Source organism: Aegilops tauschii, chromosome 5 (genome assembly GCF_002575655.3).
Source record: "Aegilops tauschii subsp. strangulata cultivar AL8/78 chromosome 5, Aet v6.0, whole genome shotgun sequence".
Lineage (NCBI taxonomy): Eukaryota > Viridiplantae > Streptophyta > Magnoliopsida > Poales > Poaceae > Aegilops > Aegilops tauschii.
Genome location: NC_053039.3, coordinates 70,266,171 through 70,337,248, shown reverse-complemented (window position 1 = coordinate 70,337,248; position 71,078 = coordinate 70,266,171). Strand labels below are relative to the sequence as shown.

At 47.6% G+C, this 71,078-nt stretch overlaps 3 protein-coding genes across 7 annotated transcripts; 2 read left to right on the top strand and 1 right to left on the bottom strand.

Moving 5' to 3' along the window:
* The first annotated feature begins 36,808 nt into the window (after positions 1–36,808).
* LOC109787096 (F-box/LRR-repeat protein 17) lies at positions 36,809–41,399 on the top strand. 2 transcript variants are annotated; one of them, XM_020345655.4, is made up of 11 exons: positions 36,809–37,618; positions 38,659–38,760; positions 39,091–39,235; positions 39,317–39,501; positions 39,631–39,735; positions 39,833–39,930; positions 40,043–40,281; positions 40,380–40,446; positions 40,569–40,654; positions 40,813–40,911; positions 41,027–41,399. In XM_020345655.4, exons 1-11 carry the CDS (start codon positions 37,017–37,019, stop codon positions 41,087–41,089), a joined length of 1,791 nt encoding a protein of 596 aa, XP_020201244.1. In that variant the 5' UTR covers positions 36,809–37,016; the 3' UTR covers positions 41,090–41,399. The 2 variants fall into 2 exon arrangements, with proteins under 2 accessions (XP_020201244.1, XP_020201245.1); XM_020345656.4 differs by having other exon boundaries at positions 36,896–37,618; positions 41,030–41,399.
* A 412-nt stretch (positions 41,400–41,811) lies between these two features.
* LOC109787094 (putative uridine kinase C227.14) lies at positions 41,812–48,045 on the top strand. Of its 4 annotated transcripts, none has more exons than XR_002238481.4 (14): positions 41,821–42,062; positions 42,468–42,595; positions 42,672–42,715; positions 43,997–44,074; positions 44,692–44,884; positions 44,957–44,987; positions 45,074–45,132; positions 45,212–45,285; positions 45,666–45,752; positions 45,918–45,979; positions 46,069–46,097; positions 47,000–47,125; positions 47,666–47,878; positions 47,998–48,045. XR_002238481.4 is itself a non-coding variant. In XM_020345653.4 (13 exons), the coding sequence occupies exons 1-12, from the start codon at positions 41,972–41,974 to the stop codon at positions 47,084–47,086; spliced, it is 963 nt and encodes a 320-aa protein (XP_020201242.1). In that variant the 5' UTR covers positions 41,812–41,971; the 3' UTR covers positions 47,087–47,125; positions 47,666–48,045. The 4 variants fall into 4 exon arrangements, 1 of the variants encoding a protein (XP_020201242.1); XR_012184124.1 differs by having other exon boundaries at positions 41,830–42,062; positions 47,000–47,213; XM_020345653.4 differs by having other exon boundaries at positions 41,812–42,062; positions 47,666–48,045.
* A 1,244-nt stretch (positions 48,046–49,289) lies between these two features.
* Positions 49,290–53,071, bottom strand: LOC109787095 (auxin-responsive protein IAA30). Its single transcript, XM_020345654.4, has 5 exons — positions 52,470–53,071; positions 51,101–51,303; positions 50,093–50,225; positions 49,898–49,959; positions 49,290–49,762 (listed from the first exon to the last, which is right to left on the bottom strand). The coding sequence occupies exons 1-5, from the start codon at positions 52,790–52,792 to the stop codon at positions 49,725–49,727; spliced, it is 759 nt and encodes a 252-aa protein (XP_020201243.1). The 5' UTR covers positions 52,793–53,071; the 3' UTR covers positions 49,290–49,724.
* Positions 53,072–71,078: the final 18,007 nt, after the last annotated feature.

The window sequence follows — 71,078 nt, the reverse complement described above, 5'->3', positions numbered from 1 at the left end:
AGTTACAAATATGAGCAACCGCACCGGTATCAACTACCCAGGAGCTACTACGAGTACTGGTAAGATACACATCAATTACATGTATATCACATATACCTTTGGTGTTGCCGGCCTTCTTGTCCGCTAAGTATTTGGGGCAGTTCCGCTTCCAGTGACCACTTCCCTTGCAATAAAAGCACTCAGTCTCACGCTTGGGTCCATTCTTTGGCTTCTTCCCGGTAACTGGTTTACCGGGCACGGCAACTCCCTTGCCGTCCTTCTTGAAGTTCTTCTTACCCTTGCCCTTCTTGAACTTAGTGGTTTTATTCACCATCAACACTTGATGTTCTTTTCTGATCTCCCCTTTCGCTGATTTCAGCATTGAATATACCTCGGGAATGGTCTTTTCCATTCCCTGCATATTGTAGTTCATCACAAAGCTCTTGTAGCTTGGTGGAAACGACTGGAGGATTCTGTCAATGACCGCGTCATCCGGGAGATTAACTCCCAGCTGAGACAAGCGGTTGTGCAACCCAGACATTCTGAGTATGTGCTCACTAACAGAACTGTTCTCCTCCATTTTACAGCTGAAGAACTTGCGGAGACTTCATATCTCTCGACCCGGGCATGAGCTTGAAAAACCAGTTTCAGCTCCTCGAACATCTCATATGCTCCATGTTTCTCAAAACGCTTTTGGAGACCCGGTTCTAAGCTGTAAAGCATGCCGCACTGAACGAGGGAGTAATCATCAGCACGCTGCTGCCAAGCGTTCATAACGTCTTGGTTCTCTGGGATTGGTGCTTCACCTAGCGGTGCTTCTAAGACATAATCTTTCTTGGCTACTATGAGGATGAGCCTCAGGTTCCGGACCCAGTCCGTATAGTTGCTGCCATCATCTTTCAGCTTGGTTTTCTCTAGGAACGCGTTGAAATTGAGGACAACGTTGGCCATTTGATCTACAAGACATAGTGTAAAGATTTTTAGACTAAGTTCATGATAATTGAGTTCATCTAATCAAATTATTTAATGAACTCCCACTCAGATAGACATCCCTCTAGTCATCTAAGTGAAACATGATCCGAGTCAACTAGGCCGTGTCCGATCATCACGTGAGACGGACTAGTCAAGATCGGTGAACATCTCCATGTTGATCGTATCTTCTATACGACTCATGCTCGACCTTTCGGTCCTCCGTGTTCCGAGGCCATGTCTGTACATGCTAGGCTCGTCAAGTCAACCTAAGTGTATTGCGTGTGTTCCGAGGCCATGTCTGTACATGCTAGGCTCGTCAACACCCGTTGTATTCGAACGTTAGAATCTATCACACCCGATCATCACGTGGTGCTTCGAAACAACGAACCTTCGCAACGGTGCACAGTTAGGGTGAACACTTTCTTGAAATTATTATAAGGGATCATCTTACTTACTACCGTCGTTCTAAGCAAATAAGATGCAAAATATGATAAACATCACATGCAATCAAATAGTGACATGATATGGCCAATATCATCATGCTCCTTTGATCTCCATCTTCGGGGAACCATGATTATCTTCGTCACCGGCATGACACCATGATCTCCATCATCATGATCTCCATCATTGTGTCTTCATGAAGTTGTCACGCCAACAATTACTTGTACTTGTATGGCTAACGCGTTTAGCAACAAAGTAAAGCAAATTACATGGCGTTATTCAATGACACGCAGGTCATGCAAAATAATAAAGACAACTCCTATGGCTCCTGCCGGTTGTCATACTCATCGACATGCAAGTCGTGATTCCTATTACAAGAATATGATCAATCTCATACATCACATATATCATTCATCACATCTTCTGGCCATATCACATCACATAGCACTTGCTGCAAAAATAAGTTAGACGTCCTCTAATTGTTGTTGCAAGTTTTTACGTGGTTTGTAGGTTTCTAGCAAGAACGTTTTCTTACCTACGTATGACCACAACGTGATTTGCCAATTTCTATTTACCCTTCATAAGGACCCTTTTCATCGAATCCGTTCCGACTAAAGTAGGAGAGACAGACACCCGCTAGCCACCTTATGCAACTAGTGCATGTCAGTCGGTGGAACCAGTCTCACGTAAGCGTACGTGTAAGGTCGGTCCGGGCCGCTTCATCCTACAATGCCGCCGAAACAAGAAACGACTAGTAGCGGCAAGAAGAATTGGCAAACTCAACGCCCACAACTGCTTTGTGTTCTACTCGTGCATAGTAACTACGCATAGACCTGGCTCATGATGCCACTGTTGGGAATCGTAGCATAATTTTAAAATTTTCCTACGTTCACCAAGATGCATCTATGGAGTATACTAGCAACGAGGGGAAGGGAGTGCATCTACATACCCTTGTAGATCGCGAGCGGAAGCGTTCCAATGAACGTGGATGACGGAGTCGTACTCGCCGTGATCCAAATCACCGATGACCGAGTGCCGAACGGACGGCACCTCCGCGTTCAACACACGTACGGTGCAGCGATGTCTCCTCCTTTTTGATCCAGCAAGGGGGAAGGAGAGGTTGATGGAGATCCAACAGCACGACGGCGTGGTGGTGGATGTAGCGGGTCTCGGCAGGGCTTTGCTAAGCTTCTGCGAGAGAGAGAGAGAGGTGTTGCAGGGGAGGAGGGAGGCGCCCAAGGCTGTTGTGTGCTGCCCTCCCTCCCCCCCTTTATATAGGCCCCCTGGGGGGGCGCCGGCCCCAAGAGATGGGATCTCAAGGGGGGCGGCGGCCACAAGGGGGGAAGGGGTTGCCTTGCCCCCCAAGGCAAGGGGGAACTCCCCCCCTAGGGTTCCCAACCCTAGGCGCATGGGGGGAGGCCCAAGGGGGGCGCCCCAGCCCACTAAGGGCTGGTTCCCTTCCACTTTCAGCCCACGGGGCCCTCCGGGATAGGTGGCCCCACCCGGTGGACCCCCGGGACCCTTCCGGTGGTCCCGGTACAATACCGGTAACCCCCGAAACTTTCCCGGTGGCCGAAACTGGACTTCCTATATATAATTCTTCACCTCCGGACCATTCCGGAACCTCTCGTGACGTCCGGGATCTCATCCGGGACTCCGAACAACTTTTGGGTTTCCGCATACATATATCTCTACAACCCTAGCGTCACCGGACCTTAAGTGTGTAGACCCTACGGGTTCGGGAGACATGCAGACATGACCGAGACGCCTCTCCGGTAAATAACCAACAGCGGGATCTGGATACCCATGTTGGCTCCCACATGTTCCACGATGATCTCATCGGATGAACCACGGTGTCGAGGATTCAATCAATCCCGTATACAATTCCCTTTGTCAATCGGTATGTTACTTGCCCGAGATTCGATCGTCGGTATCCCAATACCTTGTTCAATCTCGTTACCGGCAAGTCTCTTTACTCGTACCGCAATGCATGATCCCGTGACTAACGCCTTAGTCACATTGAGCTCATTATGATGATGCATTACCGAGTGGGCCCAGAGATACCTCTCCGTCACACGGAGTGACAAATCCCAGTCTCGATCCGTGCCAACCCAACAGACACTTTCGGAGATACCCGTAGTGCACCTTTATAGTCACCCAGTTACGTTGTGACGTTTGGCACACCCAAAGCACTCCTACGGTATCCGGGAGTTGCACGATCTCATGGTCTAAGGAAAAGATACTTGACATTGGAAAAGCTCTAGCAAACGAAACTACACGATCTTTTATGCTATGCTTAGGATTGGGTCTCGTCCATCACATCATTCTCCTAATGATGTGATCCCGTTATCAATGACATCCAATGTCCATAGTCAGGAAACCATGACTATCTGTTGATCAACGAGCTAGTCAACTAGAGGCTTACTAGGGACACGTTGTGGTCTATGTATTCACACATGTATTACGATTTCCGGACAATACAATTATAGCATGAATAATAGACAATTATCATGAACAAAGAAATATAATAATAACCATTTATTATTGCCTCTAGGGTATATTTCCAACACTCCAACCGCTGGCGTGCGGTGGTTCGACGTAGCGCCTGCCTGAGGGCCCCGCTGGCCGTGGCTCGTCTTTGTTGGCGACGCCGACGAGGCTCCGAATAGTGGCTCTCCACTCGTCGAGCTTTTCCGCACCAGGAGGGAAGTCGAGGAGCAGCTACGCGCGCGCCAAAGCTTCTGCTGGCGTGGGTGGCGGCGAAAGCTGCGTGGACTGTGGTGCGCTCCGACTTCTAACCACATTAGAAGGGGCTCTATCACGGCCCGGCGGCTGTGTGCCATTTTCGCCAGCACTTCGGCGGGCATGCTGGCCTCCTACGTCCCGCAAATGATGCACATGACTCTTCCCACGGCGGCGCCCGGGGTCACCAGCGTGGTGACGCTGCTCGTCGCGCACACCCTGGGAAGAGCGCGTTGTGGGCGCCGGCGTAGGCGTCTTGGAGGTCGCCGCACCGCCCGTGGGCGGCACGGTGCCGCCCCGGAGGGCCCCGCGCCGCCTGCGGGGGTGGGCCAGCTCCGTCTCTGGACTTGGCGGCGTGCGGCCCATCGTCTTGCGCACGAACGACGCTGCTCGCCAGGCTCTGACTGCTAGAGCGATGTTGGTGCTCGCGGGCCGCGCCTCGGGTTCTGTCCGCGACCGGCCCGCTGCTCACCCGCACCGGTACGGGCCGTCCGGCTCCCGACGAACCGATCGCCGTGATCGCCTTCTTCTTGGGAGCCATGACGATGAAGAACTGCTAGGCTAACTACTAGACCGGATTTTCACAACTGCGCACCCCTACCTGGCGCGCCAAAGTTGTCGGGGGAAATCGACACCTATGGAATCACTGGGATCCCTTCTACGGTTGACGGGCGCGAGGTTGTGCAAAGAGCGGGTCTGACAGGAAGCACACGGGTCGTTTACCCAGGTCCGGGCCGCGAAGATGCGTAATACCCTAGTCCTGCTTTGGTGGATGTATTTGAGTGTTCTTGTGTTCTTGAGCTAGCTACGGGGTGCAACTTGCCCAAAAGATCCGAATCCTTCTCCTGGTCACCTCGAGCCTCCTTTTATAGGGAAAAGGGGTTGCCACAGTGGCACACAGGAGGTGGAAAGGTGTACAGTGGATGAGTCTATCCTCTGGCTCCGTCGGACAAACGCATTTAATGTGCTGCCGACGTGCCTCTCTCGCTTTATCGGGGACGGCAAGGAAACACGTCCCAGCTGTCGCCGCCTCCTATGGCTTTGACACGCGTCTGAGCTGACGAGGCGTCGTAGCGCCATGTTGGCTGGCTGCTGGGCTGGCGCGGTGGTGGAGCCTTCACTAAGACCTGCATGCCACCATGCAGGTGCTTGCTGAGTCGGTCGTGGAGGCCGCTCGTCGCCACGCAGGTGCCTGCTCAGCTGGTTGAGCTGGCAGCTGCATGGGGACGGCGGTGGAGCCTTGGCAGAAGCGGGCCTGGCCGCGGCCCCGTATGTGTCTTTGGCAAGGGCCTTGCCGGGGCCCCGGCAAGGGTCTTGCCGCGGCACCGTGGTCGTCCTCGGCAAGGGCCTTGCCGGGGGTCTTGTGGATTTCCTCGGCTAGGATCCCGCCGAGGATCGTCGTCTTCTCATCCTCATCTGATCTTGTGTGTTTATGATCTTGACGAAGATCTGCATGCCACCACACAGGCGCCTCCCGAGCCTTGGTCCCAATGTAGTTGGTTGGTGGTGTTGGAACCCGCGGGCTCAAGGGTGGCCTGCTCTACTGGCATCGGGCAAGTTGCCCCGGCAAGGCTCTTGCCGGGGCCGCGGAGGCTGCCCCGGCAAGACCCTTGCCGGGGGAGTCCACCTCGCCCTCTTGCTCTTTTGTGTTCTCTGGTCTTGGCGTTGCCTATGGTTGCCTTGTGCCTTCAGCTTCCCTCCTCTGCCCTGCTGAGTGTGGCCGTGGGCGCGGCTCCGACTGTCCGTGCACAAGTAAAGGGGTAAAAACAGGAGTGCCCATACTTTTGTACACCGACACCATGCTTTTTTCATATGTTTACCACATGACCAGCCCAGTTTTTTTCTTTCTGAAAATGGCTGACCCAGCTATTTTGTTTTTTGCAGAATAACCAATGGAGGCCTACTTGCTTTTCTACACCTTGCTCGGCCGAAAATCTTTCAAGACGAGGAGGGATGCATTCGGCTTGCGAGAAAATGGGCTATAAGTAATAAGAAATGGGTTGTAAAATGAAAAAATAAAACAAACAGGCAATTAGTTCCAAATCACCTTTTTCTTTCGGATTTTGATAGTTTAAATTTCATTGTTTTTGTGCGGGTAAAAATTCATTAGATTTTAAATTAATGTATGCTTAATTTTTAAATTAATCTGAATCTGGCTAGAAATTTCAGGCTGTATGCTGTTTGGGACAGATTTGGAGGCTGACTTGTGGGTCTACTAGGTTGACGTGTACGAAAGGCTTTGTCAACTTAGTCCGCAAACGATCCTAGCAATAGTGACCGTTAGATGTTAATCCAACGGCTATGCCGCTTCTTCAATATCTGATCTTCTTGCTTTACCCGCCCAAACCAGCACCGGTGGGACCGCCTGCTCCTGCCACCTGTGGCCAGCTACGCTGCCCCACAGGCCGCACTGCCCCACCCTACTCCATCGCTGACCAGGCCATTCCTCTACTCACCTGCACCTTTTGTTATTTTCCGGCGACGACAACCAAACTAGTAAACCCTCGTACTCCCCACCGCGTGGGCAACCACTGCCGAGTCTTCCCCGGCTCCGGGTCGTTCCCTTCCTAGGCCTCGCCATCGTCCACCACCTTGGTGCTATCGACGTGGCATGGTCAACATGGTCAACGAATGACATCCATCGGAAGAGGACTGTATGTGGAGAGGCTGACAGCTGGGTCCACGGCTGTCGGCGTCCTGGGAATGGGGGTCCCCAGACTTGCCTGCCTGCGGCCCACGGCGTGGCTCTACCAGCGGCCCTGTACGGCCCATCTTCACCAGCAAACACTCAAGACCCTTGCGAGGGGCCAAGCCTCGTGAGGCAGACGACGCAAGACCTCCTCAGGGGCGGCCTCACCAGGCTGGCTCGCGAGGGGCGGAGAGATCAAGGCAAGGGACACCTCGCAAGGTTCCCGTGACGCAAGCCATGATGACTGGAGCCAGGCGGACGCCAGCGCGCGCAGTGTCCTCGTTTCCCCTTTGATGCTAAAGGGGAAAGCGCAGGCGAGGAATACTTGTAGATCACTGAATATGATATGTTTGATTCCTTGCAATAGTTTTGCGATATAAAGATGGTGATATTAGAGTCGTGCTAGTTGGGTAGTTGTGAAATTGAGAAATACTTGTGTTGAGGTTTGCAAGTCCCGTAGCATGCACGTATGGTAAACGTTGTGTGACAAATTTGAAGCATGGGGTGTTCTTGATTGCTTTCCTTATGAGTGGCGGTCGGGGACGAGCGATGGTCTTTTCCTACCAATCTATCCCCCTAGGGGCATGCGTAGTAGTACTTTGCTTCGAGGGCTAATAAACTTTTGCAATAAGTATATGAGTTCTTTATGACTAATGTGAGTCCATGGATTATACGCACTCTCACCCTTCCATCATTGCTAGCCTCTTCGGTACCGTGCATTGCCCTTTCTCACCTTGAGAGTTGGTGCAAACTTCGCCGGTGCATCCAAACCCCGTGATACGATACGCTCTATCACACATAAGCCTCATTATATCTTCCTCAAAACAGCCACCGTACCTACCTATCATGGCATTTCCATAGCCATTCCGAGATATATTGCCATGCAACTTCCATCATCATCATATACATGACTTGAGCATTTATTGTCATATTGCTTTGCATGATCGTAAGATAGCTAGCATGATGTTTTCATGGCTTGTCCGTTTTTTAATGTCATTGCTACGCTAGATCATTGCACATCCCGGTACACCGCCGGAGGCATTCATATAGAGTCATATCTTTGTTCTAGCATCGAGTTGTAATATTGAGTTGTAAGTAAATAAAAGTGTGATGATCATCATTATTAGAGCATTGTCCCAGTGAGGAAAGGATGATGGAGACTATGATTCCCTCACAAGTCGAGATGAGACTCCGGACGAAAAAAAAGAGAAAGGCCAAAAAAAAGAGAAGGACCAAAAAAACAAAAAAAAGAGAGAAAAAGAGAGAAGGGACAATGTTACTATCCTTTTACCACACTTGTGCTTCAGAGAAGCACCATGTTCTTCATATAGAGAGTCTCTTGAGTTATCACTTTCATATACTAGTGGGAATTTTCATTATAGAACTTGGCTTGTATATTCCGATGATGGGCTTCCTCAAATGCCCGAGGTCTTCTTGAGCAAGCAAGTTGGATGCACACCCACTTAGTTTTCAGTTTGAGCTTTCATATACTTATAGCTCTAGTGCATCCGTTGCATGGCAATCCCTACTCCTCGCATTGACATCAATTGATGGGCATCTCCATAGCCCGTTGATTAGCCGCGTCTATGTGAGACTTTCTCCTTTTTTTGTCTTCTCCACACAACCTCCATCATCATATTCTATTCCACCCATAGTGCTATGTCCATGGCTTGCGCTCATGTATTGCATGAGGGTTGAAAAGGCTGAAGCGCGTTAAAAAGTATGAACCAATTGCTCGGCTTGTCATCGGGGTTGTGCATGATGGGAGCATTTTGTGTGACGAAAATGAAGCATGGCCAAACTATATGATTTTGTAGGGATAAGCTTTCTTTGGCTATGTTATTTTGATAAGACATAATTGCTTGGTTGGTATGCTTGAAGTATTATTGTCTTAATGTCAAATGATAGACTATTGCTTTAAATCACTCGTATCTTAATATTCATGCCATGATTAGACATATGATCAAGATTATGCTAGGTAGCATTCCACATCAAAAATTATCTTTTTTATCATTTACCTACTCGAGGACGAGCAGGAATTAAGCTTGGGGATGCTGATACGTCTCCGTCGTATCTATAATTTTTTATTGTTCCATGCCAATATTATACAACTTTCATATACTTTTGGCAACTTTTTATACTATTTTTGGGACTAACATATTGATCCAGTGCCCAGTGCCAGTTCCTGTCTGTTGCATGTTTTTTGTTTTGCAGAAAACCCATATCAAACGGAGTCCAAACGGGATAAAAACTGACGGATATTTTTTTTGGAATATTTATGATTTTTGGGAAGAAGAATCAACGCGATACGATGCCCGAGGGGCCACGAGGCAGGGGGCGCGTCCCAGGGGGTCAGGCGCGCCCTGGACCCTCGTGGCCACCCCGTAAGGCGGTTGGAGCCCTTCATTCACCGCAAGAAAGCTAATATCCGGATAGAGATCGTGTCCAAAATTCAGCCCAATCGGAGTTACGGATCTCCGATTATAAAAGAAACGGTGAAAGGGCAGAATCTGGAGCGCAGAAATAGAGAGAGACAGAGAGACGGATCCAAGCTCGGAGGGAGTCTCGCCCCTCCCATGCCATGGAGACCATGGACCAGAGGGGAAACCCTTCTCCCATCTAGGGAGAAGGTTAAGGAAGAAGAATAAGAAGGGGGCCCTCTCCCCCTCTCTCCCGGTGGCGCCAGAACGCCGCCGGGGCCATCATCATCACCGCGATCTACACCAACACCTCCATCATCTTCACCAACATCTCCATCACCTTCCCCCATCTATCTACAGCAGCCCACTCTCCCGCAACCCACTGTACCCTCTACTTGAACATGGTGCTTTATGCTTCATATTATTATCCAATGATGTGTTGCCATCCTATGATGTCTGAGTAGATTTTCGTTGTCCTATCGGTAATTGGTGAATTGCTGTGATTGGTTTAATTTGCTTGTGGTTATGTTGCTATCCTTTGGTGCCCATCATATGAGCGCGCGTGTGGATCACACCATAGGGTTAGTTGTATGTTGATAGGACTATGTATTGGAGGGCAAGAGTGACAGAAGCTTCAACCTAGCATAGAAATTGATGCATACGTGATTGAAGGGGGACCAATATATCTTAATGCTATGGTTGGGTTTTACCTTAATGAACGTTAGTAGTTGCGGATGCTTGCTAATAGTTCCAATCATAAGTGCATAGAATTCCAAGTCAGGGATGACATGCTAGCAGTTGCCTCTCCCACATAAAACTTGCTATCGGTCTAGTAACGTAGTCAATTGCTTAGGGACAATTTCGCAACTCCTACCACCACTTTTCCACACTCGCTATACTAACTTTATTGTGTCTTTATCTAAACAGCCCCAGGTTTTTATTTACGCGCTCTTTATCTTCTTGCAAACCTATCCAAAAACACCTACAAAGTACTTCTAGTTTCATACTTGTTTTAGGTAAAGCGAACGTTAAGCGTGCGTAGAGTTGTATCGGTGGTCGATAGAACTTGAGGGAATATTTGTTCTACCTTTAGCTCCTCGTTGGGTTCGACACTCTTACTTATCGAAAGAGGCTACAATTGATCCCCTATACTTGTGGGTTATCAGTCGTCTTCTCCGAACACCCTCACGTAGAGGGGCGTGTTGCCATTTGAAGTGGAGGGTGCACCGCCTACCCAGGCCGCGCGCGCGGGCAAACGTCTGCCAGCCGCGTGCCAGGGCTGCGTTGCCTGTGACGGAGACCTCGACCGCGACCCATGAAGCTTTTCTGCAGCAGTCGTCCGCCTGCAGCCAGAGCCCACCTGGACCTGTGGCCGGCAGCTCACCGGCGAAGAAGCGCGAGAGCTGAATCCAGGTGCCGGCCGGGTTCTCCGACCACACGACGAACTCCGGCATCACCTCCGCCGAGTGGAAGCACGACCGGGGAGAGGCCGTGCGACCATGGCGCACCTCCCTTCATCGACGGGGCTGCCACGATCTGGGCAAGTCCCACCACGAGAAGAGGCGCCGCCGCGGCCGCGAGGGGCCACGGCGGGGGCTGCGGCGTGCTTACGGGGACGGCCACGCCCATGCTTGGGCGGCGGAGAGCCGGACCCTCTTGGCGGGCCTTCCCCTTCTCCGCGGCTGAGAACCTCTTCGTAGGCGCCATGGGAGTCGCTACTAGCAATGGAGCAAGGAAGGAGAAGCGAGCGGAGCAGGAAGAGATGAGCAACGGGGGCTCTGCCCCCTCCTCATTTATAGCGGGAGAAGGCCAACCGGCGATCCCCACGATCACAGGTAATGATGATCTTTCTCTGCATGCAGCGGGGACTCGTCAAATCAGGAAGTTGCCGAGGCAGCATGGGGAAGCGGAGACGCCCACGTCCAATCAATCGCCACGCGTCAAGCGGGGTCGCAGGCTGTTGGGGCCCGCGGCGCTCCGCACTTGCCCTTTGGCTTCGCCTTGAAGCCAAGTCCGAGCGCGCCTTGGGCCCGGGGGCTACTGTCGGCGTCCTGGGAACAGGGGTCCCCAGACTTGCCTGCCTGCGGCCCACGGCGTGGCTCTACCGGCGGCCCTGTACGGCCCATCTTCACTAGCAAACACTGAAGACCCACGCGAGGGGCCAAGCCTCGCGAGGCGGACGACGCAAGACCTCCTCAGGGGCGGCCTCACCAGGCTGGCTCGCGAGGGGCAGAGAGATCAAGGCAAGGGACACCTCGCGAGGTTCCCGTGACGCAAGCCATGACGACTGGAGCCAGGCGGGCGCCAGGCAGGCGCCAGCGCGCGTAGTGTCCTCGTTTCCCCTTTGGTGCTAAAGGGGCAAGCGCAGGCGAGGAGTCCCGAGGCATCAGGCAAAGGTTTCCATATCGGTGCAATGAGACGAAGACCAGCAGGACGACAGGACGGAGGTCACCGTGGAGCCTAAGACGGCATCACCACCAGAGCCTTTGGCAGGCGAAGACCACCTTTAGTCAGGATAACTAGTACTAGTTGTCTCCCTTCGAATTTGGCCGTTGTTGGATCCCTTCCCTCTCAATATTTGGGGAGAGGACCAGGGCCTCTATAAATAGGACTAGCCACCACAGTAGGAGGGGACAGATCTGGAACTCATTCAGATCATCCTCAACCACACACAAGTTCGCCAAGCACAATAGCACCTCTCCTCGGGAGGCTGTTCTTCCCTTGTAACTGTTCATCCTCAGCCCGAGAGGCAATCCACCACACCACACTGGAGTAGGGTATTACACCACATCGGTGGCCCGAACCAGTATAAACTCTCGTGTCTCTCTTTCTGTGGGTTCGTCAAGCTAGGCTTTGAGATCGCGGTGAGGCCGAGGGCGTGATTAGGTAGGGAGAGATCTTCATGCGCACCCCAGCGTTCGAACCTCGAGGGTTTTGCCGGAACCCGAAATCCGACAACGGCCACACGCAAGGAAGTGCCTCCTTATTACGCGCAAAATAATGATTCCTCCACCTGACAGCGGGGACCCATCGGAAGGGCCTCTGTATTTCGCAAAAAAAATGTTCCTCCCACTGACAGCTCGGACCCACCATCTATATCTTCACACGCAAGCAACTGCCTCCTTATTACGCACAAAAAATGAATACCCCTACTAGCTGGGACCCACCATATTTGGAGGCTGACTTGTAAGCCTACTAAGTTGACGGGGACGCATGATTTGTCAACTTAGTCAATATAAACGATCCTAGCTGCAGTGACCGTACGATGTCCATCCAATGGCCGTCGTGCTTCTCCAACCTCTGGTCTTCTTGCTCCAGCCGCCAAAACCATCGCCGGCCATGTCGCCTGCTCCTGCGTCCCATGTCCGACTGTGCTACTGCGCAGGCCTCACCGCCCCACCCTACTCCCATCGCTGGTCTGACCATCCCTGTACTCACCCAGACCTCCTGTTATTCTCCGGCAACGGCAACCTCTGAACCAATAAACCCTCGTACTCCCCTCCGTGTGGGACACAACTACCGAGTCTTCCCCGGCTCCGGGTCATTCCCTTCCTAGGCCTCACTGTCGTCCACCGCCTTGGTTCTCTCGACGCGGCATGGTCAACGTGGTCAACGAATGACTTCCATCGGAAGAGGACTATACATGGAGAGGCTGACAACTAGGTCCACGGCCGCAACAAGGAAGTGCCTCCTTATTACGCGCAAAATAATGATTCCTCCACCTGACAGCGGGGATCCACCGGAAGGGCCACCGTATTTTGCAAAAAAACATATCCCCCTAATAGCTGGGACCCACCAGCTACATCTTCGCACGTAAGGAAGTGTGTCCATATTACGGGCAAAAAAATGATTCTCCCCCCTGACAGCTGGGACCCACTAGCTATATCTTCGCACGCAAGGAAGTGCCTCCTTATCCTCCCTGACAGCTGGGACTCACCCGGTCAAACCGTACGTAGGGTTGTCTGTCTAGTCGCGAACGTGTACGCACATACTGATCGATCGGTCTCCCTGCAGCGATGAACAGTGGCCGAGTAAGGAGCGGCACGTGTCGTAGTAGAGGCATGGACGTAGCATGTCACGTAGTCCCGTCTATATCGTGTACATGTACGTACAACCATGTTGCAAGAAAGTAAATACGGCTACGTATGTACATACGGGCGGGGTCTCTAACGCGTACAGCGACAGCGTCATGTTCATCGGTAGCCAACCGGTTGGGTCAGAACGGAGGAAAGAACGGTGTGTTCATCGGGAGGCAACCGACTGGGTTGGAATATGTCTTGTTCATCGGGAGGCAACCGACTGGGTTGGAATATGTCTTGTTCATCGGGAGCCAACCGGCTTAGACGAAACAGCCGAAACGAGGTCTGGCGTACCGCAGAACGGAGGAAACGGCCTTCTGTTCGACTGTGTACGGTCAAAACAAGGTCCTATTCATTGGGAAGGGTCTGGCGTACCGCAAAATGGAGGAACAGACTTCTGTTCGAGTGCCTACAGTCCAAACGGGGTCCTGTTGATCGAGAGGGATGTGGTGTACCACAAAACGGATGAAACAGACTTCTGTTCGCGTGCCTATGGTCGAAACGGGGTCCTGTTCATCCACCGTCTACTGCCTCAATTGATAGAGGCAAAGGTGTCCCGTCTTTCGATGAGATGGTGGCTATCGTTTTGGAGGAAGTCGACTTTCACGATCCGACTACGAACATGCGAGGACGTCGCGCCTTAGCAATCGCTAAACCAACTCCGAGAGGTTATTGATCACGCCGGAGCACAATCAACCTGACCATGAAGGTCTGTTTCCTGCAGGAAAACGAAGAACAAGCAAGAAACTAAGATTGCAATCTGGATATTGCGAATATAAGAGGAAAGCTTTATTGATCAAGGTGGGGTTCTGTAACGCCTTTGTCTAGTCGTTGAACACAAACGAAGTACGCGAAGTTGCAGCGATGGCGAACTTTAATCTAAACAAAACCCCAAAGTCTAAACGACGCCCTAAGGGCTGTATATATGGAGGAAGAGGGGGAAATTTCATCAACCTTGAGGGAGGGGTCCGAAACCAACCCTAACTCTTGTTTCCCCGCACATACGAACTCTAAAAATAGCCTATACTTAAGTATTTCGAAATTACATGGGCCTGGCCCCATAATAAGGTGACGCAGCACCTAGAATAGCCTCTGGACAAAATTTATGAAGTGGCATCTTGTATATTTCGTCCAAGGCTTCATGCACTCCTTATGGTGGCTTCGAAGTCCTGAAATCATCACTTGTAACTCGTTCTTGTTCCCCTTGCACATGCCATCATCTCCAAGCTTGGTCTTGCTCCAGTGTTCATCCCTCTTATCCATGCCAGGCCCTTCATTTGTAAACAAAACAAATGTATCCAATTTAGGCAGCATCATATTCTCATGAACATTAGAATCATTACCAAGAAACGTAAGTACCTGATAATTTAATTGGCATGCACAAGCTCTAGTAATTGGTCCAGTATATGTAGCAGTAGGGGCTGTGGGTGTAACAATGGTATTGATGCCCTCATCATCCTCCCCTTCTTGAAATGAAGTCATCCTCGACGGAAGCTCATCTTCCTCACCCAAATAAGGCTTCAAATCTGCAATGTTAAAAGTGGGACTAACCCCAAAATCTGCAGCCAACTCAAGTTTATATGCATTATCATTTATTTTCTCTAACACCTTAAAAGGACCATCAGCACGTGTCATTAGCTTTGATTTGCGCAAATCAGGAAATCTATCCTTATGCAAATGTAACCAAGCAAGATCTCCAAGTGTGAACACAACATGTTTTCTACCCTTATTACTAGCAAATTTATATTTAGCATTCATACGGTCAATGTTTTCCTTAGTTAACTCATGCATTTTTAAAATCAATTCAGCATGTTATTTAGCATCAAAATTAACCTTCTCCGAAGATGGAAGAGGCAACAAATCAATAGGTGCATGAGGTAGGAAACCATACACAATTTCAAAAGGGCACATCTTAGTAGTAGAATGCAATGAACGATTATAAGCAAATTCAGTATGAGGCAAGCATTCTTCCCACATTTTCTTATTATTCTTCAAAATAGCCCTAAGCATAGTAGAGACAATGTTCTATTGACTACTTCAGTTTGTCCATCAGTTTGGGGATGACATGTAGTAAAAAAGCAGTTTAGTCCCCAACTTAGCCCATAAACATCTCCAAAAGTGGCTAAGAAATTTAGTATCATGATCTGAAACAATAGTATTTGGCACACCATGCAAGCGAATAATTTCACGAAAGAACAAATCAGCAACATTAACAGCATCATCGCTTTTATGACATGGTATAAAGTGTGCCATTTTCGAGAACCTATCCACGACAACAAATATGCTATCCCTCCCCTTCTTTGTTCGAGGTAAACCTAAAACAAAGTCCATAGATATATCCTCCCAAGGAACACGAGGTACAGGCAAAGGCATATATAAACCATGAGGATTGAGTCGTGACTTAGCTTTTTGACATGTAGTGCAGCGAGCAACAAAACGCTCAACATCCCATCTCATATTTAGCCAAAAGAAATGTGTAGCAAGTATATCCTCCGTCTTCTTCACGCCAAAGTGTCCCATTAATCCTCCTCCATCCGCCTCCTGCAACAACAAAAGACGAACGGAGCTAGCTGGAATGCATAGCTTGTTAGCACAAAACACAAATCCATCGTTAGCGACGAACTTGTTCCATGTTCTCCCTTCTTTACAATTCTGCAATACATCTTTAAATTCAACATCATGCAAATATTGATCTTTGATGGTCTCCAAACCAAATATTTTAAAGTCAAGTTGTGAAAGCATAGTATAACGACGAGACAATGCATCCGTAATAACATTTTCTTTACCCTTCTTGTGTTTAATGACATAAGGGAAAGTCTCAATGAATTCAACCCACTTAGCATGTATATGATTCAGTTTGGCTTGACTTTTAATATGTTTCAAAGATTCATGATCAGAGTTTATAACAAATTCTTTGGGCCATAAATAATGTTGCCATGTTTCTAAAGTCCGAACAAGAGCATATAATTCTTTATCATAAGTAGAATAGTTCAGACTAGGCCCACTCAATTTTTCAGAAAAGTATGCAACAGGTTTGCCATCTTGTAATAACACACCTCCTAATCCAATTCCACTAGCATCACATTCAAGCTCAAAAGTCTTACTAAAATCAGGAAGTTGGGGTAAAAGAGCATGTGTCAACTTATCTTGCAATACCGTGAAGGCTTCTTCCTATGCGTTACCCCAAACAAAAGGCACATCCTTCTTTGTAAGCTCGTTGAGAGGTGCAGCAATGGTGCTGAAATCTCTCACAAAACGCCTATAGAAACCAGCAAGGCCAAGGAAACTCCTCACTTGTGTGACCATTTGGGCTGCGGCCAACTCTCAATAGCTTAAATCTTAGCTTTATCAACTTCAATTCCCTGTGGAGTAACAACATAGCCAAGAAAAGATACTCGGTCGGTGCAAAAGGCGCACTTTCCAAGGTTACCAAACAAACATGCATCACATAGAGCAATAAAAATAGCACGTAAATGTTCCAAATGTTCCTCCAAAGGTTTACTATAAATCAGTATATCATCAAAATAGACTACCACAAATCGTCCAATGAAAGCACGTAAAACTTCGTTCATTAATCTCATGAAAGTACTAGGTGCATTAGTTAACCCAAAAGGCATGACTAACCACTCATATGAACCAAACTTAGTTTTAAATGCAGTTTTCCATTCATCTCCCAATTTCATACGAATTTGATGGTATCCACTACGCAAATCAACTTTGGAGAAAATTGTAGAGCCACTCAATTCATCAAGCATATCATCTAGCCTAGGAATAGGATGACGATAATGAATAGTAATATTATTAATGCCTCTACAATCAACACACATACGCGATGTACCATCCTTTTTAGGCACTAGTATAATAGGAACAACACAAGGACTAAGAGATTCACGTATATAACCTTTGTCGAGCAGCTCCTGTACTTGACGCATAATCTCCTTCGTCCCCTCTGGATTGGTACGGTATGTTGCACGGTTGGGTAGCGATGCACCGGGAATTAAGTCACTTTGATGCTCAATCCCTCGAATAGGTGGTAATCCCTATGGCACGTCTTGTGGAAAGATGTCAGCAAACTCCTGCAAAATGTTAGTGACAGCAGGGGCAAAGAGGAAGGCACATCCTCGAATGAAAATAATGCCTCTTTGCACACAAAAGCATAGCAAACAGATTTGCTGAAATCTAGCTCATCAATATCAGATTTTGAGGCAAGTAAACATGCACTTTTCAATTTAATTTCAGAAGCAACACTAGATGGTTTATTATTAGGTTTCATTTGTTGCTCAAATTCTTTTGCCACAATCTGATTTTCACTCTTATTTTTCTCCTATTTTGCTTTATTAGCTCTATTAATATCATCTTTCAAAATGAAATCAGGGGTCATAGGAAGCAAAGTAATATTTTTATCCTTATGAACAAGAGTATACTGATTGTTTCTACCATGGTGTATAGATTTTTTATCAAATTGCCATGGTATACCAAGTAAGAAGGAACATGATTGCATAGGTACCACATCACAATCAACATAATCAACATATGTCGAGATACTAAAATGCACACGAACAGTACATGTTACCTTAACCTTGCCGCTGTTGTTGAACCATTGGATGTAGTAAGGATGTGGGTGTGGTCTTGTGGTGAGAGATAGCTTCTCCACCATATCCATGCTAGCCAAGTTGTTGCAGCTCCCTCCATCTATGATGACACGAACAGAACGTTCCTTCACAACTCCCTTTGTATGGAACAAATTATGCCTCTGATTTTGCTCAGCTTGTGTGACCTGCACACTCAAAACACGTTGAGCAACTAAACATTCATACATGTCAGCATCTTCAGGAGCCATGTATTGCGTCTCATGATCAGAATCATCTCCACCGTGTTCTTCACGTGTAATAAGAGCCAAAGTCTCCTCATCATAGTCACTAGCGGACTCATACCCACCATCCTCAGTAGCAATCATCACACGCTGAGATTTGCATTCTCTTGCATAATGACCTATTCCCTTACAATGACGACAAATAATATCACTTGTGTGCCCTGTTGATGCCATGGAAGAAGAAGAGCTCTGTGCAGGGCCGGCAGGTGTGCTCTTGGCAGATAGTGGTGGTTGTGCCTGCTTTCTTGTATCACGGCTGGAGGTGGCACCTGATGAAGGTGATGGTGCAGTGGAAGTAGAGGATGCACGTGGTGTCCATGATGAAGGTCGACCTGCAGAGAAGTTAGTTCGCGCCAATGCATGTCGATCATGTACTTCATGTTCAGCTGTACAAGCAAGATGGAATAAACGAGCGATATTATTATACTCCTTATACTCTAGAATGGTCTGAATCTCTCTATTTAATCCACCCATAAAATGTGCAAGCATAGCTTCATTATCCTCAACAATACCACATCTAATCATGCCAGTTTGTAATTCCTGATAATATTCCTCTACGGAATTTTTTCCTTGTCTTAAACGCTGCAATTTTTGAAGTAATTCATGTTGATAATATGGTGAAACCCAACGAGTATGCATAACAGTTTTCAAAGCAGCCCAAGTAGTTGGAATATTATTCGGATATAATCTACGATGTTCAGACCACCAAACACAAGCAAAAGTAGTGAAAGCACAAAGTGCAGCAGCAACACGTCTCTCCTCGGGATATTCTAAACATGTAAAACGTTGTTCAGTTTCTAACTCCCAAGTAAGATATATATCAGGAACGTATCTACCCTCAAATGGTAGAATATTCAATTTCAGTTTAGGGAGATGTCGGCGTTCTAGGAACGGGGGTCCCCAGATTTGCATGCCTGCGGCCCACAGCGTGGCTAAGCCAGTAGGCCGTATGGCCCATCTTCATCAACAAGGCATCCAAGACCCTCACGAGGGTCCAAGCCTCGCGAGGCGGATGACGCAAGACCTCCTCTGGAGTGGCCTAGCCAGGCAGGCTCACGAGGAGCAGAGACATCAAGGCAGGGCAAACCTCACGAGGCTTTCGTGACGTGAGCCATGACGAACGGCGCCAGGCGGGCGCCAGCGGGCGCCAGCGGGCGCCAGCGCGCGCAGCGTCCTTATTTCCTCTTTGGTGCTAAGGAGGCCAGCGCAGGTGAAGAGTACTGAGCCATCAGGCAAAGGTTGCTATATTGGTGCAACGAGACCAAGACCAGGAGGATGGCGAGACAGAGGTCATCGTGGAGCCCAAGACGGCGTCACCACCAGAGCTTTTCGCAGGCGAAGACCGCTTTTGTCAGGATAGCTTGTACTAGCTGTCACCCTTCAAATTTGCCTACCGTTGTTGGCTCCCTTCCCGCTCGATATTTGGGAAGAGGACCAGGGCCTATATAAGTAGAGCTAGCCATCACAGTAGGGGCATCGAGCAATTCACCCAGCTCTCACCCACACAAGTTAGCCTACTCACAAGAACACCTCAACCTCAGGAGGCTGTTCTTCCCTTGTACTGTTCATCATCAGCCCTAGATGCAATCCACCACCACCACACTGGAGTAGGGTATTATACCACAACGGTGGCCCAAACCAGTATAAACCTCGTGTCTTTCTGTGTTGCGACTTCGTCGAGATCGTCCGCGAGATCTTAGCGAGCTAGGGCATAGATCGGTAGGAGGGAAAGTCTTCGCGCGCACCCCAGTGTTCGAACCTTAAGGGTTTGCCGGAACCCCACATCCGACATTTGGCGCGCCAAGTAGGGGTCCGCCGTAGCTTCCCTTCCATCAGTTCGTCGCTCCGTCGCTCCGTCGTCTCCATAGCGGACGCTCGCCGTACTCGAGCTGAGCGTCGGGCTGCCCTCACCGCCGCGTCGCTCAGATGGCTCCCATCGGCGGGCCACCTTGCCGTTCTCCATCTCCCGCCGCCAACGCTGCCACCGGCCCGGCGGGGAACGAGCAGCAGGCGTCCTCGCTGCATCCTTTGGTGCGGCAGGACGGCCGCACCACCACTCCATCGCTGACCCCTGCCGGTTCTTCGTCTCATGCGCACGGCGCTCCCATGGAGGCACGGGTCGCGCTCCTCGCGGCGAACGAGCTCCTGCGCTACCGCCCCGTCGACGACCTCTACGAGGAGTGGCTCAACCGCGTCGCCGAGCTCGTCCGCGCCGCGGGGGGCTCTCCGGCGCAGTCCCACTCTCTACCTCTCCCTCAACCAGCCGCGGGCGATGGGGCTCATGGCGTGCCTCCACCACCTCAGCCCCAAGATGGCGCCTTGGCACCAAGGCACGCGTCTCCGCGGCGTGATCCGCCGCGCCCGGCGCCCTCGCGTGAAGAGAGAAGCTGCCAAGAAATTCCGCGGCAGCGAGAAGCTGCACCTGCGCTCACCGCGCCACCTCGTCAAGACCGCGCACCGCCTGCAGCGGCGTAGCGTGGACCTCGTCAAGACCAAGCTCCACCTCTGAAGCGGGCCCCGGCAACCACGGCAGGCTGTCGCGCCTTCACCCCCGAGCTGCGTAGCGTCACCTGGCCAGGCAAGTTCAAGCCGGATCTGCCTCCTCGCTACGACGGCACCGCCGGCCCCGCGGAGTTCCTGCAGCTCTATGAGCTGAGCATCGAAGCGGCCAACGGCGACGAAAAAGTCATGGCGAACTGGTTTCCCATGGCTCTCAAGGATGGAGCTCGCTCCTGGCTCCTAAACCTGCAGCACGGCTCGATCTCCTTGTGGGACGAGATGCGCGACCGCTTTGTCGCCAACTTCCAGGGTACTCGTGACCGCCCGCTGGCTGCGGGTGATCTGCACCACATCAAGCAACAACCAGGAGAGACCCTCCAGAAGTACATCTAGCGCTTCAACAACACCCGCCTCAAGATCCCCAAGGTCACGGACGAGGCCATCATCTCCGCGTTTTCCGACGGCGTCCGTGACGTCAAGATGAAGGAAGAGCTTGCCATCCACGAGGAGCCCTGCACATCTCAGGAGCTGTTCAACCTGGCGACCAAGTGCGCAAGAGCTGAGGAGGGGCGCCTCTCTCTCCTTGAGCTGCTAGCCGTGGGCGCGGAGGAGAAGAAGGCCAAGGCCAAGGACGTGAAGCGCAAGGAGGCAGCTGTGCTCGCAGCGGAGCCCGACACACCGCGGGGCAGAGATCAGCCTGAGTCATCCAAGAACGGCCGACTGTTCTGCGCCTTTCACAACCTGAACACCCACAACACCAGCGACTGTCAAGAGCTCAGAGCCATACGAGAAGGACGCTTCGGTCGACGCCCCGAGCACAGCGACCGGCCGCGGAGGAGGACGAGGAGGCGGATGCTGGGGCGACCGTGGCCCGTGCCAGGGGTGGCGCGACCGGCCTCGTGAGGACCGCTGGCAGGACCAACCTCGCGAGGGCGCCTGGAGGGACCCGCCTCGTGAGGATCGCCCCAGGGCAACACCGGTCTTCCCCCGCTGCCGCCACCAAGAAGGAACGACGACCACCACCAGGACGAGGGGGCTAGGGGCTTCCAGGAGCCGCGTGCAATCGCCTGCATCTTGGGCGGCGCCCAGGCCCCAGTCTCTCAGCGCATCTTAAAACAGTTTGCTCGCGAGGTGAACGCGGTGCTCCCCAAGCTCGAGGCCACGCGCCCGCTCAGGTGGTCCCAATATGCCATCGCTTTCAACTCGGCAGATCAGCTCAAGTGCGCAGCCACCGCTGGCGCCCTCCCTATGTTGTGTTCCCCGGTCATCAGCAATGTGCAGGTCACCAAGACCCTCATCGACGGCGGCGCAGGGCTCAACGTCCTGTCCGTCGACACGTTCGACAACCTCCAAGTGCCATATGAACAGCTCCAGCCCACCAAGCCTTTCTCAGGAGTGACCGACGGTTCCACCACACCGATAGGGTAGGTCCGCCTGCCTGTCACCTTCGGGGAGCGCAAGAACTACCGCACCGAGCTCATCGACTTCGACATCGCGCACATCCGCCTGCCGTACAATGCCATCCTCGGGTATCCAGCCCTGGCCAAGTTCATGACAGTCACTCATCACGGCTACAACGTTCTCAAGATGCCAGGAAGCAGAGGAATCATCACGGTCCCGTGTGAAGAGAGGGATGTGGTGTGCTCCCTCGAGCGCGCCTTTCAAGCCGCAGCAATCAACGACCCCGACAGGAGAAATGAAGGCCCTCCAGAGGCCATCCCCAAGAAGAAGAAGCCGCGCCGTGCAGGACCTCAGGAGGACAGCGTCGCGGCAGGAACCTCGTCCGGATCAACGCCCACTCCAGGGGCGCCTCCCTCCATCGCATAGGAAGGCGCGCCCGGCGCCCTCCTCAGGCAGGGCTCGGGGGCTCTCTTCTGGAGGGCCTCGGACCTTGCCACCCTCACGAGGGAGGCGCTTGGGCACCACTTGGAGGCGTGCTTCGCGGCACGTGACCCTCAGGAGAGCACAGGGCAAGGAGTGCTCACCACCCAGGAGTTCATCACCAAGACCACCCAGGAACTGCAAGAAGCAAGAGCCATGCGCGGCGACAGCCGCCCACGAGGCGCAGCTCCGCATCCTGGCGAGGATGCTGGGCTGCGTGTCTGCATCGACGTCCCAGGGCTCAACAGGGACGCATCTCAAGAGCGCTTCTAGCCATCGCGTGTGGCCCGCTGCGAGGGCCCACCACACAGCTACGTTCGCATGCCCTTCGGCTTGCCGAGCGTGGTGTCAGCCTATCAACGCGACCTGCGGCGTGTCCTGGCGACTCAGGAGGCCAGGTATCACGCCGTCCTGGAGGAGATGGAGACGGTCTTCAGGGAACCTCCCGAGCCCCCAGAGCCTCCCGAGGCTCAGGGTCCCGGTGGCTCATGAGGAGTCGTTTCTCCAACGCACGCCTGTAGCTGCACCAACTCTACTTCGTCTACAGAACCAGGTGACATCTTCCGAGCTCGTTTAAGCTGGGAGCGCCCCTCGGGCTGCATTATTCCCAGGCTGCGTGGGTCCGTCCCTGCGGCATGTATCCCTTTTGCTTATGCCTTTAGCTTACCTTGTTGGGGGCGCCCCTCGGGCTGCATCATCCCCAAGCCGCTCGGGCCGGACCCGGTGGCATGTATCTTCCAGCATTTATCCAAGTTGATCTACTCTCCCTGCTTAACCTGCCAATTGCTATCATCTGCTCAATCATCGCCTCCCCCGGGGCCTCCACACAGGCACGGCACTGGTGCATGGGTCCGTCCCTGCCACGCTGACAAACCTGAGCGGTCGAGCTCTGGCACGCGGCACGCCCCGCGCACGTCACCTCACCAGGCCCTCGGTGCCTTCACCTCATCCAGAGCAACCAGCGGCAGGCTGACAGCTGTAATGGCAAACCGTGTTTCTTCTTGTGCCTGTTCACAAGGATCCCATGGGAAGGATAGCAGGCACCGCTGCGAGTCTCCTTTTCTATTGTGCAATCCGCTTGCGCGTTAAAAGGGGGGCTCCTGAGCATCGTGACTCAGGAGCTCTTACTGGCTCTCCAGCCCTCACCCCCTGGCCTTGACCACGACATCGCGACCTGGCATACCAGCGGTGGCTGAGCTCGCTCGGGGCCGGGACCTGAGGACGTCGAACACTAAGGAGAGCATGAGGGGAGGGAAACTCGTATGGGCCGGCCTAGCTATGCCGCACGAGTAGGCGCGCAGCCCTAGCGCAACGTCAGGAGTCGCCACGAAATCAACAAGATAAGTCCCGCACTCGGATCGGCTAAATGTTTGGGCCTAATGGTCGCTCACGCCTTGCCGCAATCCCGTTGCGGCCACGTCGACTCCCTTTCTCGCCTTACCATGGCTGCTTGAGCACTAAGGGGGACCTCCTGAGCATCGCGTCTCAGGGGCTCTTACTGGACCTCGGGCCGCACACCTCCTGGCCTTGACCACGGCACGCGACCTGGCATACCAGCGACGGCTGTAGGCGCCTGGGGACCGGGACCTGTCAGCGTAGAGCAACAAGCTATCGCGAGGAAAGAAAGGGGGGACCGAGCCTTAACGGGACATGCGTTCACCAAATTCTCATAACAGGGAAGATAAGCACAAAAGACATTGCAGATCCTTACATGCCCCCACGGGGTGATTCATGATTCTTCGCAGGAAACAAAAGCTGACACTAAGGGGAATCCTATCTACACCCTCCCATGTCGGACGCCATCATCAACAGTGGGCCACGGGAGCCCGGCGCCAACCCCATCCAGATCAGCGGCGGGACGGCCGGACGCCGTGGCTCTACTCCGAGCGCGGCGAGAGCTCGGGGGCACGTAGCTGTCGTCGCTCGTCTCCGGAGTCTCGTAAAGCTCAGGAGAGCTGCTGGACTCCCAGGGGCTACTGCTGCTGGAGTAGCCGCGAGTGGAGCGCGCGTCAGTTTGGCGCTCCTCTCCGGGGCAGCACTCCAGGCGGTGGCCCTCAGCATCGAAGACCTTGAAGAAGAGCGTGGAGACGCCGTCGTACTCAAAGTGGATCGCGAGGGCGCCCCTCGCACGGCAGACCCGCGCGATCTCGCCCCAGCCATGGGTCATGAAGATCTTGCCGGTGGGGACCGCTTCAATCTCCGCTCCGGTCGCCGGAGCGCTGCAGTCGGCGTGCTGCAGCCAGAGCTCGAGAGGCCCCCTCGGCAGCATCACGTCGGAGAAGAACCGCGGGAAGCGGATCCAGGAGCTTGGAGGCATCGGCGCCCACAGCACCAACTCACGCGAGGAGTCCGCGGCGTGAACCCCAGGGGCGACGGCATGCGTCGCCGTGGCGCGGCGACCCCGGATGCGGCGCGGGCGGCGCTGCTCTTCACTTCGTCCTCCCGAGCCCTCAGCTCGGGCGTACAAGGGTAGCGGGTACCCCGGAGGAGGCCGCTCGCACCAAGGCCTCGTCACCACCTGCATCGCTGCTTCATCACGGTGATGGATCGACCTTTTCTTCGGCGGAAGTGGCCCCGGGTCATCACGGGGAGCCTTTCCTTTCTCTTCGGCAGAAAACCTTCTGATAGGCGCCATTGTTGTCAGCAGTGGAGCAAGGAGGAAGAAGCAAGCAAGCGAGGAAGAGATGGGCGACGGGGGCTCCGCCCCCCCCCCCCCGTTTATAGCAAGAGAAGGCCAACCAACGCCTCCCACGATCGCAGGTAATGATGGTTTTCCTTGCATGTCGCAGGGACTTGCCAAGTCGGGCAGTCGCCGAGGCAGCGTGGGGAAGCGGAGACGCCCACGTCCAATCAACCGCCCCGCGTCAACCGAGGCCGCAGGCTTTTGGGGCCCGCGGTGCTCCGAACTTGACCCTTGGCTTCGCCGCAAAGCCAAGCCCGAGCGCACCTTGGGCCCGGGGGCTACTGTCGGCGTTCTGGGAACGGGGGTCCCCAGACTTGCCTGCCTACGGCCCACAGCGTGGCTAAGCCAGTAGGTCATACGGCCCATCTTCATCAACAAGGCATCCAAGACCCTCGCGAGGGTCCAAGCCTCGCGAGGCGGACGACGCAAGACCTCCTCTGGAGTGGCCTAGCCAGGCAGGCTCACGAGGAGCGGAGACATCAAGGCAGGGCAAACCTCACGAGGCTTTCGTGACGTGAGCCATGACGAACGGCGCCAGGCGGGCGCCAGCGCGCGCAGCGTCCTTATTTCCTCTTTGGTACTAAGGAGGCCAGCGCAGGCGAAGAGTACCGAGGCATCAGGCAAAGGTTGCTATATTGGTCCAAAGAGACCAAGACCAGGAGGACGGCGAGACGGAGGTCATCGTGGAGCCCAAGACGGCGTCACCACCAGAGCTTTTCACAGGCGAAGACCGATTTTGTCAGGATAGCTTGTACTAGCTGTCCCCCTTCAAATTTGCCCGCCGTTGTTGGCTCCCTTCCCGCTCGATATTTGGGAAGAGGACCAGGGCCTATATAAGTAGAGCTAGCCATCACAGTAGGGGCATCGAGCAATTCACCCAGCTCTCACCCACACAAGTTAGCCTACTCACAAGAACACCTCAACCTCAGGAGGCTGTTCTTCCCTTGTACTGTTCATCATCAGCCCTAGAGGCAATCGACCACCACCACACTGGAGTAGGGTATTACACCACAACGATGGCCCGAACCAGTATAAACCTCGTGTCTTTCTGTGTTGCGAGTTCGTCGAGTTCGTCCGCGAGATCTTAGCGAGCTAGGGCGTAGATCGGTAGGAGGGAAAGTCTTCGCGCGCACCCCAGTGTTTGAACCTTAAGGGTTTGCCGGAACCCCACATCCGACAGGAGATGGTCATGATCTCGTACCTAAGGGGGTGGTGCAGCCCAACCATTGCGATTATTTGCATGTGGACGACCTGGTGGTTGTGGTGTTGGTGGTTGCACGTAGTTCTCATTTTGATCAACCTCATCCTCATAATCTCCCGCATAATCATCCTCCTCATCAGCAGCAGGAGCCACAGAAGTATCAACAGCACCACCAATAGTTTGGCCAGGCTCAAGAGGGACACGGCTCGCTCGGCGGAGGGCTGTTTCGCGACGTGGAGGTAGTCATTGTTGTTGTTGTTGTGGCAGAGGTGCAGCCGGTGGTGGTTGTGGAAGACGCGCAAGCACTTCATTAAATTTGTTATCGAGCTTTGTTTCGAACGTCTTCTCAAAGCCGGTTATCTTATCCATGGCCTCTTCAAAATTGTTCAGCACATCTTGCACCTGTTCTGACATCATTTGCTAAAATTTATCATGCAACTCCTTATTCGTCATGTTCTCCCAGTCAGTCTCATCGACTTGTGATCCTGCCATGGTTAGCAGCAATAGAAACACACAAGAATATGATCCTACAGACTACTAGAAAATGGTGGTGGTGGGGCGTCACAAATCTGCCAAGCAAATCTCAAATTCTTACCAGTTCTTACCAAGCAGCAGGTGGTGATCAGCAACCATCGTAGTCAAAACTCTCAAAGCTTGGATAGAGTGATTACCAGAGAGAGTCAAACACACGACGTTGATGTATGTGGAGCTGGGAAGGCTTATAATATGGTAGCAAAAAGGGTCAGCAATAATCAATTCAGAGATGCAAAGTTGAATAAACGCTCAACGACGGTATTCTGCTGGTCCTAGGCTAGACCGTACTACACACGCGAGCCTAGAACACGAACAAAATCACGGCGCGACACATAAACAAGGGAAAAGCACTCTGAATTTTTTTTGCTCTTTTTTTTGCGCTCCTCTTTTTTTGGTGAAAAATCACTATAATGACGAGTGTCTCAAAACTCTTCCCAAGTCAAACTAATAGGATAGGCACGCAATTTTTTTGACAATTTTTTTTCGGAAATCAGGGCAGCGATGACGAAAAAGTGTGACGAAAAATCACTATGATGGCGAGTGTCTCAAAACGCTCCGTGGGACCTAAAAATAGGATAGGGAAAATATTTTTGGTCACCGAAATTTTGGCCTAAAAACTGCCCGGGGGTCTCCAGACTTTTTTTTTCTTTCGAGACCTACTCAGGCAAGGAAACACGGAACGGAAAATAGATGGATCTCGAAAACAAACCTAATATGAAAAGAACTTGGATTGGTGGTGGATAGGTAGATGTATATGTGGACTCGGATTGGTGGTGGACGGGCGGATATATATGTGGACTCGGATTGGTGGTGGATAGGTGGATGTATATGTGGACTCGGATTGGTGGTGGACAGGCGGATGTATACGGCAACGGTAAGGAATATGTTGTTGGTGGTGGTATATGGCAGGAGCAATGACGATGGTGCGGCGGCGGCGTGACAACTTGTGAACATAACTCGAAACTCTAAGGGAAACTAGACGCTAAGACGAGCAACTTGACACGACGATGCAACCGCAAATTCAACAAAGCAACATACCGAAAAGACTATGCAAAGGCTCGGACTGGTTCGGATATGATGAACTAACCCTAAATTTTTTTGTGGCTTTTTCGTGGACTGTAGGTATGAAGAACAGACTCGATCTAAACTACGAAAAACTGTAAAATCTCACCGAGCAACCTGAAAATCTGATACCACTTGATAGAGGCAAAGGTGTCCCGTCTTTCAATGAGATGGTGGCTATCGTTTTGGAGGAAGTCGACTTTGATGATCCGACTACGAACGTGCGAGGACGTCGCGCCTTAGCAATCGCTAAACCAACTTCGAGAGGTTATTGACCACGCCGGAGCACAATCAACCTGACCATGAAGGTTTGTTTCCTACAAGCAAACGAAGAACAAGCAAGAAACTAAGATTGCAATCTGGATATTGCGAATATAAGAGGAAAGCTTTATTGATCAAGGTGGGGTTCTGTGACGCCTTTGTCTGGTCGTTGAACACAAACAAAGTACGCGAAGTTGCAGCTATGGCGAACTTTAATCTAAATAAAACCCCAAAGTCTAAACGACGCCCTAAGGGTTGTATATATGGAGGAAGAGGGGGGAATTTCGTGGCCCTTGAGGGAGGGGTCCGAAACCAACCCTAACTCTTGTTTCTCCACAAATACGAACTCTAAAAACAACCTATACTTAAGTATTTCGAAATTATATGGGCCTGGCCCCATAATAAGGTGACGCAACACCTAGAATAGCCTCTGGACGAAATTTATTAAGTGGCATCTTGTATATTTCGTCCAAGGCTTCATGCACTCCTTATGGTGGCTTCAAAGTCCTGAAATCATCACTTATAACTCCGTTCTTGTTCCCCTTGCGCATGCCATCATCTCCAGGCTTGGTCTTGCTCCAGTGTTCATCCCTCTTATCCATGCCAGGCCCTTCATTTGTAAGCAAAACAAATGTATCCAATTTAGGTAGCATCATATTCTCATGAACATTAGAATCATTACCAAGAAACGAAAGTACCTGATAATTTAATTGGCGTGCGCGAGCTCTAGTAATTGGTCTAGTATATGTAGTAGTAGGGGCTGTGTGTGTAATAATGGTATTGATGTCCTCATCATCCATCCAGCCTCCACGGGCTACTGTTCATCCACTGTCAACTTCCTCCAGCCTCCACCTGCTACCATTCATCCACCGTGTCTTCCTCCTGCCTCCACCAGCTACTGCTTATCCACGGGATGCTGTTCATCCAGCCTCCAACGGCTACTGTTCAACCAGCCCTCCACGGGGTCCTGTTCATCCACCCCAACCGGCTCGGGTGTGGCGGCCTCCTCGGGGTCCTGTTCGTCCAGCGACAACGGCCCACTACCACGGGGTCCTGTTCATCTAACCCCCACCTGGAACTGTTCATCCAACCCCAACCAACCGACTAGACTCACCACGTCTCGACTCGTTCAACCAACCCCCAACAATCACTGTTCATCAAGAGGCAAGTTCGATCGGCTTCAGTAAGCAGCAGCAGCGATCGATCGCTCGGGTTCAGTTAGCAGCAGTAGCGAAGGAATCGCTCGAGTTCAGTCAGCAGTGAAGGAATCGCTCAGGTTCAGTTAACAGCCAGGGATCGATCGCTCAAGTTTAGTAACATAGCTAGTGCAATTGCTCGGGTTCAGTTAGAGCCCAACGTCTCTCTCTCTCTCACACACACACACGTACGTATGTATACGAGAGAAATGCGCAAACCTTCGTGCATCACTCGGCCATGACGACCCACCGTAACCGGGAACTCCCTGAAATTTTCCTCGCCCTCGCTTCTACCATGATTTTTTTCCGTCATGGACGGCCCAAAGATGTCATGCAAGTGCGTCCCCGGCCCGTCCAGGACGAAAAGTCTATTTTCTGTCATGATTTTTTGTCATAGAAGTAGGAGCCCACCACATCTATCCTGATACGTGGTTTTGTCACAATTATCGTCATAGAAGTGTCATAACCATGACAGAAAAACTTTTTGTTCAGGCCAAAATGTTACAGATGTGTCTTTTTGTGTAGTGATGTATGCCGTTGAGCAGCTCATTGAAGAAAAGTTATACTGCCCATATGTTCCGAATGTTTCCATGCCCCCTGTCCGTGACACGCTCAAAATTGTGAAGTACATAGGCAAAGGAAAAATGCCAATGGATGCCACTACTTCTGCTTCTGTGCCTGCTTCTGCTGAAGTTCCGAAGATCAAGAAGGCTAAAATTGAAATTCCTAGTGAAGAAAATCCTTCACTATATGATATTTGTCTTTGCACTCAGCAAGCATTGGAAAGCCACACCAAGCTCGATAGAAAAGTAAAGCTGGAAATGATGACAAAGATAAATTTGCTTCACAATTATCCTCGACAAGCTCTCTTGTATGAGAAGGAACAGAAGAAGCGCTCCTGGACACTTCTTCGCAAGCATTACACTCGCAAGAAACTTTCAGCCAAGGGCATCGAAAAGGAATATGATTATCTGGAACAGTTTGAAGTACCTTGGATTCGAAGGCAAACACCAGTGCTCCCTCAGCGTTCTGCCTCAACTGACCTGCTGTTTGTTGAACCGGATGATGTTCTTGAAGACACTGCTGGAACGTTCATTTACAAGCCATACACTGCTGGAACGACAAGATTTACTACGAGAAATATATCTACAATTCTTGTGCTCTGTTTTCCCTCGTATATCTAACTTGCAGGGAACCTTTATCTCGTGTGGATTTAATATGTGCTCTAAGAAAATCTTCATGGCTTATCCTTTGTCACAAATCATTTCAAAGCATTCACGTTATCTAACACATCTTTCTCAAAGATTGTGTGTGTGACAGGAAACACCTTAAACACCATCGAGTGTATTGGTAGAGACCACGAATGAGATCATATGTCAATGTCACTCGTATGAAGATTCATCTCGCTACCTTCCATTTTTATCATCTATGCATTCGATGCATATGTTCAGGGGAGCGTGTTTTATCTTCGTAATTATCTCTCGTCTTTCATTATCCTTCGCATTCCATTCCATTCATTTATCTATCCTTCGATGTGTTCTGTTTTGTCAACAAATGTCCAAAAAGTGGGAGATTGTTGGTGCAATAATTGCCCTCCTGTGTTTTGGAGATTGTTGACAGAAACAGGCATGGACTGATTTGTTTGCTAGTGCATACAGAGAGAAATAGTCCATGCAGAACCGAAGAGAATGTTGTCTCCTGTGTCAAGTTCGAGGAACTTCGCCGAAGAATATCTGCGTTGCAAAGAAGAATGAGCTACTTCTATTGAAGACATGTAGGCGGGAAGATTGATGTGAAGGAGTTAGCCCCTCGAAAATTATTGCTGACGTAAAGCAATTGGTTCAGATATTCTGTCTGAAGGAAAATGACAGCAGCGTATGGAAGTCGAAGACAAAATGAAGACGTAGTATTCATTTCGTTCTTCTTCTTCCATTTATTTGAGTCATAGGACCTCCGTACTATTAAGAGGGGTATAGGTTCTCCAAGCTTAGATCTGTTGTGATGCTTCGCCCAAAATCTATGAAAGATGCGAGAGAAATCTCTTTATGCTTCGAATGATTACCTGGCAGCAGTAGACGTTGTTCTTCGTGCTGCATGAGATATCCTTCGAACTAAGGAGTTAGCATTACTTGCCCCGCAAGTAATGTTACCGTTGTGCTCAATTTCCGACTGTTGGACTCATGTCGTTCGACCATTGGCTGCTCCACATGTCCAATTTGGTCATTTCCCTTCAGGGAAGGCTACAGCTATAAATAGCCACCCTGCTCCAACATTGTTCGTTGGCTGCTTCGCTTAAGATTTCTGAGAAGATTGATTGAGCATCCCCTCTCTGAGTGATTTGAGTTTAAGATCCACCGAGAAAAAAATCAAGAGCCCAAACTTAGATGGTGGTTGAGCATCACAGTAGTTCTGAGTTAGAGTTCTTGTACCTATTACTCTTGAGAGCTGCGCACTCTCTAGACGGATAGGTGTCGGCTCGAGTGTTGAAGAGCTATTGTCTTCACCGAGCTAGATTTCAGCAACCGAGTGATTGTGGTTCGTGAAGGTCGACCGAAGGTTTGGAGATCGCCGACAAGTATCTACCACGAGTGAAATCAATTAGACTCTGATCAGCTCTGAGTTGAAGGAGAATAGGGCGAAGAGAGATTATCTTCTGTGTTAAATCACAACCCCTCTAACAAGATGTAGTCCTTTCGCAGAAGGGAGAACTAGTCTACCAAATCCATATGTCGCCATCGAGCACTACTGGTTCTATCTACTTTACTGCATTACTTTTGGCAGTTTACTTTCGTGCTCTGTGACGATAGTTTATCTGATCTGGTTACGATTGTTTCTTATCCCACATGTCAATCATCTCAGTCGCTCGCATATGATTATCCTTCATTGCACCTCTTGATGCATTCTTATCATTCAATGCAATCCTTTCAGTAGCATTCATTTCCATTCACACTTGTTATTTCTGGAAGTGATGTCCCCATGCCATCTGTCATTTACTTTGTCTTAGTTATCTCTCGCATGTTCCACTCATAGTTCTACCCTGTGCTATCTCATGTTACTGTTTCTGTTTGCTCGTTGCATTATAATAGTTATTGTCAAACCTGTGGTAGCCTATACTCGATCTATTGTTGCTCGCTATCTCGAAGGAATTGATCCTCAGTATCCAGTTTGATTAAGTTCTTCTCCCTCGTACCTTTGCCCCCCTGCTGTGTTTGGGTTCGGTTCAATTCATTTGAAAGAATTTTTTAATCTCCCATTCACCCCCTCTGGTCGATATACTCTCGATCCTAACACAAACCTTTGCCTTCCACATGGTCCACTTGAGCTAGATGACGACGATCTTGACTTCCTCGAGTTGGACCATCTTTCTTGACGGCGTTGGCTCGATGAAGACTAGTTGATTTCTCCCCCATACTCCACTATGGGTGAGCCACTCTTCGGCACATCTTCATAAGTCCATTGTCACCACAGTGGACGGCAAGAATCAAGCACGATCACTTTGTGATGCTCCACTTGAACTTATACGTCGCAATCTTGATGACGATCACCACTTGATGTCATCCTCCATGGGTTGTATGAGATATTCCTCTTGATGCAAGTCCATGGAAACATACCTAACCCCACATAGAACTCTCACGAAGACCATGGGTTAGTAACCAAAGCATAATTGACATTGTTTACCATACCACGGGATCACTTGATCCCTCACAGTACATCTTGTACGCTTTGTGTGTTGATCAACTTGAATCACTTTTTGTACTTAGTCTTGATCAACCTTGAATTTTCCAACTCTCTTCGTTAAGATGATGTCTTGAAGGTAAACATGAATGTTCGCACAGTCTTCTTCTTCTTCAAGACATGCTTGCAATAGGCTCAACTCTCACGTGACCAATCTTTGGATAAATTATTGAATAGCACCTTGGTCAACACATATTCTTCTTCTAATAGCCTTGAAACCAACAAATGGTCTTCAAGCAATACCTATGGACAAACTCTTCAAATATAACTCAAGGCAACCATTAGTCCATAGAGATTGTCATCAATTACCAAAACCAAACACGGGGGCACCACATGTTCTTTCACAAGCCAACAGAGCCAACATGCCACTATATTCGACATGTCTGATGCAATATCCTGCACCGGGGGCCGTGACAAGTGAGGGATGACAGTGTAGCCAGCATGACCCACTTACGACTGAGGCCTAGCGTCACACAAAATCTCAATCCATCGTCCACAAACCGAAACGTGACCCACTACCACGGGTGCGTGAACGTCAAGCACCGAGTTGCGCCCTTGCGAGTCGACAAGGAGAGCGGATCACGAGAGTTGAGCACTTGGTAGACAAAGTGGTCGAGCGTGACAACCAATGATCTCATGTGAGGTGATAGTTTCCCCTTGGAGGTCATTGACCCCTCATCCTCAATGGAGCAGACATCGACCTAGGCCCACAACCGGACCCCAACAAGCCGTCACTAGACGACGACCGCAAGGACAACGACAACAACAAGAGACGTCTGACCCGCATAGTTGCCTCAAAATCACTCAAGGAGACGCTACAACACCTAATGGTCATATCGCCCCTCCCATTTTCTACCATGTTCACGTGTGGATCTTTTAAAGTGAATAAAAGCTCTATTCACTTTAAAAGATCCACATGTGAAATAACGAGCATTTGACGCAAGTGTAGCGAAACACTGGTGTAAGGCCAACTCCAGCGCACGACCCCAAACAGACGACCGTTTTGCCAGGATTCTGTCCGTTCGGGTAGGGCAATGGGGTCGTGTTCGGGCCTGTCCTGGGATGCGTTGGCCGTGCGCCCAGCGCGCGGACGCATCCTTTGGCCCCATCCTGTCCGCCACGGCCAAAAAATGCTCATATATTCATATTTCAATGTTCAAAATAAGTTTGCATGTCCAAATATTAATTGTCTGAAAATAAAAATAGTTTTACAACTCAATCGAAATTATCTCTAATAAAATAGTTTTACAACCAAATCGAAATTGTCTTGAACGAACATAATGAACCAATACATCTATTGGTTGCCAATGTGAGTCCACACATGCTCAACCAAGTCATTTTCAAGATCCAAATGAGTGTGCCAATCACGCAATTCATGATGAAATTGGGCAAACTGTTCAAACGTGGCCGGCTCTTGGTGCAGAGGCTCAACATTTTCACATTGAAAATCAAATCCTTGGTCGAAGATCCTGTCATCATGCTCGTCCTCGACGATCATGTTGTGCATGATCACACAAGCAGTCATCACCTCCCAAAGCTTCCCTTCATCCCATGTCAGTGCAGGGTTTCGAACGATACCCCATCGGGACTGAAGCACAGCAAAAGCACGTTCCCCATCCTTTCTAGCACTCTCTTGCATTTGGGCAAATCCCTTTCTCTTCTCACCTTGGGGGTTCGAGATTGTCTTCACAAAAGTTGACCACTAAGGATATATACCATCAGCTAGGTAGTACCCCTTGTTGTACTGGTGGCCGTTGATCTCAAAGTTGACAGGTGGGGAGTGGCCTTCTGCAAGCCTTGCGAAGACTAGAGAACGCTGCAGCACGTTGATATCATTGTGAGAACCTGCCATGCCGAAGAAAGAATGCCATATCTAAAGATCCTGCGAAACCACCGCTTCTAATATGACAGTGCACGCTTTAACATGCCCATTGTACTGGCCCTGCCAAGCAAATGGAAAGTTCTTCCACTCCCAGTGCATACATTCTATGATGCCAAGCATGCCTAGAAAGCCTCTAGCTACGTTGGTCGCCAACAATCTCTCTGTATCAGCGGCATTTGGCTGCCTCAAGTACTCAGGGCCAAACACTGCCACCACGGCCTTGCAGAACTTGTACAGTGACAACAGACATGTGGACTCACTCATACGCACATACTCATCCACCAGATCGTCTGGAATTCCATATACAAGCATGCGGATGGTCGCGGTGCATTTCTGGTAAGAGGAGAATCCAAGCTTGCCAAGGGCATCCGTCTTGCACTCGAAGTATGGGTCATGAGCAACCACTCCCTCTCAGATACGATTGAACACATGCCTTGCCATACGAAAACGACGACGAAATTTATCCGGCTTGACGAGCGGGGTGTTCGCAAAGTAATCAACATAGAGCAGGGCGTGGACTCTCTCCCTGTTGCGGTTCAGGTTGGGAGCACGGCCAGGGAGTGACCCCCTGTACCAAGGAAGCTGCCATTCAATGTGGTCGTAAACGACTAGTGCAGCCACCACAAGATCTTCATCATCCGAGGACGAACCGTCCGATGAATAAATGAAGTGGTGGAAGAAAAATCCATCTCCACTGTCCATACATTTGTGGGCAAAGGGTCAAACACCTTGCGGTCGTGGTGGCAAAGAGGCCGCGATGATCACCTCGATGCAGCAGGGGTGGTTGGCGGCCGGCTACTGGCCGCTCTTGAGCACTGAACGGAAGCTACCGTGGTCCATAAACGTCGCCGGCGGTCGTTTCCCCTTTGGCACCGGCTACGACGGCGACGACCAAATCTCCTCCAAGCGACGGCCAAAACTCCTACGAAAGCGCGGGCGTGGTGGCGGCCATGTCGAGACGTGATTTGGTATGGACGGCCGGGAGATGAGCAGTGAGGAGGCCGCCGGAGAATAGTGGCGGCGCCGGCAGCGGGGTGGGCGGGGGAGAACGGGTGGAGGCGTTGAAGCTAATGGACTGTTAGTGTCCCTGACAGGCGGGCCACGGGGGGACAAGGGCGTGCGTCGAGCCCGTCCGCGCGATGTCTGTTTGACCCCAAACTCGGCGCAAGTTTGGGCCGGGAATGAGTCGAAAACGGACGAAATCCGGATAGCTGTCCATTTGGGGCCACGCTATTCGTCCGTTTTACCCCAAACGGACGCACCCGGACAGGATGGGGTCGCGCGCTGAAGTTGGTCTAACGTGTCCAATGTTGGTTTCAGCAACAAAATTACCAAAAAAAAAAAACCAACGCTTGTGTGAAAACTGCGAAATCTCCCCATAAATACTCAATACTCACCACGTTTTCGTGAAATTGCGTAATCCGCACTCATAAATACGAAAGATATTCATCACCCAGTATCAGCATGGAGTCGGTCCACGAGGGAACCACCAGCCGCCCAGCTGGAAAACCCCGTCCGCACCGCACGCAGCCAAAGACCGAGCCCACGGGGCGCTCCGATCCGATCGAGTCTGACTCGGCCCGCACACACACATGCAGCTGCAGCCACCGTAGAACCCAAACCACCCAAAACCCCCAGCCCCGCGTCCGCCTCCGCGCGCGGCGCCAACCCGAAAAACCGAACCAAAAATGGAAAAAAAGGGGAAGAAAGAGCTCGCGCGCCAGAGAAATGGCGCCAACCCCGCGCCCCTCTCCCGCCCTGTCTGTCTCGCCCCACCCTCTATTTCCTCACCTCTCCACACTCCCACCATCAAACCCTACCCTGGCTACCCAATCCCATCCGGTCCCGTCCGTCCCATCCTAGCCCCAGCCCCAGATCTCCGCTCCCATGGCCAGCTCCGGCGCCTTGTCCGTCGTCCCCGCGCCTGACGCCGCCGCCGCCCCCGCGCAGCCGGCGGTCGCCAAGAAGCGGGGCAGCTACAACTGCGGCCGCTGCGGGCTCCCCAAGAAGGGCCACGTGTGCTCCATCCCCGGCCCCCCTGCCGCCGGGGCCGGGGCCGCGGCGGCCCCGGAGCACAAGCCGAGGCGCGCGCTCCACTTCGACGAGGCGGCGGCGGCGGGCGCGCTGGAGGTGACGCCGGTGGCGGTGGCGTATCCGGCGCCGCACCGCCCCCCGGAGAAGAAGGCGAGGGTGGATGTGGTGGACGTGGATGATTCGGAGCCGGAGTCGGGTGCTGTCGGGAGGCAGGGGTTGGTGGCGGTCGGCTCCGGGGTGCGGGTGCCGGGGGAGGTGGTCATTGAGGTGCTCCGGCGGCTTGCCCCGAGGGCAGTCGCGGCGTCCGCGGCCGTCAGCCGCGGGTGGCGTGACTGCGCGAGGCGGGTCTGGCGGGGGGCCGAGGAGCTCCGCCTCCGCGCTGCCGGCGTTAGCACCATCGGGACGCTGCTGCCGCGGTGCCCCGCGCTGTCCAGGCTCGTGGTCCGCATGGAAAGGTTAGGAAAATGCACAAAAACCGAACCCGATCCGGCCGATCCACGAGCAGATCTCTATAACCAACTAATCTTGGTCGAAATGGGAAGACGGACCGAACGTTCTTGCTTAATTCACCATTGCTTAGACGCACTAACGGATGAACACGCCCGATCTACGCTCAATTTGCCAATGTGTGATCCGATCTGGCGACGTGAGATCTCACACCGTTGTGGACCCTTGATCGGCGCCCGATCGGAATCTATACACAAGTAATTCTCCAGGAAGAAAGGTATCTAGACATGGTAGATATTAGAAATGGGCTTGCTGTGGCGAACCTGATCTGCTTTTCAGAAATGGACTTGCTTTGGCGAATCTGATCTGCTTTTTAGAAATGGACTTGCTGTGGCGAACCTTATCTGCTTTTTAGAAATGGACTTGTTGTGGTGAACCCGATCTGCTTCTTTGATGCGATTTTCTTGGGGATACATCCAGTCATGGTACCGTGAGGTCGTTATATGGATCCCTAACCGGTGCCTGACTTGATCTGTGACTGAGAGTTCGGGGTATCTTTGATGCATAATGTGTGCAGTGTGCCCAATGCTAGATCAGCAACATGCTGAATATTTCATTGTTAGTGCAAGTGGGCACAAGTCTCTTATAGATATGCCTGCCTAGCTCAGTTTTTGTGCAGCAATTTATACAAGTAAATGTATAATTCTGGTTAGTTTCGTCACAGATTTTTGTTTGGAGAAAATATTTCCTGATCCAGTGACCTCAGGGGATTTTATAAGTTAATTATGCAAAGTACAATAGGCAGATCTGTTTTTTCTTTTCTCTGAACCTTACATTTAGTTAGAAACTTTGATTAGTTTTGTCATACTGAATGAAATCTAGTATGGTTCTTCTTGCAATGGGGTCATCAACTTGATCTAGTTCTATGGGACTTTAGTCATGATTAGATCACACATGTTCCAACCTATTTTTGGCCAAAAAGTTCCATTCAGTTTCTTGGCTGAGAGTTATGTTCTAATTACCATGTTCTTTTGGACATTTGATGCAGTGATGTTGATGCCACAATGCTTGCATGCCTTGCATTTTCCTGCCCAAACATGCAATCTCTGGAGATAAGCATGGCTGATAGTGCAGTCAACCGGATGACTGGGTATGTTGAACCTCATCCCTAAATCACAAGTCCTGTGATATTGTATCTTTTCATGCATTTTGTCCTCTGAAATATATGCTTTCTAATGTTGTCTTTGACATAAATGATACACACATTCACTATTGTGCACTAGCAAACTGTTCAGTATTATTGGTTGAAGGTGCTTACTGATCAGAATGTTGTTTCATGCTGCCATACGCTGCCTTGCCACGCTGTGCATTGCCTCCATTTACATGATCTGAAAAATAACTTATACAGGACAGTTTATGGATAGATTAGATGATTATAAGACTGAGTGATCTTTTAACAAACACTTGTTTTCTTAAACAGGGATGAGCTTACTAGATTTATTTCGGAGAAGAAGTCTCTCACAGTTCTTAAAGTAGATTGCTGTAGTGGTCTTGGTTTTCTTAATATAAACTCTACAAGCCTTTCAACCCTTTGGCTATCAGATCTTTCCTCCCTTACAAAATCTGTAAGTTGACGCACTTTTACAATTGTTGACTTATTTTCGTATGCTGTTTTATAAATTGACCAGGGTGTTATTTTCTTACAGGTCATAAACTGTCCAAATTTGAGTGAACTCTCGCTGATTTTTTCCCAACAAGATAATGATTCTACTGACCTGATTAGTATGATGGATAGTCTGGGCCGCACCTGCTCAAATTTGAGAAAATTGCACATCTCCTCAATTCACTTGTGCAATGAAGCTGTGTTTGCTCTTGGGAGTGCTAATCTCAGGTAAATTCACATATTGCTATTGTTCATATGGATTGTTGCTCAAATTTCAGAAATTGAGCCGACTGAACTTTAATATTATTCTTGCTTATTTCTTTTCGACCATCTTATATTTTATTCTTGTTTCATCAGGGGTTTGTGCATGCTGTCCTTGCTTCTAGGTAAAAAAATAACAGATGCAGCTGTTGCATCTATTGTTCGTTCTTTTACAAGCTTGGAGTTGCTTGATTTAAGCGGGTATGTGCTGGTTTTTATGAAGCCTAATGGTTTGGAGATATTTTGTTTAAATCATGCAAAATAAAGCCTAAACCAACATGGCATGCTTAATCTCCAGATCTTGTATCACTGATAATGGGCTTGGGATGGTCAGCAAGGCATTCCCTGATACCCTAACTAGACTGCTCCTTGCGATGTGCCCAAATATCACCTCATGTAAGTTTGAACCTTAACATTGCTTGTGCTCCTTTGTTCTAGTGATTTCAGAAATATCACATTGCCCATAGCAGCAAATATCTAAAAGTTTTCATGTTCATGTGATCTGTAGATGGGGTCCAGGTGGCCACAGCGCAGTTGCCACTTCTTCAGCTCATGGACTGTGGCAAGAGCTTATGTGCCAATGTGCCGCCTGAAGCACCCCGATCATACTTTGGTGATCTCACTGGAGGGATTAGGTTTTGCTCGAAACTACAAATCACAAGGAAGCAGCAACCAACTTACCAAAAGTTGATTATAAAGCATGCTAATCTGAAGAAACTCAGTCTTTGGGGCTGTTCTGGAATAGATGTAAGTGCTCAAAATTTCATGATTACTATTTTTTTTGTATTCTTGTTTGTGTACAAAATGAAGCTATTTCTTACTACTGTTCTCTTCATGCATGACAGGCCCTATGTGTAAATTGCCCAGAGCTGAATGATCTGAACCTCAACTCCTGCATAAATCTGAATCCAGGTGTGACATCCTAATTCTTTCTTGTTCGGTCGGTACCGAACTACTCCGTAGATGCTTCTTCAGTGTCCGAACTTATAAATGGTTAGTGCACGAGTGTTTACAGCCTGTGAAACTTTCTGCAGAACGGTTGCTTCTTCAGTGTCCAAGCTTGAAAGATGTTCATGTCACTGGATGCCATGATATGTTAATCGGAGCAATCAGAAACCAGGTACTGCCAATTTTTAACCTCCCCTCTGATGAGAAAAGCCTTAGCTGCTGCAACATCAATTGCCAAGTTTCATCTTAATCTTAGGTTGAAATATAGGGAGCATTGCCATAATCTTATGTTCCCGTTTCTGAACGAGTTGCCACTCTAAATTTTGCCAGGTTCTGAACGAGTTTGCAGCAGCAGAGCCTCGCATGCCTTGCAAGCGCCTTGCGGATGGCTCGAAGCGGGTGCAAGTCCCACAATTCATGCTAGAACAGGTAATGAACTGCACCTGCAATGCTGCAACCCTCACCAATCTGCATCCACTTGTTGGTTCATCGCTTCTCTGTTGACAGTGATCACTCACATTCGTTTACTGCGAACCCTTTTCAGCAGTTTGAGGACGAGAAATGGTGCGGCGAGTCGCGGCGAAGCCAGTGCGCGGTTCACGTCTGAGCTGAAGCAAGGCAGTCACTTGCAGAGCCAGCCGAATAGCTAGCAGTCCCAACAACCTAGGGGGCACAGGAAAGGAAGATTAGTTAGGCTGTGATGTTGTAAGGCTGGCTGGGGGCACATAATCTGAGCCTACTGGTGTTGTAGAACTCTACTGTTTCTTGTTTCTCTGCAAAAATCTCATTTGTTTCTTCCCTGCTGAATTCTTCTGTTGGACAATAAGGGCATGGTGTAGTGTGGCCTAGCACCCTTGGTTCATCTTGCGAAATAATGACGACATAAATTAAATATTTATTGGTGTGTCCATATATAATTTTCAGTTTTGCTAAAGCACATCTAGATGTGCCATAAGTATTGCACATCTAAGTCATATGTCATTGATCTTACATTGAGATTCGTGTGAATATTTTCTCTCTTTTTTCTTTTTCTCTTTGTACTTGATTCACTCACTTAGATGTGCAATAACTAGAGCACATCTAGATGTGCCCTAGACACACCCTATAATTTTTGTCATGACCCTACTGATTTGTTTAATCTCTTGTTTCCAAATGGATGCTGCTGTAACTGTAAGCCTGCAAGTGTAGTCTGGTGTAGATTTCCCAGTGTGAGCTGGGGCAATTTTACAGTCGGGTCCTGGGGATGCACTTGCATTGGAGATTAGTATGAGGGGCCCAGATGGGAAGTTCCACCTGCTCTTTTTGTTTTATTTTATTTTTTCCCCGAAAGAAATTCAGTCCCTTTCTGAATCGGAACCGAGTAGAGGAATGAAAAGATTCTGATCCTTACTTAATCCTCTGGATAATCCAGTCTAACCTACTGCAGCGGTTTTGTCGCTTAATCTCACTCTAGAAGAACAGCACGCGCTCCTCGATCCAGAGAGGGGCCATGGAGTTGTCGGGTTCCGTCGCCTGCCCCACGGCGGCTCAGGCGCGGCTGCTCCGGCCGCCGGCTGATCTCCGCCAGCTCGCCTCGCCTCGTAAGTGATCTATCCCCCTTCTGTTTCTCATCTTCCCGGTTCGCAAGTAGGGTGGTTCGGCCCGACGATCTACTGCTTCGTCCCTGGCGCCGGTTTCGATCACGACGAGCTGCGGCGGGGATCGCCGGATCGGCCGGCCGGTGAGGCTTTGCTCTGCATACGGTTGATTTGTAGGCGGCCGCTGATTCGTAGACTGATTCTACAAACCATGTCTCTGATTATCCAGCAAGACTGACCGACCTGCAGTCAGACACCTGTTGATTCTATCTTATTTCCAAAAAACACGAATGTGCTACTCCGATCCATATTACTTGTCACTGGTTCAGTACAAAGTTGAGGGAGTATCTATTTTTCTTACCTGTCTTTGCTGAATAGCTCAAAGGTGCAATGTCTCTGCCTCTTCAGGATACATATCTTGTAGGAGTTTCGCCGCGAGAAGCAAAGTGACCAAGGCAATGCCTTCACTGAGTGTGAGCTTTCAGCCCGCATTTCGTCAACCAGTTACCAGGGCTACATGGAAGAAGAAACACAATGTGAGCGCCTTTCCTTCTCACGCAGTTCTATCATGCGTATTTTTTTGCGATGTTTGACTCCAACATCGTTTTCCAGATTGCATGCTATCAGAGACAAGGAGCTCCACAGATAGAAGCCAAGTAAGTTGCAACTATCATTTATGAAGGAAAACAGTCACCACATAGTCAGAATTGGCCTATTTGATCACCAAGTTGGTCTTTAGGGCATCTCTAGCACATCCCCCAAAAGTTATATTTGAGGGAAAATCTAGCAGAACATCAGTAGCATATAAGTTGTTATGTTTTCAAGTCCTAGCTTCCAAACTAGCACCAGAAATCTGGATTCAGAGGGGAAAGGCATATTCTAAAACATAAGAACGTTAGCTCATGTCACCAGTGAACTATTTTTTTTAGTGAATACGGAAAGCTTGCGTATCTTTCCATTGATAGAATAAAGAGAATGAGTACAAGGGAGGGTACAACACATGGCACGAGCGCAAGAGGGTGTGAAAATGGTGCCCGGAGTAGAGAGACATGGGATGCTCTGCCTGAACAAGGAAACAACACAGCTAAACCCCCCTAGTCTGGACTCAAGCCATGGAAGGCAAGGAGATGAGACAGAGGATACCCAAACCACGTCAAGACCTCACGAGAACCCCCGCTGCGCGGCCACGGCTCGAAACTCGACTAGATCAACGTGCCCCAACCAAGAGCACCAGGAGATCGGCAAGTGGGCTGCAGGACCCGGCCTAGCCGGAGGCGGAAGACATGGGGGAAGCACCATCGCAGTCGTACATAGCGCCCCGGAAGCCCACACCTTGAGAGGCAGCCCGAACCAATGTGACGTCCAACATCCCCAAAACCAACACCGGGGATGCCGCGAGCAAACAAGACGGTGCCTTCTAGAAGGAAAACGACGTGGCGCCTTCGCCGTCCGATCCGAAGAGCCGGACCTAGGGTTTCCCCCGGTGCTTGAAGAGGGGCACATACAGAGGCCATGGCAGCGCCTCCAAGGAGGGAACGGCACTCGCAAGCGTCGGTCGCCGCTGCCAGCATCGCCAAGCCGAGCAGGGATTTCCCCTGGCCCGAGTCTGAGCAATCCCGTAGCCGCTGGATCAGTATCTGAAGACTTGGAAATTAAACGTTGGTTGAAACCGCCACCACAAGAAGGGGAGCTAGTTTTGCTATTTTCTCCATCAGTCAGTGCACACTTTTCATGTTTAAAGAAGAGGAAAACTACCAGGATGTGTTAATATGCTGTGATTGTCTCTCGCCTTTTTTCAGCAGTAATTTAAACTGGATTATATCTAGAGTAGCTACATGGTGGTACATCTTTTCAAATTTGAGCAACAATGGTTGAGTTGCATTGCATGATTTGAGAGTTGCGATGCTGATAAAAGTTCTCTAATTTTAAACTTGAAGGTCAATGGAGGAAGTATATGATGCTTTGGCTGAGCACCTTCTTTCTGTTTCACAGAGTATCGATAATCTTGATTCAAAGTAAGCTGTTTATAGAAATGCTGTTTGGGGCATAGTGAATTATTTCCGTCGCAACAGTTTGTACCTGTATTATTTATATGCTTCTTCTGCCGTAGAACATCGATTCATGAACATTTTTATCAACAAGGATACACTCTTATCTGTTCGCTATTAGAAGCAAACAGAAACGTAATATTTTTGGTCCAACCTATTTTAGATTCAAACAGGAGCTGGTTAACTGAACACAATATTTTTGGTCCAATGCTATACAGAACTGTCTGTAGTTTCTTCCTGTTAAATACTCCACCTTACAAGCACCTAGTCAGACAAACATTTTGAGTCTAAAATACAGTGGATCTTTAAGATTTGTGGATATCATTGAAAACAGGGCATCAATATCTGATTGTTATTCAAGGCATAACAATGAACCTTATCAATGTAGATTGTCCTCCTCTCCTTTTATTTCTCTTTCTCATTTCCCTTTTTTGGGGCAACTGCTATATTTATAATTAAGATGGTAAACGAAGAAAATCTGATGAAATTACTGGAACAATAGTTTTTGTTAGCTCTCCTCTGATAGAAATTATTGAATCACTATGCTGATCCACTTAATAATATCACTCTCAAATACTGAACAGATATATTGTTGGTCTGGCTGGCCCACCTGGTGCAGGCAAGTCTACTGTTGCCTCTGAAGTGGTTCGACGCGTCAATATGCGTTGGTCTCAGAAGCATGCAAAAGATAGTTCACTGAATTCAAATGAAGACATTGCGACAATGCTTCCCATGGATGGTTTCCACCTTTATCGATCCCAGCTTGATGCAATGGAGGTTTGTTCTCTTTTGAGAAATCCATTTTCTATTTTTCTTCTTCTAAAGTTATTGACACAATGGTGCTTTTAGGATCCAAAAGAAGCACATGCAAGAAGAGGAGGTGAGAAGGGTTCCCCGCTTGATATGTTTTTAATAAAATATTGTTTTCACAATGTACTTACATTTGCTTTGTTAAATTAAATTTAGCACCATGGACATTCAACCCATCACTTTTTCTGAAATGCCTACAGACCCTAAAGGAAGAGGTATTTACTAATTTTTCATTGTCAAATTATATGAACTCTGTAGCAGTAAATACTTCCGGGCTAACATCTTGGTTTATAGGGGTCAGTTTATGCTCCATCATTTGATCATGGTGTTGGTGATCCAGTCGAGAATGACATATTTGTAAAGCCGCAGTAAGTTATTTTGCAGAGTACATGGACATGTTTCTTAGCTGACTTGATTGAAATGTCAAACCTGCCCAAGTTATTCACAGTAAATTAATTGCTGAACTACCGACCATAGTACCTTTTGCAACTTGACTTTTGCATGTCCTTTCTGCTACATAACATTAGAATGTCCTAAGCATATTTTATTTGAAGCACTGTCCTAACCTATGACGGTATGTGATTGTTCTGCTGTTAATCTTCATCAGAAGTCAACCTCGCTGCTTCCACTTCTGTAGTTCCGACGAGAATGGACACAACTGTCATAACTGCTCCACAATTTCACCACTTTACCGTGATACAGATGGTGCTTGACCTATGCTTTTTGCCACTTACTATGATTTTGTCAGACACAAAATAGTGATCGTCGAAGGGAATTATTTATTACTGGAAGAAGATGTTTGGAGGGATATTAGAGACATGTTCGATGAGAAATGGTGAGTATGCAGGTTTCACAACCATATTTGAGAGAAATACAATTTCATCGATCACAAATACCAAATCTATGTAGCTCTTCAGTTTCATATAACACAACACACACTTGTTTCCTCATCTCAAAAGGGATAAATCGTGTTTCTAATGCCCAAACTTCATCGTCTCAGGTTCATTGACATTGACATCGATGTCTCCATGCAAAGAGTGCTCCAGAGGCATATTGGCACAGGTTTGCCCATCCACGATTGCTTTGCTCCTTTGAGACGCACTATAATTTATGTATCTAATTCCATTTTCTGCTCTGTTACTGTTTGCCAGGGAAAGAGCCAGATGTGGCAGCATGGCGGGTAATTATCATTCTCCATTCTTGCCTCTCACACAAGAACACGCATATGCTGCTTACATACAGCCACATAAAACGCTCATTCAGTGCCTTGTGTTGACTTTATAACCTGTGCATTAGCTTAGACTTGCATATTTCATCTTTTTTTTTGATAAAGAGAGCGGCCTCTCCGATTTCCATATATCAGAAACCACAATGTCTTGTTACAAGCTACTGAGAAACACATAGAGGAAACGATGCACGCCCTGGAGCTGAGCAAACCGGGCAAGCAGATTCACCCAGCAACAGACCCAAACGCAAAAGCAAGCATAGCCCCAAACCAAAGCTACCTCACCAACTAAACCCAGTTTATCAAATCCCCCAGACTTTTTATATTACATACCAGCAACAGGAACAGCTAAGAAAAGCGAAGAGGAATAAGAGGCCATTCAAGGTCGAGTCTTCATCAGCTTCAGAGCTTCACCCAAGACGCATGCTAGATTTTTCTTCACCCCACAGTGATCCTGTGTCTGTTCCTCCACCCTAGAATAGCGTTGAAAACCTCTACAGCTTTCATCTCAACCTTTCTTACGCCCTCCCTCATTAGCTTTTGCCTTTCTGGATTTATCTGCAAAACAAGCCATGCGTGCAACATTTTCACTATTAGATTTACAGGTACACAAGGATCAGTCAACATATTTCATCTAATAAACAATTCATGCCAAAATGGTTCATTTGTGTTGCCTGTTTGTAGGATTATTTGATTATATTGTTATACCATAGGAAAACCTACATAAGTAGCTATTCCGATCGGTTAATCATATGCCATCTGTGTTGAACGAAGACATAATTTTTTTCATGCTTCTAATAGCAGATTTTCCGAACACTACAACTTCTTACCTTCTCAAAATTTGTCTCGTGAATCAGATTTCATACAATGACCGGCCGAATGCTGAGCTTATCATGGAGTCAAAAAAGGCTGCAGATCTTGTAATCAGATCGGTGGACTACTAAAGCTAGACCCCATGTTTCTGATGGCAATTTTGATTTTCGGTAATAATTGTTGCCCTATGCCGATGTTTGTACATAGAATAAGTCAGCTGGCTGTTTCCATCCGTGGTGATTTAGTGCATAGAATAAGGTATTCCCCCATCAATTTGTTCTCGAGGAATAACTCAATAAACGACATCATTTTATTTTAATATTCCTGTTTGTACAGTTCTGAATCCATAAAGCTTCAGTGATAATAAATGGTTGTAGTTTGCAAATCTGGAACTTCAGTTCATGTGTTGATGGTAGTTTGTTGATGCAGTAGGTTGTGTATAAGTTGCAACCTTAAGAGACAAGTTATTTAGTTAATCAAAAGATTATCCTCCACCATAAGGCAACTGATTCAGAACTTCAGTTCGTTTGTGTTGCCTGTTTTGTAGGATTATTTTATTATATTGTTATACCATAGGAAAACTTACACAAGTAGCTATTCAGTAGGGACATTTTCGGTTCAACGAAGTCATATTTTTTTTCATGTTTCTAATCATAGAGTTTCTGAACACTACAACTCCTTACCGTCTCAAAATTTTTCTTGTGAATCAGATTTCGTACAATGACCGGCCGAATGCTGGGCTTATCATGGAGTCAAAAAGGACTGCAGATCTTGTGATCAGATCGATGGACTACTCAAGCTAGACCCATGTTTCTGATGGCAATTTTGATTTTCCGTAATAATAGTTGCCCTATGGTGATGTTTGTACATAGAATAAGTCAGCTGGCTGTCTCCATCCGTGGTGATTTAGCACATAGAATAAGGTATGCCCCCATCAATTTGTTCTCGAGGAAGAACTCAATAAATGACACTCTTCAAGTATCTAATCATTATATCATTTTATTTTAACATTCCTATTTGTAACATTCCTGTTTGTATACAGTTCTGAATCCACAAAGCTACAGTGATAATAGTGGCTGTAGTTTGCAAATCTGGAACTTCAGTTCATATGTTGATGGTAAATTGTTGATGCAATAGGTTGTGTATAAGTTGCAACCCTAAGAGACAATCTATCCAGTTAATCAAAAGATGCTCCATGGCTTGGAGGAAACAGTAAGATAACTGCTTGTTTCCATCCATGGTGATCTGTGTACATGTATAATCTATTCCTCCACCAGTTTGTTCTTGATGCACAGTTTAGGAATAATCGAATAATTTCTGTGTATTCTAGTAATAAGAGATAGTCTTGCAGCATTTATCTAATACTCCCTCCGTCTCATAATGTAAGACATGTTTTGACACTACATTAGTGTTAAAAAACGTCTTACATTATGGGACAGAGGGAGTACCTATTATTTATTTCATCAGTTTTGTTTGTACAGTTCTGAATCCGTAAAGCTTTGGTCCAAAATGGTTGTAGTTTGCAAACATGGAAGCAGTTCATGCTGTGATAGTAAATTGTTGATGGACGCTAAACATCTTGTATGTCGCAACCTTAAGAGACAAACTATCTATTTGCTCAAAAGATGACCCATGGCCGGTAAGAAACAATAATATCCATAGTGACCACTTTTAACTGAGCAATTTCTTGGTGGAAGCAACACAAGATTGCCTTGAGAGGAGGACAATGTGCACTTGAAAAGACTCGAGGCTGGCATCATTACCAGGGGACATGATCTCCAAAGGGAAATATGTTTTGCTTAATCTAACATGCAAAGTCACCTTTAGTTGGGGGAGATACTCATGGCTAGGAAGGTACAGCTGAAAGTTCCCAGAAATCATGGCAACACCCTCCAGCACTTCATGTTTTTCTTTTGTTGGGCCTCTCTAGAAAACAGGGAAAGGACAGCTCAACTTTGTCCAACCCTGCACCCTTTATCATGACACAGGGCACAATGCACCAAACAATGGCATGTATAATAATAGTACATGATAGCAAAAGATGCAGCAAAGTGTGATGCCTCATAATAGTTGTGAGAGCTAGTGATTGGCATATGAAAATCAAGGTGCACATGGGATGCCTCTGTCCATCTCTCCCCTCCCAGTTGGCTCCACATATAAAAAAAACATGGACAGCCATGTTGACACACACATTGATTTGTATGTCGACAATGCACCACAGAGCAAAGCATCTCTACTCTACCATTGAATCCCCCATGATTCTTCAGTGGAACACCATTATAAGTTTACAACACCAGAATAAATCATGTCAAAAGGAAGCACCATGCAAGCTCATAATACAATACAATTAACATTTAACACCTTGCAATAAATATATGTTCTGTTGACAGTCACACCATGCTGATAATTAAACAACTTTTGATGGACAAACCGCAAGAGGAAAAATAGGGTGCCTTTGCATTTTGTGCCAAGAAGAGACATAAGAAGAGAAAAAAAAAAGGAAGAACAAGCAGAGCAAAAAAGAAAAGACACAATTATGTGGCAGACAGGTACAGATACATCTCACATGTTCTTGGCTTCTTCTTTCTTATGTATATAACAAGATGAGACTTGGGACTGACTGACTGGAAAAGAGAAGATCACAAACCAAAATGACTTCACTGATCAGGAGATACAGACTTAGACTTAAGACAGAGAATATGATACAGGGATGAGCAAGCAAGGTTATAGGTATTTTGATTCTTGCATAACATTTAGTACACCCTCTCCTCAGCTCCTGTTCTTGCATTTCTCCATCGCCCTTGGTGCTGAAACAATTCAAAACAAACACAAAGCAATTCACAATCAAAACAAAAGTCGCCCCAAATCTTAACAAAACCTCTAGAAAAAAAAGCCTTTCATCCGCTGATCTGAAACTTAAGGGAGAAGGGAGATCTACTGACCAAGGCCAATAGCTTCTGATCCCTTCATTATCCGAAGGCGCTTGCATGACTCGACGAACATCCTGAAATTTTAGAAAACGGAGCGTTACATCAGGCCAGCGCTTACCAAAGATTCAGAGTAGTACTTCAGATGTTTGAAATAAAGTACACAAATGGAGCATTATGCATATGGAGAATCAAGGATGCAGCACTCACTCCCACGGGACGTCGCCGACGAGCATCCAGTCGCCGTCCTTGTCCTCGTACGTCGGAACATACTCGGATCCATTGAGCAGATCCATCAGCTTGCTTTCGTTCATGGCGTTCATCCCTGGAGTTCCACAGTTTCCTGAAGTGTGACAACACGTACACTGGGATTAATATCTAATTCCAGAACATCAAGAGTAACTCGGAAAATACATAGTGCTAGTTCAGAGCAGTTGTTATGGTCTAGTTAACAACGGGAAGTGCCGGATAAAGTCCCGTATCAAATCAACGGGCCACAAATCTACAATCACCACAACCAACAGAGAAAAACCAATAATTGTTGTTTTGGGAAACCAACCATTGGTTGCATCTTTTTTAAGATGCACGCTCCAACATGTTGGATTATTGCTTACTGGGTATCAAGTTACAACGACTCATGCTAATCATGAACCAACCAAAGATAGCTAGCTGAGTGAGCAGATGCTATGATCATGATCATGAGCTAGCTAGCTGTTGTGTACATATGGTAGAGAGACAAGGACATTATGCCACAGACAGGGAAGACACCTACCAAGGAATAGGATCGATGCAAATCATGCACACCCTGGCAAAACCACATGGTGACCACCACCATACATGCAAATGGAAGTGCAATCATATACGCAAGTCATGCATGCATGTACCATACATAGCCAGTAACTTTATAAATATGTTACGATCTTTTTTGTGTATAGAAGTTCAGGAACACTACAGCTAGATAGATAGCGATCTTGTTATAAATAAATGGGACTAGGGTTTAGGAAACACAGTTCTAGAAAATTCAGCGGTCTAATATGCACATTTTTTTGGTTTTTTTACACACACACATATATACGCTCGTGTGAAATTTCGGTGTTCCGAACAGGCCGAGTAGCGTAGAAATATATATACTATATCTTTGTGGCCTAGTTATAAATGAAAAATGTTATGGCTGATCTAGTATTATGTTAGAGATATGTAGAGAAGAAGCATGCATACCGATGGTGAAGGAGCTGAACATCTTCTCGAGGGCCTTGGAGAGGTCCTGGTAGGTCTTGTACATGTTGAGGTCCACCTTGCGCAGGTAGGGCGCGCCGTCCATGCTCACCTTGACGAACGCCGCCGCCGCCGCCGGCGACGACTTCTCCGCCAGGATGTTCTTCCGGAACGACCGGACCGGAGGCCACCCCACCACCTGCGCCCTGGGTAAAATTAACCACCCAAACGATTTGGTTAGTTTTAAACATGTTATGTTAAACTAACATACACACATGCATGAGTTTCTTTCATGATCCATGAGGTGCAAATATATATAAATTCAGATCCAGTTCCCCCTTTTCTTCGCTCTTCTATGAAATGAAAACTTTTGTGGCAACGCATGACATGCATGCAACCTTTGTCCTCTCGTTTTTGTTATCCACACATGGCACATATATGCACATACATCTCCACAGCACATTTTCAACTGTTTACTCAGATGAATAAAAACAAAAACTACTGCATGTTGGTTACTTTTTACCTACCTTTTTCTTCCTCATACTATATATATCTACTAAAGGTCTAAAGTGACACAGAATATATATAGAATGTAATAAGTTTCAGCTTGATTTGTACAAGAGGGAGGAGATCAAGACAAGGGGGGCAGATAGATCTAGAACGGCGAACCCAACAAGGTGGGGCCATGCCATATCTTGATACAGTGCATGCCATGGCCGGGAAGGAAGGGCAGTATGGGCAAATATGACAATCTATTATCTTTCTCCTTTCCATTGTAGCGTGAGGACAGGATACGAGTGATATGGGGATGATGGCGACGTGGACAAAAAAGTAAACCGTGCGAGCGAGAGGGAGGGGCAGCAGTGCAGTGGAGTGCAGTGTGCGTGGCTTTCTTTTATCGTGTCGGCACTAGGCACTGTCCCCCACTGCCCCACACGTAACATGCTGCTGTCTCTCTGCTGGCTACTGCCACTGCTGCTGCAGATGGAGATGGATGGATGAATCTCTCCGTAGATCTCACACATCATCTCTCTTCTTTCTCGTCCATGATCAGTGCTCGATCTGAGATGATCACCGGCCGTGACTAACCGTGACTGAACATGCATGGAGTAGTACAGGCTAGATCGATCATGGCGAGAGAAACAGAGTGATTCATGTCGTTAACTACCCGTTAATCAAGTTGGTTTTGCTCGCAAACTAGTTAGTTAGGCTCGCGTTTTGATGGGATTTTTTTGTTTTGTTTTTGAAAGCTTGCGTTACGAAGAGCCTACATACACGAGGAAGACGAGCAGAGGTGAGCTGCATGTGTGAGCATGCAGAGCAGAGCGTAGCAGAGAGATGGGTGGGGTGGAGGAGATGGAGATGCACGTACTTGGGCGCGCGCGGCTTCTCGGCGGGGTCGGGCAGCGCGGCGGAGGTGACGACGCTGCTCTGGCTCGGCGACCTCTTCATCTTCCCCCCGCCGGCGTCCGTCGCCGTCTCCTCCTGGTTCTCTGCCGCCGCGGCGGCGACCACGGCCACGTCGGCCCGATCCTCCTCGGCCGGCGCCTCCTCGCCGGCCGGCTCCAGCTTCAGCTTCAGGTCGATGGTCTCGGCGAAGCCCCTCTTGCCGGAGGAGCTCCTCGCCTCCCCCTCGCCGCCGCCGGGCAGGCCGAGCCGGAGCTCGGTCGCGTCGAAGCCCAGGTCCGCTGCCATTGCTAGCTAGCTGGCTCAGCTCCTCGCTTCTTCTTCTTCTTCTACTGCTGCTGCTGCTTGGTTTGCTTCGCTCCTTTCTGCGTTTCTTGGCGAGCTTTTGGGGTTCGGTTTGGCTGTTTTGAGAGGCTGCAATGCGAAAGGCGAGCGATGCAAATGCAGATGGAAATAGATAAAGAGAGTGAGAGAGGAGAGGAGAGAGGGGGGCAGGCAGAAATAATAATGGCAGTGAGGGTGTTGGTGTGGGCGTGTAGAATAATAGGGCCATGATAATGCATGGCCAGCCTCTTTTGCGCCTAGCCCCCCTGCTAATATTTTTGATTTGTTCGCTACAGCTATTCATTTGTTTAGGCGCCTTAGACTCAGCTTGTTGTCGATGGAGTATTATATGCTAACTTATTTTATAGTCTGTGGTGGAGAATAGATATAAAATCTAAAAAATTAACTGATTATACAGATAATGTATAACACATAGAAAAACTAGTTAAAAACAACTAGATTACCATGATCCACAATACAATGCCGGCGCAATGCTAGTTTGCTACTCCGGCAAAATAAAATTAACTAAATTAACTGAGTATTGTGCATAATAGACTACAATTAATTGGTTTTCTAAGACAATTCTATATTTAAACATATTATTACCACAACTTAAGTACAAAATTATTATCAGCCTTGATGATGTGGCTAGCGTCGTCGTCTCGTCGAAGTGCGTGTGGAGGAGTGTCTCCCTCAGATCTCGTGCGATCCAATCAGTGTTGGTCTTCGGTGTACCTGTTTGGATTCAATATTTGTCTGAGTGTTTGCAAATTTGATCCTTCTAATCTACGACTGTCTTCATCGGTGATTGTTATTACTCTGGTGCACTTGGTCTTGTGAGGCCTTAGCACAATGACTTTCTGACTGTCTACTACAATAAAATTTGTCGGTCCGGTGAAGGAGGGGCAATGATGACGGCACGTTCGGCTCATGAAATGCTTGTAGGCATCGCTAGGTGGTTCATGGACCTAGTAGTTGTGTTTGTTGTTACATTGGTGTTCTCCGTACCGTCATTATTGATTATGAATAGTAGATCAAATTTTTTTCCGAGAAAAGTACAAAATTACCAAATTTCTTACGAATGGGTACACATATGGATGTAGCTGATCATATTGGTGCGCTTTTGTTTTAGTGCCTCCATTTACTTACTTTTCTGTCCCGACTGCCAAAGCACACATGCAACGATGGCACAAAGATAACACGCAGTTTAACGTGTTGAAAACATTTATTATCGATCGAACCTTAACAAACAAACAAAAAATGATAATAAAGCGCGTATTAGTGCAGCTTGGTTTGCTGGTCGACCACTAAGACGAAACTATACAAGTAACGTGACGCTTACAAGAAAAAAAAACCGTGACGCTTATACAAAAAAAAGTAACGTGACGCTTACACTTGTTTCCCCCCTTTTTCTTTGAATGTATGTATATGCAGTGGGCGCTCAAAAAGGAAAAAGAAAAATCTGAAATCTAAAAAGTGCTTACGCATTATTTAAACGAATCGAGCGGCCGGCTCTTGTTCGCATGTCACACTGGTTCCCTCACTTATTGAATGCATATATGGGCATGTTTTGTCTCTTAGTGCATGTGATTGATGGCATTAAATGCAATCAGACTTATACTACATGTGAATTAAAAAACAGATCAACGTATATTTACTTTGGATTTTCAATTTTTAAAAAACTCATATCTTTTAAACCACGCATCGAAATTCAGATCTGTTTTCGCCATTGGATTCCTCGTGACGAGATCTTTGAAACTAGATCCCGCATGGGCATGTTTCGATGAATTTTTTTCGATGCCAACTTTCGTGCTATATTGTGCAACTTTAGTATTGTATTGTGCAACTTTAGTACTACATCGTGCAACTTTTTCCAAAACCAATTTTTGGATATGCATGATTCAACTTTCATGAGGTTGCAATGTAGCAACCATGACAACTTTGATGTGCAACTGGTCTACTATACTGACCAACTATCAAGTAGTCGTTGTGCAACCCTCCTCCCTACTCGTGGATGCGTAGTTTTTCAATGTCGGTGCACCCTACTCCCACCTCCCCTGCAAGCGATTTGTGCAACTTAGTCTATTGTTCAAGCCAACTGCCTATTAGTCAATGTGCAACTCCTTCCCCTTCCTACTTGTGGACATGTATTTTCAATTGGCGGGGGTAACAAACAGAGTTGCACATACTCTGCTAGGTAGTTGATCAGGGCAACATACAAAGTTGCACATCTCACAAGCAAGGACAGTTGAATGGTAAAAAATGACATTCATGAGGGTTGTGAAAAGTTACATATAGACAGAGTGCGAAAGTTGCGAATCTCATTAGCAGGGGTTGGTTTGGACCGTGTGCTAGCAGGGAAACTACACATCCATGGAGGTATAGGAGAAAATTGCAAATCACTGTTAGACAGTTGGTCGTGGCAGTATCCGAAGTTGCACAACCACTACTAGAAAGTTGGCGGATGCAGTAAATAGTGAAAACACATCCACGGGCAAGCGAAAAGTTGCACGTCAATTACTAGGCAGTTGGCCCGAGCAACGGACGAAATTGCTCATCTCACTGGAAGGGGTAGTTTGAGGGGGTGGAGGCGATATCAGTGAAAACTGCACATCCACGAGGTAGGCGGAAAGTTGCACACCCACAGTCAGCTAGTTGCACATGGACTACTAGGCAGTTGCACAAAACGAGGTACTAAATTACACAATTTTTTTTTATCGAAACATACCCATGCGGGATCTAGTTTCGAAGAGCACGTCGTAAGGGTTCCAACGGTGAAAGCGGATCTTAATTTTGATGTTTGGTTCAAAAGTTATGGCTTTTAAAATGAAAAGGAATTCTAAATTAATGTGTTCACACCTGGTTGCTTTCCAATTCGTAATTAAAAACATGTTGCATGCCTTTTCTATCTTTTTTACAATGAAAAAGAATCTTTTTCTTTTTGTTTGATGGGGACATAAACTTGCTAAAAGTGACAGCCGTCGCGTCCAAAGAAAAAAGGAAGCAGGGGGAAATAGAAAAGGTGGGGCCACGTCGGGCTTTGCTGGGCTAGCTCGAGGCCAAGAAACCGCATGCGCTGTGGACCGTGACCCCCACGCGCGAAAATGACCGCCTCGCGGGACCACCACGCGCGATCACTCACCAGGGATGGTGGGTCCGCCTGCCGGGGGGCGGTCCCACGTGCCTGCCACCTTGATCACTATTTTCTCTCTCTTGATCCCTTTTCTCCGTTCTGCATACTCCTCTCGCTGTTCGTTCCGCCCGTAGTTGCGTCTGGTCTGGAGCATTTTTTTGACCCTTTTTTTTCGGGATAGAAGGGAGTTTTATATTATTTCAAAATAACAGGATTACAGTACCGCGATCGAGGGTCTCCGTTCGGTCTGAGTACGAGAGTAAAACTATACTGCGACATCTGGAATGGTATTTGAACTCAAAAGACATGTACGGTCTTTGCGCTTGCTAAAGGAGCACATCTACGGTCCTTGTACTACGTATGAACTCCGTAATTCTATGCCACGTGGTGTACTGAGGAATGTTTCGAGCCCTGCTACACACATTTGAATCCCTAGCTGCTACTATATGCGAGTCGCATGACTACTGGCAGGAGGGAAGCAAAACCAACCCTTCACAAAAATAGTACAATTTGCCAACCACAGTATATTAATTTTGTCCATTTGAGAACGAATGTGACAAGTCACAAGTGTGACAGCCTCGCCAAAATTATCGAGCTTGGAAGCTTGTCACTCTGAGGTAATCGAGCTTGGCAAGTTGAGTATACCACCAAACGCCTAAACCTGCATACGTGCAAGGGCTGGGCGTGCAACACGTCCGCGGATTTCGCCGGAGAAAAGGAACACAGTACGGCGAAAAGGAGCGCGCACGAATCCGACGCAATCATGCATAGCCCCAGCCCGTCTCACGGGCGGTGGGGCCGGGGAACCGCTGGGGTAGACGGCGAGGGGTTCGTGTTGCATGTGACGGGGTCCGAGGCGGGGCCCGCGGACGGCGGCCATGTGAGCCTGCGTCCGGGGTGTCTCCCCTCCCCCGCCGTCTGCTGCGCGCACCCCGCGGGCGCCCATTTTTGCCCGTACCGCGCTCCCTGGGAAGCGGGGCTGGGCTGCTCAACTGACGACAGTCTCGCCGTTTGCCCGGCCCATTTAATCGTTTTTTTTTGCAAGAGGAGGGTGCTCCTTCTTGATTTGCAAGCAAAAGGAAGCTACTAGCTTAGAGGGTGGCCAAACCTAGGTTAGCATGCATGCATGGGTCAGCTGATGGGTCACCGATCACCAACTATGTATGTAATCCAGCCATCACGGGGGACGGGGGCACCACACGTGTGGGTTAGATGTGATGCTTCCCAATCACAAACGATTAATTCTCCATGAAACGCAGAGTGACCACTTAACTAATTAACCATATCGACTACTAGCTAGTTAGCTAGCTGCTTAGACACGATCGATAACGACACAATATATTAGAGGCAAATCAGAGCCAAGTGAATTAATTAACTAACCACACACTGGTAACATTTTCCTTTATGACATCTCACTCACTCGCCAGTTGCACCAACCAATCTACGTGGCACGCAGCACGGTCAGAACTAGAGAGAGTGCATGCATGCATGTTTTGTTCGGGGTTTACTGTTATTGGCGTTGTTAAGTTAATCAGTTGCTGCGTACTCCACTGTACTGGCCAGCTGGATTTGGATGCTCTCGCTTGAATGTGATACAGTGATGCTGGCTGGCTTCCCATGTCGTGTGCCATACTCAAACGTACACCCGTCCAATTTCTTGCATGTCTATCTTGTAGACCAATTAATTTCAACAATAATGCGGCTCTGTTTTGCAAAAAAAAAACAATAAGGACGTGTTTGGTTGTCCGCATGCAGCCCAACCAAGCCCGCGCGGGATGTGCGCGGCCTGTTTGGTTGCTTGGGCTACATGCGGTTTGTGGCCCGCACGGACCTTAAAGCAGCCCGCAGCCTGGCCCGGGCGAGCCTGGCCACGCGCGGCCACGCGTGCGAGGCAGTTGCACGCCTCGGGCAGCGCGGGAGACGGAGGCGACGTCTCATTACTCGCCCCCCACTCTCCTGTCACCGCCCAGACGCACTGTTCCCACCGCTCCCTCTCTCCCCCTCACTGCCCCTCCCTCTCCTCTCCTCCGATGGCTCCGCCACGCCCACCGCCGCGCCGCCCTCTGACCCCCGTCGACCAGCACATCACCAGCATCCAGGAGCGCTGGCTGGCCGGGCTCCAGAACTCGGGCCGCGACCTAGCGCCGCCGCTGCGAGCGCCGTCCCCCATCTGCTGCCGGCCACCACGAGCGCCGACCAATGCGGTGCCGGCCGCTCCTACTCCGCCGCCGATTCCGGACCTCGTGGTCCTGGGCTCGGCGCCGACGCCGTCGACGAAGCCGCCCCTTCTTGGGACCCCATTGGGCACGGGGGTTTTCTTGACCCCCGTCCAAGGGTTTTCTCTTGTCGGCGGGCCGTTCTTCTCGACCTCCGGCGTGGCGTTGAGCACGGGGCCAATGCCGCAGGCCGTCGCCGGGGCCGGCTCCTCCTCTGCTCCGCCACCTCTCTCCTTCCCACCGGGGTTTTCACCTCGGCCTCGGTTCGCCGCGGCTGCGCGTGCTCCGGTGAGTCAAACCCCCTCAATGCTTGCTCCTAGATGTAGATTAGGGGTTTATTTCTTAGGCATGTGCTAGTAGTTTGTGGATTCGATAGGATTAGATAGGATTCTAGCAGATCCGATTGGATGCGATCCCAATTGAATCCAATCGGACTGATCTGTTCTTGTTTTGTATAGTGTGTGTGCTAGGATAATTTTCTTGTGCTACTGCTTGTGTGTCCTATGATTTGTGTTCATGCTAGTAGGTGTGTTCATGCTAGAATCATGTTCATGTTGACTGATGAATGTTATACTGATGGCATGTTCATGTTGACTGATGAATGCTAGAATCATGTTGACTGATGGCATGTTCATGTTTAAGCTAGGATCATGTTCATATTTCATGTTGCTAACATACATGTTCAAGCTAGGTTTGTGTTGAATGTTATACGTGCATGTAGTAGGACCATTTTAGGATGGTGCCAAATCTACATGGCTGCACATGGGTGCTATTGGCACTTGGTGTTGCTATTTTTAGATGTTTCCATGTTTAGGATAGTGCAGTGATGAGTGCCAGTTGCAGCAAAGAAGATGGCACTGACCAGTGGACTTGCCCAACAGCAAGTCAACTGATCAGTGGCATTTGCCCAACAACAAGTGTCATTGATAAGGCATTTCCTCAAAGAGTTTGTGCACTGATCAGTGTCATTTACTCTTGGGCAAATGTCCCTGATCAGTGCCATTTTGCAAAGAGTTTGTGCACTAATACTTGTCATCTTACCTGACAAGATATTGAAGACTGTCTGGGATGTGGCGGGAGGAGGAGCTCAGGTGGTGGCCGGAGCTGAGCGCGCCGAGGATTTCATCCCCACGAACAGGTGGCTCAGGACGGTGGACCTACCTGGCATGATCGCTTTCATGAGCGTGCCTCGTTCAAGGGGACGATCTCCGAGGCAGGGCCACGAGGAGGGGGCCAGGGAGCCGTAGCGCTTCTACCAGCAGATCAAGGACAACGAGGACCTCGCCATGCTCGTCATGCCTCCCAAGTTCGTGGAGGTGATGAACACCTGGCTGGTCATCAAGCGGCTCCCGCGCATGGTCAGGCTGTCGGCGAACAAGCGGTGCGTGTTCTGGTGCAGGTCCAGAACTTCGAGGGGCACATGGTGCTTAGCCGGGGCTGGAACTACTTCCGCCGCCGCCACCGGATTGTCCCCGACGACCTCGTCGTTGTGCGCATTCTCAGGACTCGGACTGAAGGTTCAGATCTACAACCACAACTCCTCGGTCATGTGCAGGTTTCGTTGCAGCAGGCACAGTTGCGTTGGTAACATCGAGCAGACTATGTAGTTAAGTTAAGTAAGGTGTTAGTGGGGAACTTTTATGGTGTGTGGCGAGACTTGTGCTGGAAACTTGTTCATATTTTGGCCAGGAGCAGCACCCTGGCATGGAGCAGGGAAGGAGGATGCCCCTGCTGTTAATCTAGACTTATGCTATGTAGTTAAGTAGTTTGCTGTCATTTCCTTGCTTGCTGTGTTAAGTTTGCTGCCATTACATTGCTTGCTTTGCTTGATCTTGCTGTTGTGCTGTTGCTGTTATGCTGATCATGTGGTAGTAAGGCCACCACATTTGAATGAGATGAGCAGAACACAAACGCTGTTTGCAACCAAACAGCTGAAGTTTGCATCTGCTCACACCTAAGCACAAAAACGGCAACCAAACAACAGGGGGTAAGTGCCTCTTCATGCGATGCAGGCAACCAAACAGGTTGCATCTGCTGCATATGAGGTTGCATTTCATCAAACAAGCTGACTGAAGATGGACATGCAATGCAATCACTGTTGCAAACTGCAACCAAACACGCCCTAAAGTGGCTCTCTCCCTCGCTCGATCCATCTTGTTCATCAAAACTTAGTTTTATTTCAACAATCTAAACAGTGGAGCTGCATCATTGCGGTTAATGTTGGCATAACTTAGTTTTATTTTCAACATGGAAAACATAGTTTCGATGACAACAAAAGCAGCCTCCAGGGAAGTTTGACAAGGCTACAGTCAAATGGTCAATTGTCTCCGTACGTCCACATAAGCAACATTGATGGTTACCTGTCCATCGGCTTCTGATATGCAAATATCATGACTTTCAGGGGTCCTATGGGTTGACAACTTAGTCTTTGTTACATGTTCTATGGCCCGTCGCCACTTTTAATTTGTCGATGAGAACATTTTGTTTCTAGGACTCTATCAACATACGTAGAGGGTTATTATATGACTCTATCAACATACGTAGAGGGGTATATGCATCTCCATTGTAAAGGCCGACGTTGTTAAAGTTTATGTTTCCTAAAAATGATATTCAGTTTTATAGCGAGGTGAGGGTTGGACCAAACATAGCATGTGTACTACATACATACATCTGCCACGGATCGGCGGCCGCCGTCTCTCTCGGTGAAGCTATGGCGCCACTCTGTCCGCTGACTTATTACAGAACCAGCCAAGGCACGCATACGCATCCATGCATGGGTTTCTCTGGTCGCCCATGAAGCGCCCATTTTCTCTAGAGCAAAACGAGATCTGACAACTCGATCGATCGATCGATCCGGCCGACACATGTACCTTTCGTGCCAGCTCGAGTTCATGCCATGTACGGCCCTGCAAATCTCATAAAATCATACTCCTCCGTTCCTAAATAGTACTCCCTCCGTCCCATAATATAAGAGCGTTTTCAACACTACACTAGTGTCAAAAACGCTCTTATATTATGGGACAGAGGGAGTACTATTTTTAGAGATTCTAATATAAACTACATATGAAGCAAAATGAGTAATCTGCACTTTAAAATATATTTTTATATATCCGTATGTAGTTTGCATTGAAATTTCTAAAAAGACTTATATTTAAAAACGGAGGAAGTAGATTTTGTGACACCAAACTTACAGATTAACGTTGGGGCAAGCTAGCTAGGCATGCTGACTAATTTCTTTTCTAAACTCGGAACGTATCCTATATATATAAGAAGTTGATTCCCATTATCCTATTTATTTATATGCCCACATGTTACCTCATCAAAGGCTCACCACTATATGCATGGGAAAAAGTTTTTCATTATTAGTTGATCTCATGCACACTTTTCACCTCACCACACATGACACCTCATCAAAGGTCCACTCAACATGCATGAAAAAAAGTTTTCCATTACGTTACGCCACTTATATTCAAAATATTTTTCAACTACATAATAATCAAATACAATATATAATATTTATTTTAGCTTGTACTCCCTCCGTTCCTAAATATAAGTCTTTGTAGAGATTTTACTATGGACTACATACGAAGCAAAATGGATGAATCTACATTCTAAAATGCATCTACATACATCCGTATGTGATTCATAGTGGAATCTCTCCAAAGACTTATATTTAGGAATGGAGGGAGTACATTATTAATTTAACAATGAAAGCTTCATACAATCAAATCACTGAAATATATTGCAATCGATTCCGCGTGGTATTCTCTAGTACATAATATGTCAAGTGCTGTAACTACTATGGACTCAGCTCTAGTTTTCGTCAATTCCCTAGCTAGACAGAGAACACGTACTATGGTACAAGTACGGACGTAAGTACGCACATTGCGTTCCGCCACGTGAATGCATGTTTAGTTAATTAATTAAGTATACTAGCTGTCTGCCTTACAGATCTGAGTAGCCAAAGCCATTAAGCCATGTACGATGAACCCTAGACATACGGTACACTCAATCGAGTACGCATGTTAATTTACGTGATCTGGAATGACAGGAGGTCTGGAGTACTCTATAATCCTACTACTCCTACTAACGTATGCTTAGTTAATTCGCCGACATTTTTATAGGTACGTACGTGTTTGCTCTGTGTTACCCCGGTCTAAGGCATGCATGCAAGAAATGCGCGCGATCCACGCATGTGTTCGTGCGACATGCATGCAATGCAACCCACAGCAAGATACATCGCACCTAGCAGCTGCTCGTGATCTGCGAATGTACGGCATGCTCCCTGCATGCGTACATACGTGTGCGTTGTTCATTTGACTAGCGGGAGCACTTTAGTCTCGAGCTAATTAAATTTAGTCTGCATCGATCTTCACATCCATGCTTGTTTTTTTAGTGAGTGGACATGCATGCATGTCTTGGTAGTATTACTAGCATAGCCCGCGGCGACACGCCGCGCCTATTCATACGTTATGCGAAAAACAATATTAAACTTTATATACAATTATTTGATTAATTATTCAGTTTTTGCTTGCTCATTTTATATTTTTCATGTTAAGGTGTATGTATAAAATCATATTGATACGAATCCTGGGATCTTTATTGAATGAAAAGACTTGACAAAGGGCAGATTCTTCGGCAAGTAATAGCATCCTTGTTTCAACCGCTCGCTGGATGTGTGCTGGTGATGGAATAATTGTTGTTGAAATTACATACGTGGTGAAGACTCGCATTTAGTTACTGTGCTCCTACACCAGTTCGATAGGTGAGAGCACTTTAGCATAACTTTAAAAGAAATGCAATGTAAATCTAAATCATGATGGTACTTAGCTTACGGGTGCAGATCAGTCCGAAATAGCCCGTGCCGCCGCCTTTGGCCACCATGGCATGTTCAAACTTTTCGGGCCAAGGAGGATGATGTCGTCCTCTCTAATCGTTTGTGAGTTCAGTTAGATGCAATTACACGGCTATTTTTTCTCTCTAAAGAATTATAGGGGTTCGGTTATAGATGCTCTTAGGCAAGGTTTTAGTCATGCCAGGCGAGCGACCGAACAAGAGAACCCACAACGACCGTTGGATTGGGCAAAACCCACAACGCCTTTGAGGTGGAGTTTGAGAGCATGAGTTGCGTGCTGACTTGGGATACGGGAGAGATGATTGTAAAATGTATACATGACCGTTAGATACAATCTTGCCCTTTTGCATATAGAGAAAACAATATTTACTATGTAAATACAAAATAATATAAATATATATTTCACGGTGAGGCTTCTAACAACGATTTTACCTATAAACGCGATAACCAAAGACAAAACATAGTGTGAACCGACTTGTGGTTGGATGGTTACGAGGATAGTGGTATCCCAGCCCACTAGGATTCAAATCCTACTGCTCGCATTTATCCTGGATTTATTTTAGAATTTCAGGCGATGCGCGTTTAAGAAGAAGAGACGTTTACATCGACTATGAGACGCCTACGGTGATTTCATGTTCATGAAAGTGAGTATATGCACGTATATATGGACGCCTACGTCAAGACAAAACTTAGTGCGGGGTAAGGGGTTTGTGCAAATGCCGCGGAGTTCACGGTGAAGCAGTAGGACGCAGACATCACAACCTACTGCTACCCTTTTGCTCTGAACTGTCTGAGAGCTAATCACTGTAGATCCAAAATCCTTACTTGATCCAGAATTAGAATGCTAATTTCCACTTAGAAGGGATTAGGACGTTTTTCTTTTTTGCGCTGGGAAGGGATTAGAACGTTAATCAATCTCGGATCTGATCGAGACGGTCGAGCCGATAGATCTAGATCACGTACACCCGATGGATCATCAATGCGAGGCTCATGCATGATTGCTCGCATTACTTGCTACAGTGTGCATTGTATCTAATCAAAGCTGCGTACGTGCATATAGACTTGCTTACTACGAGTAATCAATGTGGAAGAAAAGAGAGAAATGGAGCAGCGTGGTGTGGGTTGAGTTGGAGCATTCACGCATGCATTCATGTCCGCCTTGTTGGCGACAAAGCTTGGCCGTACCGGTAGGGGGACGTCGTCCAAACCAGCCGCGATCCTTCTCTTCTAGCCGGCCAGGCTGACGGCGATCGTTCCACAGGGATTAGTAGACTCTAGATATATAATCCCTATATATATATAAACTAACACTGCCCTAATTACAATTTCCCGTCTTGTCAAGTATATCTACATCGAGAGCCTGAGGCCTGTCGCCTGTGTAGGAGCTGGCGTGCAGTCGTTTCAAACTTTGCACTATCTCACTTCTGCGTGATTGTCATGCATGTAACTAACTGTAGTATATATAAACAAGAATTAGCACTAATCAAATTAAGTCGTTGAGACTTCAAACGCTAGCTAGCTAGCTTGATCGTTATGTATGTCGGTGTCAACTGTCAAGTGATTGTTGATAATGAGCATCAGGGTTGAAGCCCTTGTCGGCTTTGTTGGAGCGTGTCAAGATCAAGGGCAGCTTCTGACCCATCGTCCGTGACAGTGAGCGTGTGGGGGATCCCTGTACGCACGAGCGCGCGCGCGTCCCCGTCCTTGACACCTACTGTACGTGCGTGCGCCATCGATCGACACCAACCTTGCGAAAATTTATTAATTTGCGGCAGCTGACATCTCACTTGTCACTAGATCGATCGCAGTCATTGCCCATGCATGCATCTACACACTACAGTGGATGCACACCCTCCCCTTGGTCCATCTTGAGAGAGAGATGTACAGAGGCTGATCGAGACACGTGCGCATGCTTGACCAATCCCACACATTCTATATTTGCCTCCTATTACATTTTTTTTGAGAAACCTCCTATTACGATTTACACACCAACCAAACCGATATTAGCCTGTTGTGTAAATTGTTTTCTTTTATCACTTGACTAGGTCTCATCCGAAAAAAATATTTGCGGTCGAAAACACCCTCCCAGATAAAATGGAAACCTAGTGATTCTCACTTTCTCTGTGAGCATTATGACGGTCAAGTGGGATTTCTTGTGCTTTGGGGCCATTGATATAGTATACAGGATGCTGCTCACAAGTGTGTTTCGGGAAGATACTTGGCTAGGTATCACTCATCTTAGTCGGCAGTATCCAAGATTGTATTACACGGCAAGGGTCAAAGCACTACTCAACTACAGCGATGTTGGGCTCACGCTAGATGTATGGTCTCTGGATGCGCACAAAAGTTGCATCCCCACTCCAACCACTCTTAAGAAAATTATCTTTGGTCAAAATGTTGTTCTTCAACATTAGCAAGAGAATAATCTTGATTTCGAGAGGCAACTTCAGTTTCCAAATAAACCTGTATCCCACCATATAAACTTTTTAAAGTGAAATATATAGTTCCCTCATAGAGAATCTTTGTTACTTGGTTTCCATCTCACCTGTATTTTTCACTAGTCAGGACAACATTCTCTTTAGCTCAGTCCATTGCTCAACAGTTTCCCCTAACAAAGTCCTCATGAACAACAAACATTCCCAACCGTATTGACTTTGTGTATAGTTATTTTCTTGGTGAAACTGATATTGTACAACCCGAAGAATCTACTTGCTAGTGTTGATGCATGTACTTAGATATATCTTCCTAAAACAAAAGCTTATAGCTACATAACCAATAACTCTCTCAAAGACTTGCTTAAAGATATGTTTAACTTTCACGAGCCCAAGCTAGAAATGATATTCACCACTAGGGATTTCCACCTCTGATAGAGTATGTCTCTTGAGATATTTTCTTCGTAAAAATTCTTGCCAAATTATATCATTATTCTATAACATCAATAAATGTTTGCATAACCTGCATTGGTTCATGGCTTGAAGATCAAGCACACCAACCCCTCCACAATTCTTAGGCATACACACCATCTTCCAATTTACTAAATGATACTTCCTCTTGTTCTTGGACTTCTGCCATACCATCCCGTCCCTATTAGAATTCATAATGCCCCTTTTGGTCCCTCCAGGAGGAGAGCATATACAGAGGTATGCTACTAAGAGAAGCATTTGTCAATAGAAGTCTATCTCCAATTGAGAGCAAGTTACCAATCCATTCAACCATCCTTTTTTTCGTTTTTTCTTCTACCAACCTTTTCTCATCAATGGGAATGACAGGATATTGTACTGGAAGTTTTCTAGCAGCATAAGTAAAGTTCATAACCGGATAGCCTAGAACAACTATTGTGCTTGCCTAACCAATATCCAACTATAAGAATCCTATGGGCATGTCTCCGTATAAAATGGTTTATGGAAAAGCATGTCATTTACCTCTTGAGCTAGAACATGAAGTATATTGGGCAATTAAAGAACTTAATTCTAATTTCAAACTTGCCGGTGAGAAGAGGTTATTTGATATTAGCTCGCTAGATGAGTGGAGAACCCCAAGCATATGAAAATGCCAAGTTGTTTAAAGAAAAGTTAAAAGATGGCATGACAAAAGAATTCAAAAACGGGAATTCAAAGCGGGTGAGTATATTCTATTGTACAATTCTTGTTTCAGATTCTTTGCAGGAAAACTTCTCTGTAAATGGGAAGGACCATATATCATCAAAGAAGTTTATCCTTCCGGAGCTATTAAGATCAACAACTCCGAAGTCACTAATCCGAGGGTGTTCAATGGACAAAGAATTAAGCATTATATCTCAGGTACACCTATTAATGTTGAAACTAACATTATTCAAACTATGACACCAGAGGAACACATAAAAGAGACCTTCCAGAACACTCCAGAACCCTGAAAAGAAATAGGTATGTGATACGGTAAGTAAATCGACTCCAAAAATTTCATAAAAATACTTTCTGTCCGTTTAGGAATATTAGAAAAAATGCCAAAATAAGAAACAACCGAGGGGACACACCAGGCGCCCACAAGGCACCTGGGCGCGCCCACCCCCTAGGCATGCCCTGGTGGTTTGTGGGTCCCTCGTGTGCCTTCCCGGCTCCATTTTCCTCTGGAATACTTGTTTTGCAAGGTAAAAATTCTTTATATATACTTCCTGATGTTTTGACCATCGTATCCCGAGATTCTCCTCTGTTCCTGTTTCGTGCTGTTTCTGTGACAGATCCAGATCGCCATGGCTCCTCGAAGGCTCCGTACCAAGCACCGGAGCGTGCAACCTTCGCCGGGCAAACGCCCTTACAACGAGGTTTATTACGAGTAGTCATCAGGGGAGGAGGATACCATCAAGCAGGAGGAAGCTGAGAAGGCCGCGGGAGGCCAGGTCCAAGAGGGAGATCAATCCATGCCAATGGGAGAAACTACCGAAAAGGGAGATATACTGCAACCTTTTTATGATCATCTCTCCATCTGAAATTGATAACTTGAGGGTCTTTGAAACAATTTGTGCTCAGAATACATCTCTCCCTCATGAAGTTATTCTGTTGGAAGAGCAAAACTGTGCCCTTCGGAATATCAAGAGAAGTTTGGAGTACTTATTGAAGCTGAAGGGCAAGCCCACTACTTCATCACCACCACCATCACCAAAGGAGACTTGAGTACACGGGTATGGGCACTGCCCTTGGCTTGCGCCAAGCTTGGGGGAGGTGCTCCGGTATCGTATCACCACCACTTTTATAATCATTATCTATCTTAGTTCGATCCTTATTTATTTTTTGATTTAGTAGAATAAAAGTTTAGTATGATCTATTATTGAGTGCTAATTTTGTGATCTACGTATCTATGCAATCGAGTTGAGAGTTATATAATAAAGAGTAGTTTGAGTTTTGCTTCCTTACTTTTATGTTTCTATCCTAGCATTGAAAATAATGGAAAAGATCATATGCTAATCTCATGGAAAGTAATGACTTCACATAAGAAAAGTGTAAGTGGTAAAATTTATTGGAAGTTAACAAACATAGTATCGGTCAATGATGCAATTCATGCAAGATTAATAAGGGAAGAGAAGATTCACATATAAATATACTAACTTGGACATACTTTATGATTGTGAGCCCCCATCACTACAGGAATCAGGAACTTTGCCGCCTGCTGTGGCTGACGGCAAAGGCATGCCTGGCGGACGGCAAAGGCCTTTGCCGTCAGCCAGCAGATGGCAACACGTCCGGTTGAACAAACTACGGCAAATGGCACTTTGCCGTATGCTAGCGGACGACAAAGATGCAAAGGTCTTTGCCGTCCGCCAGCAGACGGCAAAGGGCCTGTACGGCACACGTGGCAGCTTAGGTCCGTTAAGGGGTTAACGGCGTGCTTTGCCGTCTGCTGGCAGACGGTAAAGACCTTTGCATCTTTGCCCAGACGGCAAAGTGCCCAAATATGCCAGCCCAAATGCCCCCCAGGTAGCTGCCACGTGGCATGCTTTGTCGTCTGCTGGCATACGACAAAGATGCAAAGGTCTTTGTCGTCTGCCAGTAGACGGCAAAGCAACCATATAGGCCAGCCTAGTGCCCCCCAGGTTGCACAGGGAGCTGCCACGTAGCAGCTTTGCCGTCTGCTGGCTGATGGCAAAGAGCCTGTATAGCCCCTATTTTTTTTTCTGTTTTTTTCTTAAATTCATTCAATTTCACAGAATTTCACAGATATATATACACATTTGAAAATACTTTCGACAGGCATACCAACACATATACATACCAAATCATATCCCTGCCATATGGATATGATCATCCAACACATATACATACCAAATCAAAAGTCCATATGCAAGATATATAGCTAGCCAACATATCCAACAACAAGCATACAATGGTTTCATCCATACATACATATATAGGTAGCAAGTTTCACATTATTCATCTAGCTAGATTTTTTCTTCTCTTTCTTTTTCTCCTCTCCTCTTCTTTATCTTCTTCTTCTTCTTCTTCTTCTTCTTCTAACTAAGGTAGGTAAAAATGCCATTTTTAGCTACGCTAGGTAAAAAATGCTAAGTGTAGGTCATTTTAGAGCTAAGCTAGGTAAATAGGTCATTTTGGAGCTTAGTAAGGTTATTATGTCATTTTCGAGGAAAATAAGCTAAGTCTATGTCATTTTGGAGGTAACAAAGATTATCATGCCACTTTTGACCTAAGTATGCTAAGTATGTCATAAATGAACTGAAGAAGCTAATTATAGGTCATTTTTGAGCCAACCTAGGTAGTTATGCCATTTTTGATCTAACTAAGCATATTTATTCATTTTGGAGGACAGAGTGGTAAGTGTAGGTCATTTTAGAGCTATCCTAGTTAAAATCGGTCATTTTGGAGCTAGGTAAGGTTATTTTGTAATTTTGGAGGAAAGTAAACTAATTATATGACAGTTTGGAGCTAAACCAAGGTTATTATGCCATTTTTACCTACGTAAGCTAATTATGTCATAAATGAACTAGGTAAGCTAAGTATAGATCATTATTGAGCTACTTAGGTAGTTATGCCATTTTTTAGCTAACTAGGCATATTAAGTCATTTAGGAGGAAAAAAAAAATGCTAAGTATAGGTCATTTATAGCCATCCTAGGTAAAGTATAGGTCAACTAAGCTTATTATGTCAATTTGGAGAAAAATAAGGTAAGTATAGGTCATTTTTGTGCTAACCTAGGTGATGATGCCATTTTTGAGTCAACTTACGTAAGTATAGCTCATTTTTTTTATCTAACTTAGGTAATTATGTCATTTAGGAGGAAAATAAGCTAAGTATGCATTTGCTAAGCAAAACACTAGAGAAAACTTACCCTCATCACAGCAAATGCAATGAAGATCGCAACTAAGGTAACAATTGATCCAACGGCATAATGATACCAAGCCTCATTATCAATGACATATTTTCTAATCTTCTTAATCTTCAAGCGCATTGCATCCATCTTCAAGCGCATCACATTCATCTTCATCTTGTGATCATCGACGACATCGGCAACATACAACTCCAATGTCATCTTCTCTTCTTCAATTCTTTTAATTTTTTCTTTCAAATACTCATTTTCTTTTTCAACTAAATTTAACTTCTCGACAAGAGGGTCGGTTGCAATTTCCGGTTCACATACCTCCTAGATTAAAATATCTCTATGTCAACTTGATGGCCATAATTGTCATAAATGCGAAATGCAACAAATAGTTATAGAAGATAATTTACCACATCCGAATCATAAAGCGGGCGAGGGCCGACGGGGACGGATATCAAGACCATGGCACTATGTATAACAAACAATCATACAACGTAAGAAAATTATACAAGTAACTATATAAATCATACAATCATACAAGTAACTATATAAATCAAGTACAACATAAAAAATTGAATACCTAATAATAATCTGGATCGTCGGGTTCAATAAATGCTCCGGGATCAATAAATGCATCATCATCATCATCACTATCAGTAATGACATGCTCATCATCATCATTAATAAATGCATCATCATGTGGAAGGCCACCTTTACGTAATCGGTCAAGCATTGACAGGTCATCCGCATCAATAACCTCTTCTAGTTCAGGCTCTTCTTATTCCGGCTCAGGGGCGAAGTTGGGTTCATTGTCGCTGCCTACTTCAATGTTCTAGGGTGAAGCAGAGCGGTTCTTGAAACGGTTTTTGGAAAGACGTGTTTCTTGGAAGAATTCTCCTTCATATGTGTCTGGGTTAATGTGAGGTTCATAATGTTGGGGAACGTAGTAATTTCAAAAAATTTCCTACGCACACGCAAGGTCATGGTGATGCATAGCAACGAGAGGGGAGAGTGTTGTCCACGTACCCTCGTAGACCGACAGCGGAAGCGTTATCACAACGCGGTTGATGTAGTCGTACGTCTTCACGATCCGAACGTACGGCACCTCCGAGTTCTACACACGTTCAGCTCAATGACGTCCCTCGAACTCCGATCCAGCTGAGTGTTGAGGGAGAGTTTCGTCAGCACGACGGCGTGGTGACGATGATGATGTTCCACCGACGCAGGGCTTCGCCCAAGCTC

Excerpts from the sequence above, each read along its gene's own strand:
- LOC109787095 (XM_020345654.4), bottom strand. The coding sequence starts at position 52,792 with ATGGCAGCGGACCTGGGCTTCGACGCGACCGAGCTCCGGCTCGGCCTG. Across the intron at positions 49,960-50,092 it reads GTCGGCGACGTCCCGTGGGA|GATGTTCGTCGAGTCATGCA; the intron begins GTGAGTGCTGCA and ends CTAAAATTTCAG. Across the intron at positions 49,763-49,897 it reads ATCAGAAGCTATTGGCCTTG|CACCAAGGGCGATGGAGAAA; the intron begins GTCAGTAGATCT and ends GAATTGTTTCAG.
- LOC109787096 (XM_020345655.4), top strand. The coding sequence starts at position 37,017 with ATGGCCAGCTCCGGCGCCTTGTCCGTCGTCCCCGCGCCTGACGCCGCC. Across the intron at positions 37,619-38,658 it reads CTCGTGGTCCGCATGGAAAG|TGATGTTGATGCCACAATGC; the intron begins GTTAGGAAAATG and ends CATTTGATGCAG. Across the intron at positions 40,655-40,812 it reads TCGGAGCAATCAGAAACCAG|GTTCTGAACGAGTTTGCAGC; the intron begins GTACTGCCAATT and ends AAATTTTGCCAG.
- LOC109787094 (XM_020345653.4), top strand. The coding sequence starts at position 41,972 with ATGGAGTTGTCGGGTTCCGTCGCCTGCCCCACGGCGGCTCAGGCGCGG. Across the intron at positions 45,753-45,917 it reads GACATGTTCGATGAGAAATG|GTTCATTGACATTGACATCG; the intron begins GTGAGTATGCAG and ends TCATCGTCTCAG. Across the intron at positions 45,980-46,068 it reads CCAGAGGCATATTGGCACAG|GGAAAGAGCCAGATGTGGCA; the intron begins GTTTGCCCATCC and ends ACTGTTTGCCAG.